Genomic DNA, 72,089 nt, shown 5'->3' on the forward strand with positions numbered 1-72,089 from the left:
AGGATGGACCAAGAGGCTCTGGGTCAGAGGACAGACATGTTTAATCCAGGGAGCTAGGGAGGATGGAGGAACACCTACACCATACCCACCAGACTTCTTCCAGGATCTGACACCAGCTCGAGCTGCCCTGGAGCAGCGGTCAAGGCCAGGTCCGGGACACACCCTGGCCTCCTCTCCTATTTTCCTCCTGAATGTCCAGGCCCCAGCCACGGAGAGGGCAGGGTAATTTCTGCAGCCATGATGGGGGTTCTTCAGGGGGAAGGGAATCAGAAGGGTGCTGTTTGGTACGCTGGTCAGAACCGGGGTTGAGCTTGCCAGCCATCAGTTTAATACGGCGGCACAATCATTACGATGTTGTCAGGTGCTCCTTATTGGAATTTGGATGGATCGTTTTTCTAAGATATATGCCAGAGGCAGATATGGAAGATCTCTCTTCCAAAAGAACCGAGCCCCAAGAGAATTAAAAAGGCAGCAGGCAGTTGCAACCAACTGTCAAAGAGTAATGAGAGGGCCACCTGGGTGGCTCAGTTGGTGAAGCGTCTGCCTTCAGCTCAGGTCATGATCCTGGAGTCCCAGGACCAAGCCGTGCATCAGGCTCTGTGCTCAGCGGGGAGCCTGCTTCTCCCTCTGCCCCTCACCTGCATCTTGTACTCTCTCTCTCAAATAAATACATAAAATCTTTAAAAAGAAAAAAAAAGGGTAATGTGAGCTACTGTAGATGCCAAAAGCAGACCAAAGCACAGACGTCAGCAGCAACCAACTGGCCTTTGGGATGAAATCAGCAGCAGCGAACCTGTCTGCTCACCTTCCCTGTCCCCACACAGACGGCTTTTGTTCCAGAGACCTAAAAAGTTGTGGCTGTTAAATCTTTGTCCAGTGACCTCCTGGGAAAGCCGATGTATCACGGCCATAAAGTACACAATTAAACTTCCCAGGTACTGCTGCAAAAAGAGAGTTTCCTAAATTGTCAAAGGTTTATGTCGGCTCCACATTTTATTTATATTGTTTATTGTGCCACAAGGAGAAGCTCTCGGGAGGTTTCCTTCACCGGGTCATTATTCAGAAGTGATTTTCACTCTGACACACACCCACATATCCAGCATCCCCATGAGTTCATTTAAAATGTTGACACAGTAGTTGGACCACCAAAGTATCTGTAGATATTTGCTTCCACTGCGTGCTAAACCGCTGACTTCCTTTTTTGTAAATTATAATATCTAAAACAAATTCCTCTGGTTCTCTGTTCAATGACTCTTATCTGCTTTGAAGTGATGTGCACTCCCAAATATGAACTGAATTATTGCTATTCCCCTGCCCTGGCCTGATTTATCTTGTACCTGATTGTGACACTAGGTTTCCATAGTTGACTTTGGTTTCTACAGGCATGATTTTGCAGGGCTTTATATCATCCCTGGGCTTAGAACACCCTCACCTGGCTTCCAATCACAGAGAGTCGATCTCAAACCCATCACAACCCCTTCTTTATCCAGAATATTCTCTGAACTGCCTACCCATAGAGCTCACAACCCCCTCCCAGAAAACAGTACATCTGTACAGCACAGAATGTCTTCCTGCCTTCATGGTGAATGCCAAGCTCTTTTTAAAAAAGATTTTATTTATTTATTTTGACATAGAGAGAGAGAGCACAAGTAGAGGCAGAGGCAGAGGGAGACGCAGACTCCCCGCTGAGCAGGGTGCCCAACGTGGGGCTCGAAACCAGGACCCTGGGATCATGACCTGAGCCGAAGACAGAGACTTAACCAACTGAGCCACCCAGGTGCCCCCAAGCTCTATTTTGTTAAAAACATAACTCAAATGCCAGGGGATCAGTGTCCTGCTCCCTTATACTTCAGACAAGTTGATGAGCCCCCCACGCACTGCTCCCTTTGCTCATGTGGGTATTCTAACACAACAACTGATGCTTTGGCCGTTATTTGCTGTGGTCTCCCCAGCTGTTCACCTGGGCGCTGGCAGTGGAAGGGCCACATCCTCATTTAGGACCTTCACAACTTCCTGGGGTGTGTGACTCATCCCTTTGTGAAGATCACACATCACTGGCTTTGGTTCACCTTGTGATTAAGGGGATAACAGAGGAAAAGGTCTATAATGCTTGTGCCTCCACTGAGCTGCTCTGTGGGATGATCAGAAAGGAGGATGGAAGCGAAGCCATAATAAATTTGCATGTGCGGAGAACATCCTCTGAGAATAATTTCAAATGCAGCAGCTCACACCAAGCTCACTGAGTGTTCACGTCGGGAATTTGATCACGGGTTTCAAGATGAAGAGACCGAGACACAAAGAGGCAAATGATAAATAATGTGACCCTTCAAGACACCAGCTTTGCTCACCTCAGCATCTGGATCCGTAATGTAGTCCAAAGAAGTTTGGGGGAAATTATAGTAAGCTGATATTTCACATTATGTCAGCAATTTTCTAGACTATTGTATTATCTCATTAACTCATATTGCATTCATTCTCGCTGCTCCATAATCATATGGTTATTAGTTTAGAATATTATTAGCATACATGCAGTTTCAATAACATGAAAAGTAACACGGGGAACTCAAAATCAGCCAAGAAACAGTGGTGGCACAGGGTCATTGAAACCAAACCTATGAGCTAAGGGAACAGGCAAGGGACCAGGGACTTAGAAATATAAGACAGCCCCACTGTCTATGGGGCAATAGCAGTATGCAGTGGTAAGAAGCAGGTCGTACTTTGATGGCCGTTCAAGACGTCCTTTACCTCTGCCTCTCCCAAGTTCTTAAACTAAACTTGTGGTATTTGGCGACAGCCCTTGGTATGATGTTCTTTCACTATTCTGACCCTCTTGTAAGTTCTTGCAAAGACAGATTGTCCCAAGGTAAGAATTTAGAAAGGATATTTTATCTTCTATACCATAACTCAAAATCATTCTGGCACCCACTGACCTTGCCTACATGTTGCAGAAATAAAATTTCATTATATTGCACTGAGCTCCAAACCTGGTTCTCTTTCCACCGTGCAAATAATGCGGAAGGGTCCTAAGTGGATAAACTGTGTGACTGGGGGCCGGCAGACTCACCTACCCAATGAAGAAACCGGATTGTTTTCGAGGAAATAAATATTGTGCCCATTCCAATACCATTTTTATTCAACATAAGGGAATATAAGCAGAGACATGTGAAAGTGAGTGAGGATGTATTGAAATTATTGAAAAGTCATGCTTGGTTACGTTAGTCTCCAAGGGACTCACAGAAAGAAGTTAGATGTCAAGAAGTAGCAGGAAGAGTAGGGAAAATGAACAATTTTCAGAGCTTTCAGAAAAATGGCATTTTAGTTTGGAAAAGCTTGACATTTTGGAAACATGGGCATTAATTGTTAATCAGATAAAAATGAGGTCTTTTTAAATTTGAAGAATTTGAAACCAACTTTTCAAGGGAAGTAATTGTTTTTTTTTGGAGATATATGTCACTGAGTGATTATTTGCACGAAGTCTTGTGGCCCGTGAAAAACACACCCTCCTCTTATAAACTCTGAACTTTCTAATATATAAATGGAGCCCTTGTTCCCTTAAAACATCAAACAACCGTAAAAGGTAGAACACACACAAAAATTTCTCTAATTTAAATATCTCTTTCATCCTTGACTTTCTTTTGCAACTTTTTTTCCCTAAAATTCTGAGATGATTTCTTATTTTTAGCTTGTTAAACAACGTCTTTAAACTGCAATATGAAAAACGTGAAATCTGGTAGCTATCTCTTACGTAGTGCTTCCTCTGCACGAGGCCCTGTGTTGGGGTTTCAGACGCGTGACTGACCCTCCTTGGACTTCTGCACAGCACCCTTCATGTGGAGGCTTTCACCAAGAAGACATGGAATCACGTCGCCAGGGGTCCGAGTGGCCCCCACTCATGCACACTGGTCTGAACCCACCAACCTGGCCCTGGAGCTTCAAGCATGACCTTTCACTCTGTCTTTTAAATATGACCCAGAGATTGAATTAACCAAGTATTTCCCTTACAAAAACATTTCAAGTGATAGTAGTCAATTTTAATAAATTTCTCAAAAGCTGTATTTTTACAAAGGGAAATTCGTATGGGATTTTTGGCTGCTGTCTCTGAACTTCTGTTCTAATTTATATTTACTCTCCTCCTCATTTTGTATTATTTATTTTATTCGACCTGATCATTTTATTGTGTTTATGGGGCACGTAAATCATTTGTGGAAGGAAATAACATACACATAACCATGTGTATATATGTATAAACATCAAACTGTAAACTTGACAGCAAGAAAAACAAAAACTGTTGCTATTTCACGATACTTTTCTTTTGGTGGTAGTTTTTATATGAGTGAGCCAAAGATGGGCTCTGCCTGTTGGTCCTCTCCTATGCTGTTTACTTTTTCACGGCAGGCTGGTACCCAGTAGCTCAAAAGCACGCTGACACCAAACTCAAACTGTTACACATCCAATTGTTTTATTTTTTTTAAGATTTTATTTATTTATTTGAGCAAGAAAGAGAGAGAGAGAGAGAGCATAAGCAGGGGGAGCGACAGGCAGAGGGAGAGGGAGAAGCAGACTCCCTGCTGAGCAGGGAGCCCGATGTGGGACTCGATCTCAGGACCCTGGGATCATGACCTGAGCCGAAGTCAGACGCTTTACCGCCTGAGCACCCCCCCCATGTGTCCCTACACATCCATTTGTTTTAGATGTAGTTCCAATAAACAGATTTTCAGCCATTTAGAGCCCATTTGATTTGCATAACCCACGGGGCTTCATCTAACACCGACCAGCCACAGGTAAGGTAAACCGAAAGGCCATGAAGACCCCAAGCCGCGGCTGCCCTTCAGGGGTCTCAGACCCAGACTTTCCTGCCTGGCTGCTAAGGGACATCACCTAGACATGTGAGCCCCCTCTCGACCCCCCCTCCTCTGGGTGCTCTCTGGACCCTCTGTACCTGTTGGTGGTGGCCCCGCCGCCATCGAGAGGGACCACCTCGGCCTCCAAACCCATCAAAATACCCCAAAACAAACCTTGTAGTGTGCTCTGCTACCTGGTGAAAGAGGCCATGCCTCTTCTCTTGGTCAGCCCTGCTTCCCTGAACTCACAACGGCAGTGACACCAAACTAAGCAACGTAACCAAATACACACATTGTGCATCCTTTATGCACTTTGCATTCCTCGTTCACTTTATCAGGTTAGCTTATGAAACTCAGACTCATTGGGTGAAGCTGCGATTACCCCCTTACAAATAAGAGCATCCAAATTAGAGGATCAAGAGCTTCCCCCTTCAGGGAAGATATGGAACTTGACCATTGATGAGGAGAAAATTCAACTTCGGGTCTCGTTTTTCCTGGTATAGATCACCAGCTCTTCAAGTTCTTATTTCCAAGTGTAATTCAAACGATCTCCTTCTGAGGCTCTGCCAAGACGCATCCCGGCATGCACAGCTTTCCCCAAGCTCCAGTCTCTTTGCTGGCAACACAGATCCTCAAACAGCTGTGCTAGGCTCACAAGGCCGAGGGACCTTGCAGGTGCATAATCACTGTTTCATCCATAGAGAGAAGCGCTATGGCTTCCTCTGATTTGGAAATGAGGCCACACAGTGGGGCTGCCCCCTGTGGATGTTGTGATGCAGAGACAGAAGAATTCAAATGGAAACGTGAACCATTAGTTGACAACTCACTTGTGCCAATGTGCTATGTGGAGCATAAAGGGCAGGAATTCTTTATTTTGAATCCACTGCTAAGATAGTGAATTGAATTGGTTTCTGAGGAGAGAGTTGAGCTGGCAAAAGGGGAGTGGAAACAAAGGACTCTCCAGCAGTCTAAAAAGAGGTAGTTTTCCAAAAACAAAATGAAGTCAGAATGAAGATTTTTTGCATGTGTGTGCAATAGAAAAAAATTGGTAATATATAAGAACCCAAAAGCTTTCATGGTTTAGAAACTATTTTTATTTTCATGGTAGCATATACCTAGCAACACAGGTTAAGAGAGATGATTAAAAAAATTAATTAAAGGGTGCCTGGAGGGCAAAATTGGTTAAACATCTGACTTTTGATTTCAGCTTAGGTTGTGATCTCAGGGTCGTGAGATCGAGCCCTCGGTGGGGCTCTGCACTCAGCGGGGAGCCTGCTTGAGATTCTCTCTCTCTCCCTCTGCCCCCTGCCTTTCTCTCTCTCAAATAAATAAATAAATCTTTAAAAAATAAATACATTTTCAAAAAGATTAAAAATATAAAAAATTAAAATTAAAAAGATGATAAAATCAACGAAATAAGAAATAAGGAAAAACGAATACAAATATATGTAAAATGAAAGTGGTCCAAGCACAGATAGCCTCAATTAGTTTATGTGCCCACTGACAGCAGCCTGTCATAGGTAGAGAGGGAGGAAGGAGATAAAAACAAAACTTTCAGCTGCTGCTGCAGTTAGGAGCCCTTATTCTGTCAGATGTGTGATTAGGTAATTTATGGAATAGAGACAGAGGACGTCATAGTTTATTTAAACAGTAAATTGTAGGAGAATCCCTGTGAGGAATTAAAGAAATCGAAAGAAATTTTTGACATCAGTTTCTATGGGGAGGTAACAAGAGGTACATTACATCCAAACTTTAAAATATGTGTATATGTTTGGGCATATGTGTGTGTGCATGTGTGTGTCTCTGTGGGTGTGTACGTGTGCATGTGTACATGTGTGAGAACGCATGTGTGTATATGTGTGTGCATGTGTGTGTCTCTGTGGGTGTGTCTGTGTGTATATGGGTGTATTTACACCTGTACTGCAGGACAAGTCTTCAACGGGGTGTAAAGTTATGAATGTGGCTGCGGAGGGAGCCTCTCTAGCTTATCATAGCTCACACAGAACAAGTTGTCACTACTGAGCTCAATGGCCTGTCTTCACCCGGATTTGAAAGTCAGAACAAAAGCATTCTCTCACAAAGCCACTGGCTTAAAGAACCATCCAGTGTGTTGTATGACAGCATATCCGACGGTGACTTTATGAATGCAGAGATCATCACTCAAATTTTGATTTACAACCCCATGAGAATCTTGTTCCCAATAAAATGTCTCATAAAATAGCTTTATAAACATAATCGATGACAGCTCATAAGAGTGACATGAAACCCTTCAGGATCCCCACTTCCCTGGAGAAATGATGGCGTGGGCAGTTTTATGGTGAGTGTGGAACTCTTGACAGGTGACACTGCTGTCTGCCTCTTGTTTTTGGCACCTGCAGACAGACAGTGGCCTCCATGGCATCACACAGTGCTGGCTTCCTCCTGCCTCTACTTACCTCTTTTCAATCTCCTTTGTAGACAACTTCTCTATAGGATGTCTCTCTTCTTTTTAAAGATTTACTAATGTTTTTTTAGAGGGAGAGAGTGCACGCACATACAGTGGAGAGGGGTAGAGGGAGAGGGAGAGAGTCTAAGCAGACTCCACACTGAGTGCGGAGGCCAACACGGGGCTTCATCTCATGACCCTGCGATCATAGCCTGAGCTGAAACCAAGAGTCGGAGGCTTAACCAACTGCACCACCAGGTGCTGCTTCAGAATGCCCCTTGGCTTTGGCTCAGGTCATGATTTCAGGGTTGTGAGATCCAGCCACACGTCGGGCTCCAGGCTCAACACAATGTCTGCTTGAGATCCTCTCCCTCTGCCCCTTCCCCTGCTCATGCACTCTCTCTCTCTTTCAAATAAATAAACAAAATGAATCTTCAAAAAGCCCATTGTATTCTCAAACACAGTGGGTGTATCTAGTTTATAAACCTTACACACTAAATGCAGTTGTCTGGGTAATTTTCTATTTCGCTAACAGGTGTTTTGCTATTTGATATGAGTCAGTGCATTGTATTCCCATTAGAATCCCAATGACTATACTAGCTTTTGCATGAGATGAGAGTTACAAAATATTTCTTGAACAAAGAAACTAGTAGACCATGGAATGAATAAATTGGTAAATAAGGATGTCCGCCAAAGATACATTCCTTCTTGGGAAAATAATAGTTTCTACTACTATGAATGTGGAGGTGTGCCTTTAGAAAATGATTATTATCTACAAAAATATTGCCTATATCTTAAGATATAGGTAGTGATTTTTAACTTTACCTTAAAATAACATGAGGCTTGTCTACTAGAACCATGCCTTTGGCCAGTTATTAGGTGAAAGTGGAGTCATCACTGGCCAACATGATGAGGGCCCTCTCTCCATTAAGGATATTATCCACATGGCAATGACCCACAAGTTTCAATATAGTGATAGAGGTGATTAATGCCTCGATGGCAAGTAGTTGGTCAGGGTCCCCTACAAGGGTCCGGCTCACATGTAGAGCAAATAGATCTTCCTAATATGTCAAGGAAGGTTCCAGAGAGTAGATGGCATTGAGATACTTCCTGGAAATGCTGGAATAAACAGATAATGGTAAGAGTTTGGAGAAAAGCCTTCCAAGGAGAGAAAGTGGAATTGGTGGTGTAGGAAGACCTAAGGAACCAAACATAGTGTGTGTGATGGTAGGTGGGTAGGCACTGGGTAGGCACTGTGTAGACAAGGAGAATGAAAAGGAAGTTAAAGATTAAGTCATGAAATCCATACATGGTGCAAGGCGAGGAGGACTGTGTTTACTGCTAGTGTTGTTGCTAACAGCCATCGAGATGTTGCTATATGCCAGAGATAAAGCTGAGACTTTCCATTTAGTACTTCATTTGATTTCCTCATAAGTCATACAAGACACATCTTATTTTTATGCTTCTTTTACAAATGGGGAAACTGAGGTTTGGTCAAAATAAATAACTTCCTGTAAATCACTGCTAGTATATGGTAGAGCCAGAATTTTAAGCCGGTGTTCTTAATCACTACAATCTACAGCCACATTTCCAAATCTGACTTTTACTCATTCTACCCACGGAGAAATTTATAGATCTTAAAGATTTGCCAACATTGGCTAAAGTTATGTTTACCGCCAGCTCGCCAATGCTATTCTTGCCAATACCATGGCTACTGCTATTCAACTGGCGACCGAGCTTATGTTCATGTCCACTTCATCCAGTATGACACACACCAAGGCTGGCTCACCGACACTGGGCCCCCTGACCTGGAAGGGTTTGCTCTCTCCTTTCTGAACTCCCAAGTCTTATCTGATGCCTGAACACATCATCAGGCCCCATTCACTCAAGAGCTCTTCTCTGACCACTTCGCTTTTTCATGTGTAGCATTGAGTATATGGCAGGAACTATGGTACAAGGCTTAAGGAGTTTTTAAACCCAAGTTCTTAGGATATGCCCTATAGATTTAAGTTCAGATGGGAAGGTAATAAGCTATGTGGAGATGTTAGTCTCAGGTCCCAGTCTCCATATGAGTCTCGTGTCCATATGTATGTCCTCTATAGTGCCTGGTGTCTACAGGAAGAACTTCTCACATGTTGGACTCACAAGTCTCTCTTTGTTGGTTCCTTCCATCGGCACCATTTGTCCCATACTTTCCATCATGATAGATGCTCTTTCCATTATCTTGCTTTCCTTCTTATTCTTAAAACATGAAACATACCTTTTATGTTTGGGGAAAGAGTGAAAGTTGATGTTCGATTTATCAGCTGTAGCTGGATGTGGATAAATACATTTTATTTTGTAAGCAGGAAATTTGTTAAATAATATTGCTGTTGTCTTATCTTAGGAAACATAAAAGTCTTCTTGAAGATGGGATTAGATGTAAAATTATATTCATCAACTGATGACAACTGTAAGATTATGGTTACTAAGCCTCTTTTTTCCCCCCTAAGAAGTAAAGTATTTAATCAATAAAAATGAATTCTTTTCATTTCTCATAGATTTGTCTTCGGGAGAAACAAGGCAATTATAAGAAAGCGCTCTTTTCAGTACAGCTTCTGTAGGAAGGTTGCCTGACAGAGCAACATTTGAGAAAACAAAGACAGAGGAGGAGGAGGCAACAGAGTAAGAAGACTGAGCGCTGGAGACTGTGTAGACATGACACATGTGGCAAAGACTTGACTCTACTCTTAGCTTTCCCTTACGAGCTGGTGGGGACCTCATGACAATCAAGCCACCATGCTTGCAGCCACTGTATCTAGGCCAGTGGCAGACCAGAGCCAAGGACCAGAGGTGCGCACTCCTGTAGCACCAGGGAAAGTGTGTCACAGAGGGTATTACCTTCTTTGTCCACCACACTAACCACGTCTTGGCAAAGAGGATAATTTTTAAAAAGATGGGTATTGTGGGTACTTGAATCAGCCTGTCCACACCACTGGTTTAGTTAGACACAGATAAGAAATATCTCTTTCTTTGGTAAACTGAGCAAAATAAACTTCATGTAGAAACAAAGCCTAGTTTTCTGCTTGAAGAAGTATGTCCTGGGGAGACCAAGACTATATTGTTTTAAGCTAAATGAGCATTGGTAACTCTAGGGAAATCCTACTTTCTCATTAAGAGCCAACATGAAAAGATCTTTGCTGCTTGAGACTAGATCTTATCACGGGGACCCAGGGAAAGACCCCATGGGAGACTGGTGATTTATCTATCCTAACTTAGGAGGCCTGTGTCAGAAGTCTTGACTGTACCTTGCATCCTCTGAGTTACAGAGAAACCTTTCTTGTTCTTCTCATCAATTTGGGGCCATTGGGACCGAACTGTGGACAGTGCCCCATGGTATAATCTCACTAGGGCATTCTAAAACTGCAGGGCTGCTGCCTGCTGAATTGCGGAGGCCATAAACCATGGTTTAACAAGGGAAATGCAGCAAGAAGAGATTGTTACATGGAGTCATGATGCTAAACATGACAAGGTTAAAGAAAGGCTTGCCTTGGTAATCTCCTTCCAAATCCTTCTCTTGATAAGGACTCCTGCTAGTTATGATGGAAAGGAATGTATCAAGATGATGAGAAGAATCACTAATCCTGAAAGACATTGAGAGGGATGGTCCATTGTGCACATGGGTTATAGACTGAAGATACTCCTGAAACCCTCTGTCTTTATCTTGGGCTTGCACCAGCAAATACACAATGTTTTCACCACAATCACTTCTATGGGATCAAAAAAACCCACTTCTCATTGTTCACTCGCTTATCAGTACTTAGCTCATCAAAGAGAAGCACATGTTGCTGGAGGATTCTTACTTTACAGCCTAATCCAGCAACCTTTTACGGAATACCCGCTATAATCTTCTTCTTCTTTTTAAAGATTTTTTAAAAAATTTATTTATTTGAAAGAGAGAGAGAGAGAGAGATCATGAGCAGGGAGAGGGAGAAGCAGACTCCCCACTGAGCAGGGAGCCCGATGCGGGACTCGATCCCAGGACCCTGAGATCATGACCCGAGCTGAAGGCAGACGCTTCACTGACTGAGCCACCCAGGCGGCCTGCTATATTCTTGATACTGTATTTAGTATTTTGCAAATAGGATCTCATATCTTATTTGCTCAGTGACTCATAGATCAATCAATTGAGATTGTATTTGTAGAATGGCTTTGGTAAAACTTATCCTTCCTGGTATTGGGCTGTAGATGATCTTACTTCCAGGACTTACTGACACCAAGGAACAAATGGGATGACTCAGAGCACTTCCTGGGATGGGGCATCATCTCTCCAATCATGTGTCCTGAGAGAACAGTGCCGCACACGTGCCCCTCCACACTGTTATACAACATTGGGCTGGTCAGCTGAGGGAAGTCCCGCTGTCACACTGCACTTAGTCTGAACTAGAATCATCTTCAGCAGGAAATGTCGGAATGGACATTCCACTGTCAGGGTAAACTTGTCTGGTTTCCAAAAGGGCTATCCATTGATGACAGATCCATGGGCTGATTAAGCTCACTCCGTGAGGTACCCCAGTCATGAAATCAACCAAACCTGGTCATACAGGCGAGGCCCAGAGACAACCAAAATGGATCATGATTACTGTTGAAATGAACGATAATGGTGTATGCATCAGCATAGCCATTCCTCCTGCATGCACTGCCCGAGGGGCCTCCCCTCCCCCACTGAGGAGGAAGAGTCTTCAGGAGCAGCGGCTCACACATTGGGAGACCTGTGTTTTCTGAAAGGCCTATTTTGCATGGCTCCCTTAAAATGCAGTTTAGTCCTCTGCCTGAAGATGGCCTTTGCTGGAGAGTAACATAATTGGTGGGGAGACCCAGGGCATTTTCTAGTGTGCTCTCTGTTCTGGAACATTCCATTCTCATTATGCTAAATTTTCAAGTCACTTTTTGCATCTATATTTGCCCAAATGTTCTAAAGCCGTATCATTTTAAGCCTTGCTTTAATTCAGAAAACACAAGAGCCCCAAGCACTCCCATCCTAGCTAAGATTTCAGATTCCTAACACATGGTCTCTGTTCTTGTGCTCTGGCTCTTACTTCTCTCAGAGCTCCACTGTGGCTCTCCTAGAGTGGAGACTCCGAACCCTATCTTCCTGTCTATCTAACACTCGGGCAACAGTTACTGTCATTCTGTCATGAAAAGTTTGAAACACTCACTCGTCTTGCCCCTTCAAATAAGCCCTTTCTTCTCCTTGGAGTGACCTTTCTCACATTTCATTTTGTGACCCGATTCTTACCTTCCCTTCAAAATCCAGCTCAGACACGACCTCCTCCAAGTAGATGTTCCCAGTGTTCCCTGGTTAGGTAGCTCTCAACTTGGTTTTCTTAGTATCTACCTCTAGATTCTGAACCTGACTCACTATCAGTGTTTTCCCAAATGCCTGGACTCTTTATTTTCTGGTAGAATTTTACTGCCTTGAGGTCGTGCTGATGTTCCATAGTACATTTTATTCTCTGTATGTGTTCCACTGCCACTCAATCACTCAACTGATTTCATTTCTTGTAATTCAATCTGTTTATAAATATTCTTAGTCATAGGAATAATAATTAAGAAAACATAAAAGCCTCATTGAAATCTTTAATCCATTTTGAGTTTATTTTTGTGTTTGGTGTAAGAAACTGGTCTGGTTTCATTCTTTTGCATGTTGCTGTCCAGTTTTTCCAACACCTGTTGCTGAAGGATGGATAAAGCGGAGGTGGTGTAGATCTATATATGACATTTATATGATATATATCACACATATACATATATATGTATATGGATAACAGAATATTACTCAGCCATTTTCAAGGACATGGATGGAGCTAGAGTGCATTATGCTAAGTGAAATAAGTCAATCAGAGAAAGACAAATACCATATGATTTCAGTCATATGTGGAATTTAAAAACCAAAGACAAGCAAAGGGGGAAAAAAAGAGAGAAACAGACCAAGAAACAGACTCTTAACTACAGAGAACACACCGATGATCACCAAAGGGGAGGTGGGCGGGGAATGGGGGAAACAGGTGATGGGGTGAAGGCGTGCACCTGTTGTGGTGAGCCCTGGATGATGTAAGGAAGGGTTGAATCACAATATTGTACACCTGAAACTGTATGTTAAATAACTGATATTTAAATAAAGACTTAAAACAAACAAAGACAATGAGGAAAAAAAGAAAACATAAAAGCAGTAATTGATATCTTATTTCAAGTGTTTTCAACTTAGTCCCCTAAGTTCCTTACGTGCATTGTCTCGCCAAACCCTCCTAACCATCTCTGAGAAAGGAATGATTATTAGCCCCATTTCACAGATAATGAAACTAGGGTATTTAAATAACTTGACTGATGTTTCATATCAATTAAGTAGCTGAACCGGGATTTTAATCTCAGTATCCACCAAACTATTAATTGGTTCAAACCAGCAGAGCTCATTTAGAATATCAATTTTGACATCTCCCCCTGTAAATCTACGATTAATTATTGAGACATTACGAGCGCTGCTGAATCCGTTGATAATTTTCTTCTTATGTAACTGTTTTGCACTGAGAAAAAGTATACCACATGCAACCTATATTCAGTGGCCAAGTTATAGTTGCGCTTTTCATCAGATGAATCAATTTCATATTTGTTTCCTGAATTAGCTGTGAACTCTTTTGTCAGTAATTAAATCTCATTTAATCAATTTAGGAGAGAAAAGCCATCTGTCAGGTGTGTGAACCTAATTAGCCACGGTGTTTTGAATGGGCCAGTGTATAATGGTTGTGATTTTATTATCAAGAGTTACAATCGAAACATACAGAATTTTATCATTACAATTTATGTGAATCTCAACAGCTCCTCAAAAGTCCCTTTCTGGGGGAATCTTCATATTTCGCCTTGTAAAAGAGCATTTTATGGGAGATTGAATCCAAATGAAGACATCTGTAGTCAGAATTTACAGAACGCCTCTTATGGATGATAACAGCCACTTCATCCAAACACCTCTACCTTTGATACATATCTCGCTCGTGTCACACACATTCGCTGAGCACCCCTGTGATAGGCACCGTGCTAGACACTGCAGGATTCAAGGGTGAACACGCAATATTTTATAGGATAGCCGAGGGAGATAGTGTCATAGATGAAGGGAAGAAAACGAAAACTTCCAGAATTCAATGTATCAAGCCTGTTCTGATACCTTCTCAGTTAATCCTCACAGCCTGCTCACAAGTGGGCATTTCTGTGTTTCCACAAGGACACTACGGCGGGGGAAGGCACAGATGTCACAAGAGATACAGTCAGCAAAGCTGACTTCCAAAAAGCAACGAGAACTTTGAAATAATGGGGAGTTTTCAGATGTGGCACCAAAGTAGATTTTATTTTCGTGCCTGCCGTTGTACCCGAAGCCTGAAGAGAAGGTGTTCTCTGGCAGGACATTGTTTTTATCACTTGGAAAGAGCATATGTGCAGTTTCAGGATTTTCACAGATTTTTTTTTTAAGAGAAAGAAGTATCTAGACGATGGGCATATAGATGATTAAATCTGACATGTATAGGCTGGAATTGTATCATTTCAGACAACTAGACTAAGACATTATGGAGACAGAGCCCTGGCCTGCAACAACCAACCAACCAAACAAACAAACGAAAACACAAGGCTGGTTTGACATGCAGGCATACGTACAAGGTTAGGAGGAAATTGAAGCTGTAGGTGACCACAAGATCGCACATCGGGAGGATACGGAACTCGGGCATTTGTTATCCCCGGGTACTGAGTACAGCTTTGCTTCACCATAATTATACTCCTTCACGTGGTCTGTGGGTCTCCTCATTTGGAGTCCTGTCTCCCTCCTTCCCCAAAGGCTTGTTGCATCTCAGACATACTGAATGCCCTAAGGCTAAACAGCAATTTATTTTTATTTGGTGGACAATCACTCCGTTGTTCTTTTTTTTCATTCATAAGAATTGTTAACAAATATAATAGAGCTCATTTAAATGTCTTGAGCAACTCACCAAGAGAGCTGCAAGCATCTCCAGATTTCCTACTAGTCTAGGTTACTCTTAGGTATCATTTATCACAAAGAAACATTTTCATGACGGCAAGAGTTACTGGCAGCCTTCTAGTGTGTGAGACTCAACCTCATGCCTCAGCAAAATTACAAATCATGGGACGTATTGGTACATGAATAGACAAAACTTGGAATACTAAATCTGAAAATGTCAAGGGCCTGCTCTATTATGAATGCCAGCAACAGAGCAGAGTTCCAATGAATCATTTTCCTTGAAATTTGAATCCGATACCCACACCTTCCACATTGTGAAGAAACAGTCAGCAAGATCCGATGTTTGTCGATGTGGATGACGTCTGGCGGTCTTACGTTGGTGCCGTAACTTATGGACTCACTTTGGGAAGGTATGGCTTTGCTTTACAAGACATGACAGTATTTATTAATGAGCAATGCAGCAATTCCAAAACTTTGATCAAAGAGAAACAGCTTTGTCAACTCGCACAAAGTGCAATTATGGGAATGATTCTGAGAGACAAAGGTGTAAAACTGAAGTCAGGGAATGGAATGAGAAGGATCTTAGGTACCTGCAGAAATGGGGTTGCAGTGACCCTGGCTTATTTTTTGTTGGTGAATGACTACTTTGGCGTGAGTTAGCACAAACATATCCAAGGAGACTCTTCCTCACTCCCCCAGGGAATTCTATTTTTTTCTTTTTCATTGAAAAAACTATTCACCTTTCATGAGGGGCCCAGAGCAGGGAAAATGTGTTCAACACTCCATATCTACCTTCATCATCTCACTTCTGGGGTTCCCTACAGGTAACCTGCACACTATGTTCTCAGGGAGCATTAAAGGACTTCAACTGGACCGTTAGCAATCCATTTCTTCCTTGAGCCTGTAATTAACTTGATACATAGACCGAGTGCTGGAATTCCATCGCCCCTCACCAATATCCTACTGGAGCTGACTCTTACTCCACAAAGGGTGCAGTAAATACTATATGACATCTTTGTATATAAAACATTTCCATAATGTATATACATATATAAATTGAGCTTATATAACAAATTCGATAAATCATCCTTAGAGACATTGTTGCATATTATCTGTGCTTCATAATTCTTAACTCTCATGATCGTCCTTTAACAAAGAAAAAAAGTAAAGCTTAGGTTTGTGAAATAATTGCTCAGGGTTCATCAGTATCACGTAGCAGCAGCTGAGAATGAGACGGCTGTCCGGATGACTTCAGACTCAATCCATGCAATTACTTGATGTTCCTCCGTCCTGTGAAAGGGGGTTGGAGTGATTATTTCCAAAAGGCTAGTTCATGCTTTATGTCTGGGGGGAAAAATGAAGTTCTGGTGCTGGAGAGCTGAGAATCACGACTTTATTCCTAGTTAGGACCTAAATTGGAATGCAGAAACTTCTCTTCCTATTGATATTTTGCTCTATTTTACAAATTTTGTTTAAAGTGTATACTTCCCCAGAAACTGCATTCATTCACTCGACAGTTACATGTCAAATTCTTTTTTTTTTTTTTTTTTGAGAGAGAGAGAGAGTCCATGAGCAGGGGAGTTGGGGTCTCTCTGACAGAGAGAGAGGGAGAGAGAGAATCTTAAGCAGACTCAGTCTTAATCCCAAAGTGAAGCTCAAACTCGTGACCCTGAGATCATGGCCTGAGCTGAAATCAGGAGTCAGGTGCTTAACTGCCTGAGCCACCCAGATGCCCCTGAAATTCCTTTTTTTGTAAAGGAAACTTGTTAGGCACTGGTCGTGCTCCAGTGTATAAGATGGACACTATCCTGCCACATAGAGATTTCAGTCGAGAAGGGTTAAAAATGGGGAGGGCACCTCGTTGGCTCAGTCCTTAAGCGCCTGCCTTCGGCTCAGGGTGTGATCCCAGCATCCTGGGATCGAGCCCCACGTAAGGCTTCTCCGCTGGGAGCCTTCTTCTTCCTCTCCCACTCCCCCTGCTTGTGTTCCCTCTCTTGCTGGCTGTCTCTCTCTCTCTGTCAAATAAATAAATGAAATCTTTTAAAAAAATGGGGATGAGGAAATGGTTTTAAAAATTATATATATAAAGGGGCACCTGGGTGGCTCAGTCAGTTAAACGTCCACCTTCAGCCCTGGTCATGATCTCAGGGTCCTGGGATTCAATCTCATGTCTGGCTCCGTGCTCAGCGGGGAGTCTGCTTCTCCCTCTCCCTCTGCTGCTCCCTCTGCTTGTGGTCTCTGTCTCTATCTCTCTCCCCTTCACTCTCTCTCAAATAAATAAATAAAATCTTTTAAAAAATTACATATATAAATATAAGAATATATATCTACGTGCATGTATACACATTTTATTTAGTCAAGTTATATTATATTTACTCATAATTTGTGATCATCTTTTATAAACCTGATATTTGCTCCACAGAAGTTCTTCAAGACTCCATCCCATACAGTTATCAATCAATGAAATAGGAGACCTTTATAATGTCCTGTTTTGCGCACACAATCCCTGCTCTATGCATACTAGCATATCTTATTATGTGGAAAAAATTTAAAATCACAAGAGTGATACAGCATATTTTATATAAAAAAGAAATTAAAATACATGTGTGAATAAAATATATATAAGACAACCTATATTTATTTACTATACAAAATGAAATTGCTGAAAGAATAAAAATAAAAGATAAAATTCTTATTTGTAGGCAGCAGAAGGAAGAGGTTGAGACTTTTTTTTCAAAGATTTTATTTATTAATTTATTTGTCAGAGAGAGAGAGAGAGCACACACAAGCAGAGGGAGCTGCAGGCAGAGGGAAAAGCAGATTCCCTGCTGAGCAGGGAGCCCGATGTGGGACTGGTTCCCAGGACCCTGAGCTGAAGGCAGATGGTTAACAGGCTGAGCCACCCAGGCACCCCTTGATCATACATTTTTTAACATAGTTTTGATATTGAAAGACAAAAAATGTACCTGTTTAACATATTAAATTACGGACGCCTGGGTGGCTCAGTCGATTAAACATCTGCCTTCGGCTCAGGTCATGATCTCAGGGTCCCAGGATCGAATCCTGCATCGGGCTCCCTGCTCAGTGGCGAGTCTGCTTCTCCCTCTCCCTCTGTGATCTCTCTTGCTTTCACTCTCTCTCAAGTAAATAAATAAAATCTTACAAAAAGAACCAGATTAAATTATAGAGAAGGCAAAATTCAAACACAAATTGAAAATGGAACATAGCTGCACATCAATTTAATTTGATAAGTACAGGGTGGAAAGAATTGTTTCTGGTGATCTAGAACATGTCTATAAACCACATCTATGATAATTTTGTGGGAAGAGCACTAAGAGACAAAGGAACAGCAACATGAAATCATACAATATATTCAGTAGCCTTGTTATTCATGGAATCATTGGTATTATAGTGAAATTATTGCTATACTATAGGGTAAAGCAATTAAATGATTATGTTAATGTTATCAGCATCAGAGAGAAAAGTTACAAGTATAATACTAAAGAACATATGTCAAATTTCCCCAATTTAATTGGAATTTTTATTATGAATTCAAGATTTTTTCTAATTATCTATTGTGTAGGAAAAGGCCTAGGAACCAGCACACTCTGATAACAATGAGCAGGAAAACAATAATAATCCTGAAGCCCACCTTTCTTTTTCTAAATCTTTTTCTCCACTAAAAGCAACCAGGGCTCATCTAAGGAATCCAATTCTAGCTGGACAGGGAACGTATAAGTCATTGCTGGGGTGGTTTCTTGTGTCACAATACAGAGAAATTCTGCCGTGCCCGGCAAAGGTCTTCTTAGGTTCAAGTAGATATTCAGACTCACCGGATTACGATAGACCTTACACAAAACCGATCTGTCAGCAGAATGTAAAGACAGGAATCAGAGCTTTGCCACCGGGCGGGGTACCCTGGGTCTTTCTTTCCATCCGAGTCCAGCAGCCACACATCAGAAGGCTCAGGCACAGGGAGATGAGATCCACGTGGCAGGTGTGAAAGCTGGCCTGTCTGGAGAGCCTCATTCCCTATAGGAGCTGAGCGCTCCGAACAGCTTCATAGACTATGTTATTGAAGATATTTCTAAAGGAGAGTGTCTTTTTTTTTTTTTTTTTTTTGNGTCTGTGTACCCTGGGCTCCAGAAGGATTCAGTCCCAAGAGTGATTGCTCTCAGGAAAGCCAAAAGATATGGCTTTCTATCTCATTATTCTTCCAGGCTAGATCTAATTTGCCAATGAGTGGTATTTTTTTACTATAAGCAATGTTACTTAGTAACTTACTCTCTTTATCTGTTTCCAGGGAAACATAGCTAGGCAGTTAACTGAAGGTCAAATTCTCATGCAGAAGGGGAAAAAGTTTGCCTTTTTCTTGCCTACGTTTAAATACTTGCCTACGGAAGTATGCAAATGTTAATGCTGTTTAAAAAATAGCAAGAAAATAGTAAAGGTTTGTTACTATTTGAGATGACTATTGTTCTAACACTTTAACAGTTGGTAATTAAAGGAGAATAAAGGTCTTTATCCACGGAATCCAAGTAGCACCAGCTGATAAGAATGATGGCTAATGAATGTAGGAGCACCGGATGCTGGCACTGGAATTGTACAATTTTGCCATCCTTAAGGAAATACTTGTCGAGGGCAAGGCTGGTCAATAGATGCCATGGTCATCAGGTGAAAGAGAAGGGGGACTGGTATTAGCACGCTGTACAATCTCACCCCAGACTGCTTGATGATGTTCACAAGCACAATCCATTCCTTTACAATCCAGGTTTTTGTGTATCCCACTACAGTCCAATGATCAAGTCACTCTGTTCCCTTGCCTCCTCTCCTTAGGGGGAAAAAGTATGATGTGTTTGGTTTGCCTGGAAAAGACATTAAGCTTCCCCGGATCATCCCTTTCCTTCTCCACTTTCTTGGTGTGTGATTACTTGTAGGAAGCACACGTCCCATAGTCCTCCAAATCTTAGTCTTCAGAGCAGTAACACTCATGAGTTTAGGGGCGGCTGGCCTGGGTATTCAGCCATGCACATGACTAGGTGGGCCAATCAAATTTGGAATGCAATATTAACATGAAATTGGGGCCTTGTACCTGTGCCAGATGTTGCAAAGAAGTATTGGTAATTTTGATGAAATGCTTTCATTTGTTCTTATGAATCAAATCACCACCCTACTTCCCCTTGTATTAATTGTATGAAGTGTGCTAATTGTTCCTTAGTCTACCTTCAGTAGGGTTAAGCTAGTGATGAGTTTTTGCAGGAGATCAGAGAAAGGAAGGAGAAAGGGGTGGGGTATTTATTTTCTTAGAGCCCTCTCTGCAGAATTGTCTTGAGCTGACTTCCTACTTCTATTAAAGGTCAGAAGGGTGCATGAAACAAGAGACTTCACAAACGTGATAGCTGCTGGTTTTCATACTGCTGAAGCTTATGCCCCGGAATTCTGATCAATTGGATTACATATTATTCTCAGTCAAAAAAGAAAAAAAATATGAGAGGGTCAGAGGTAGAAACTTCCAGTCATAAAACAATTAAGTTATGGGGATCTAAGGGATGGCATGATGACTATAGTTGATAGCACTATACTGCAGGGGCACCTGGGTGGCTCAGTCAGTTGAGCATCTATCTGACTCTTGATCTCAGCTCAGGTCTTGATCTCAGGGTCATGAGTTCAAGCCCCGAACTGGGCTCCATGTTGGACATAGAGCTTACTTAAAAAAAAATATAGTGCTGTACTGCATATTTGAAAGTTGCTCAGAGAGTAGATCTTTAAAGTCCTCATCCCAAGGAAAAAATATAACTAAGTATGGGATATATATTAACTAGATTTATTATGGTGATGATTTTGCAATATGTACAAAGTTCAAATCATTATATTGTTCACCTGAAACGAATATATCTCCCTTAAATTTAATAAAATACATTTTAAGATCTTGTCTAGAAAGATGAGAGTGTAAGTCAATAAACAACTTTATTGATGGGCTCAGGACATTCCTACCATTCAATTTATAAATTTTATAAGTTGAAACACAAGTTCACAGCTGGAACAGGTATTTGGATACAAAACAAAACAAAACAAAACAAAACAACAAAAAAAAGAAAGATATTCTCCTTGCAAATGTTATTTGTAACAGAAGATTCTTTCAAGATTCCTGAACTCTGCATGTTATTACCATACCATGCTCTATAGAATCCCGTGATCTCAAAAGTGACTTCTTTATTAAGTGATTTTCTTGCTTGATAATAATTGTTCTGGTAATAACATTTGGGTAAGCATTTGTTCTAAAGGTATAAATGCTTGAACGATTTAGAAATATTTATTTGTCCTTTCCCAAATTGGCAGACTATATTGTTTAACTTTTTTTGAAAACTTGCATTTTTAAAATTTTATTTATTTATTTGAGAAAGAGAGAGCACAAGCAGGGGGAACGGCAGAGGCAGAAAGAAGCAGACTCCTTGCTCAGCAAGAAGCCCGACAGGGGACTCAATCCCAGAACCCTGAGATCATGACCTGAGCTGAAGGCAGACACTTAACTGACTGAGCCACCCAGGCCTCCCTAATTTTTTAAAAAACTTTTAAAACAATTTTTTTCCACAGGTTAAAATGAAGGAGAATAATAAAAGTCATGCTCATTGTATGTTCTCAGGCAATTCCTTTCGATTTATTTTTGAAACATATTTTCTAATTAAATGTTATTTTTTCAAATTTTCAAAGCAAAACTTTGATATAAAACATTCACAAAATTGGGGCGCCTGGGTGGCTCAGTCGTTAAGCGTCTGTCTGCCTTTGGCTCAGGGCTTGATCCTGGTCTTATGAGATCAAGCCCCACATCAGGCTCCACTGCTGGGAGCCTGCTTCTTCCTCTCCCACTCCTGCTTGTGTTCCCTCTCTCGCTGGCTGTCTCTCTGTCAAATAAATAAATAAAATCTTTAAAAAAAATTCACAAAATAAAATTAAAATGTAAATATTGGCAAAAGTTCCGTTACTATTAGCAAATCATGGATAAATTGTGTATGTCCTTCTGTTGTTGTTATGCATGTTTTACAGAGGTGCTAAATGTCTCTGGATCTCATTGCATCTTTTGTTTTCCAGAATCATAAAAGAACATATTGTGCAAATCATTTGCAAACATTGTCCTAATGACTATTACTGAGGCGATGTGCAAAAATGTACTTAGGTGTTATCTCATATTTACACGTTCTGGTTATTTCTGATACGTTGTTAGCATACCTGGCTCCTCAATAAACATTCTTCTGTATCAAATTTGTTTTGTATTTACGATTATCACTGCAGATAATGGTACGAGTAGTGGTTATTTGCTGCAGTAAGTGAGTAAACGAGATCAGACTTCGAGCAATAGTGTATAAAACAGAACTCCCCACATAAATAATCGTAAAGCCCAGCCCAAATGAGAGAATGAGAGGGGGTTTGGAATCTGGGTGCAGAGGTCCAAATCAAGTCCAGGTGGGGGTCACAGCTGGGGAACTGCCGTTTTGAAGGCAGACCTGACATCATGGATTCCCACCTTTCCTCATGACCCCATGTGCCTCTGTCAACTTTGTAAACTAAAGATTAAAAGAATGTTTCTTTTTTTCTCCCTCTTTCCCTTCCCCCCTTCCTCCCTCCCTCTCTCTCTCTTTCTTTCTTTCTCCCTTTCTTTTTCTCCCTTCCTTCCTTCCTCCTCTTTCTTTCTTTCTTTCTCTTTCTTTCTTTTTCTTTTCTTTCTTTCTTCCTTTCTTTCTTTCTTTCTCTTTCTTTCTTTCCTTTCTTTTTCTTTCCTTTTTTCTTTCTCCCTCTCTCTTTTTCTCTTTCTTTCTTTCTTTCTTTCTTTCTTTCTTTCTTTCTTTCTTCTTTCTTTTCCTTCTTTCCTTTCTTTTTTCTTTCTCCCTCTCTCTATTTCTTTTTTCTTTCTTTCTTTTCCTTCTTTCCTTTTTTCTTTCTTCCTCTCTCTTTCTTTTTGTTTCTTTCTTTCTTTCTTTCTTTCTTTCTTTCTTTCTTTCTTTCTTTCCCTTCTTTCCTTTCTTTTTTCTTTCTCCCTCTCTCTCTTTCATTTTCTCTTTCTTTTCCTTCTTTCCTTTCTTTTTTCTCTCCCCCTTCTTTCTTTCTTTCTTTCTTTCTTTCTTTCTTTCTTTCTTTCTTTCTTCTTTCTTTCTTTCTTTCTTTCTTTCTTTCTTTCTTTCTTTCTTTCTTTCTTTCTTCTTTCTCTTTCCTTTTGTGCTTTGATTTTTAGAGAGGGAGAGAGAATCTTAAGCAGTATCCATGCCCAGCATGGAGCCCAAGCCCTGAGATCATGGCCTGAGCCAAAATCAAGTGTCCAACGCTTAATCAACTGAGCCACTCAGGCGGCCCTAGAAAACGTTTCAGCTAAAGTTCTTCGTTATTTCTCTTTTCATTGTAATCCTATCTAAACATCATCCTGTAATGAATCAGCAGCACCTGCAGGTTGGCTGCTCTTCCTAGACCAGTCGGGCCTGGTCTTCAGGGGTCCTGGGCCCCTGGTCAACAACCTACAGCTCATTCTTGAGCAGCCCTAGGCCCCCTGCCCCTCTCCTGGACTGAGGCCCACCACTGACAGAGAGTCTTAGGGAGGGCTGCCCGCTGCCCAGAAATAAAAATAGGAAAAGCTAGGATGGTGTTGGCTGGGAAAGGTAGTTTGGGTGAGAGCTTGTTGGACAGCTGGGGAGCCAAGGACACGGACAGAAGAGCAGCAAGGAGGGTACGTGCAGAACTGTAGAGCCAGGCCGGGAAACACGGGACAGGAAGTGAAGACAAGGCCTATGGAAGGTCATGGTGTGGTAAGCGGAGGAACAAGCGGATGGAGCGTGGGGTGAGCCATTTAGGATGGAGCTTGTGAACTTGGAAAGCAGTCTTTTGTGACGGATGAGACCCGAGGACAGTCCTGAGGGCAGAACATTTGCCTTCAGACCTGCTCCTTAGAAACTAGAGGCTTCAGGGGATGCTTTGCATAGGAGAGGGAGAAGGTGAGGGCAGATTCCCACCTTCCTCTGACCTCCCTGCCTCCCCCAGCCTCTCCAGATCACATACTTCATCTGAGCTGAGCGGCTTTATAGGTGAGTCTCTGTGTTGCAACATGTCTGAAAAAGGCTCCAAGCCAGCAACCAACGTGCTAGGAGAAAAATGGAAGGCCCAGCGATATTAACCTGTAGAGGCAAAGAAACCCAGAATCCGACCTGTATCCCCGGCAATTCCCGGAGTGTGGACTCCTTTTCTCAGTAAGGAAATAAATCTACTTTCTTATTGATGAGTCCAAAACAGAAGAAAGACTGATTATTCATAGGCCCAAGCATTCTCAGGGCCAAACTGAAATTAAAAGATATTTACACTTGCAGACATTTTTTTCCCATTATAGAAATATATAAAATTCAATCACAAAATACTTGAAATCATTTGGGTTAGCCTAAATGTCACACTTTGTGAATGTACCTCCTAAAACCTTTCCTTCTTTGCCATTCAGATGAAGAATATATAAATATATACAAATTTTACTCACTGTTAGAGCCATAAAAATTTTAGGGCATTTCAGGATGTCTTGTGACTTAAAATAAGATTTTCTCAGCATAACTATCCTTCATAATTCTCTTCTTACTCCTTTCCAGATGCAAAAATGGGTTTTTCAGTGGATGTTTTTTGTATTTATTTTTAGATGTAGAGTGGGTTCGGGTTTCGAGGTCTTCACACGTTTTGGTTGTGTCTTAGAGGATTTTATTTCTCATCTACCCATCTTGGCCTTACTAGTTTCAAATTCCCACTTTCCTCCCTCTGCTGCCAGGAGGTGCTATGGTCCTGTCAGAACCATCCAAGGCAATCAGCAGGTGCCTTGTGTAGCGTTCAGTAGGAGAGATGCCCCCTCCAAGGTCAAATGCGCTCCCATGACGGTCTATTCAAGGTGTCCGCACAGGACTCCAGCAGGATGCTGATGGCAGAGGAGGCAAGCCCAGCGGCCAAGACCAGAATGTGCTTCTTGACTCCAGAGTACTTTTCTTTTTTCCCTTCTTTATTCTTTTTCTCCTTCCTTCCTTCCTTTTCTTTCTTTTTGAGTATAGTTGACACGCAATGTTACATTAGTTTCAGGCATACAACACACAGACTCAGGTGCATTTCTATGTTAGGATCAGCCTGCTTCTTTTTGTCTTACCAAAGATCCCCAGAAAAAAATGGGGGCAAGGGTTGGGGATGAAAATAGGGAGAGGAAGTGTTTAAGGAGAATGGAGAACACCTTCCTGGCGTGGAAATTTCAACAGGACATTGAAACTTTTATGGCAACTTCGACTAAAAATGTGTATATATATATAGAGAGAGAATTATCTGTATCAATCTCTGTATCTATCTATCTATCTATCTATCTATCATCTATCTATCTATCTATCTATATCTTATAAATCTTATTATAATAATTGTATTTCTTTGTTTCATGGTTAAAACTTGTTGGGGAATAATTGACTTTGGTAATACATACCCCTCCAGCAGGTGCATTCCATTCTGAGCAGGGTTAAGCCTTATTCAGCCACTCCTGTAGAAAAGTAGGTGCCATATGTGCTTTTCCACGTGTGAATATCCAAATTTTAAAGAAAATTTTCAGTACCAATTCACTCAAAAAACACCTGCCAATAAAAATCATCAAGGGCATTATACTTTATCAATTTTGAATCTGGGTATTTGTAATATAAATATGTATTTCACACTTGATTAAGTTTTAAAACATCATGTAAATAGTTTATCAAAACCTATATGTGATTTGGTTATTTGTCATAGGCTCCCACACTGCACAGAAGTTTGATACATAAATGATGACATCGATTTATGAGGTTTTCCATCAATATCTATTTGTGATATTTAAAATCATTAATTTATTTAGCCCTCTGAAACAGATAAGTGTTTTAAGACAAAATTATACACAAGATATAAGGTTGAAAAATCCTTAATTTAATAACAGTTTTATGATAATTGATTAAAAAACCTTACTTCTATTCCATTTTAGAAGAAATATTATAGTTTACGACACATTTTGTGTTTCGGGCAGGGCTCTTCTACGGATGCCAGCTTGGTTAATCGGTTGGTGGTGTTATTCGAGTATTCAGTATGCTTACTCACCCACTGCCCATATTTTCTGTCAATTATTGAAAGGGGGTATGGAAATCACCAATATCATTTTTGATTTGTCTATTCTTTTCTTTGCTTTCTATCAGTTATTTTTATTTCATGTATTTCAAAGCTCTATTATTAGGTGTTGATATATTAAGAATATTCTCTTGAAATATTGGCCTCTTCATCATTATGAAATGACCTTCTCTATACCTGGAAATATTTCTTCTTCGAAATCTATTTTGTCTGGCATCCATATAGCCACTCTGTTTCTTTGATTAGTTTTAGTGTGACTTATCACTTTCCATCACTTTATTTATTTCTTTTTTACTTCTCAGTGTCTTTATNCCTTCATATTAAAAGGGAATTTCTGGTCATCAACATATAACTGGGTCTCAGTTTTCTTTTTTTTTTTTTTAAAGATTTTATTTATTTATTCGACAGAGATAGAGACAGCCAGAGAGAGAGAGGGAACANTCTTTATATTAAAAGGGAATTTCTGGTCATCAACATATAACTGGGTCTCAGTTTTCTTTTTTTTTTTTTTTAAAGATTTTATTTATTTATTCGACAGAGATAGAGACAGCCAGAGAGAGAGAGGGAACACAAGCAGGGGGAGTGGGAGAGGAAGAAGCAGGCTCATAGTGGAGGAGCCTGATGTGGGGCTCGATCCCACAACGCCGGGATGACACCCTGAGCCGAAGGCAGACGCTTAACCGCTGTGCCACCCAGGCGCCCCAACTGGGTCTCAGTTTTCATGCAATGTAAAAAATGGGGTCTTTTTACTTGAAATGTGTGAACCACTCATTTAATTAATTAAATTAAATTTAGTTTAGTTTAATTTTGATTTACCCAGTATATTTTACCTTTTCCCTGTCTTTTTCTACTTTATTTCTGTAACTGAAAGTCTTTATGACTCTGGTCTTTCTCCATTATTGTTAGCCTACTTGACATTTGTTTTATTCTTTAAAAATGCTTTTTTAAAAGTTACAGCTCTGACTTGGCAATATACATCTTTTACCTGTCACAATCCATTTTCACATACGATGATACTACGGTGCATATGGCTTAAGAAACAATTCCTTTAATTTCTCTCCTCCTGGCCTTTGTCATACATTTTTAAAAAAAAATCAGTAAATCATCTTTTAAGGAAATTCTTATGTTAAAAACTGTCTCTTTTTTTAGAAAAAAGATTTTATTTATTTATGGGGGGGAGAGAGAGAGAAAGAGAGAGCATGGAGAGGGGGGCAGAGGGAGAAGAAAAAGCAGACTCTCTACTGAGCAGGGAGCCTGACATGGGGTTTGATCCCACGACCCTGGAATCATGACCTGAGCTGAAGGCAGACAATCAACTGAGCCCCCCAGGTGCCCCTTAGAAGCTGTATATTTACCTACATAATTACTATTTCTTGTGTTCTTCCTTTCAGTAGACCCAAATTCTTATGTTTGTATTTCCTTCTGCCTGAAGAACTTTCTTTCCTCATTTTTGCCTGGCAAGTATATTGGTGATGCATTCTCTCAGGTTTTATTTTTTTCTGCGCATCTCTTCATTTCACCTTTATTTTTTTAAACAGAGTTTATTCAGATATCCCATTAGAATTTAGTGTATATTACCTTCAAAATACATCCATTTTACTTAACCATAATGTATATTTCCCCATCTCCCTTTTCTTTCATTACTTTTTGAAACAGTTACAGATTCACGGAAAGTTGCCAGGAAAGTTACAGAGAGGTCCTACGGGCCGTTGGTGCAGGCTCTGCTGGGTCCCTCCTTCATAGATGTGGTACAGCCTCGACACCAGGCATTGGACATTGATGCGGCCTGCGGACGGACGCGCACTCGGTGCATCAGTGATAATGCACCAGCCGGTGTGAGACGGAGAGTACATAGTTCTGCGCAATCTTACCACACAAACACCGCGGAACCTCAAAATGGGCCCAAACGACTGCACACAGTTTACACACTGCCCTGTCCACTTTGTTAGCCTGTAGTGTTTATGAGTGTTTGCCCACTGTCTCACCGGCAGATTGTGTTTTCAGATACGTCTGTATTTGTCCAGAGCACAGGTATCCTTGCGGAGTTGACGTCCGATCAAATGATCTCTGCTGTAAGACTGGCAGAGCACCGCTGTGAGAACCCGTGCTGAGGACCACGCTTTATTTATCGACACTGAGCCCTTCAGATACGAAGGCCCTACTGCGATCAGTGTGGGGAATTACACTCCCCATTAACTGCGGATCTCACCCCGCTTTACAAACTGTTTGTACACACAAACTCTAGATAACCTGCGTCGTTGGGTTTTTGTTTTTCTTTTGTCTGTTTGGATAATTATTTCATAATTATTTCCTCCTGATTTTTCATTTGGTAATTTTATAATTTCTATCTTTTCTGAATTAGTTTTCATAATGTTTTTTCTATGAGATGGATTTTCCAGAGGCAGCTTTTTATCAGTTTTAAAGCTCTCCTCCCAGATTTTCTCTCCACTTTTATCTCAGTTAATTCATTCCTTCTGCTTTCTCTTCATTCACTTCATTGGCTTTTTAAAAAAATGATTTCAAGATTTTTACATTTTTTGTTATTTTTTTATTTTTAAAAATCTATTGATATAAATTGATATAATTATTTTTTAATTATTAATTGTAACTGTTAACTGTCATCTGGGCACTGCTTTAGCTGTGTACCAAAAATTCTTAAATATCTAACTGTTAATCACTTTCTAGAAATTCTCCAATTGCATTTTATATTTTTTTAATATTTCTTTTATCCCTGATATCCAAGGTGTGTTTAATACCATCATTTCCAAGTGGAATAATTTTTCTCTAAATGATTTTTTTTTTTTTTTTTTTTTTTAGAATTTTAGTTGTTGACTTTCTTAGTTGCTAACAACTTGGACTGAAGGAGCTCCTTTTTACACAGGGTGTTCTATAAAATACCTATTCTGGCATGGCTCACGCCAAATGCCTACCACTTGAAGGAGTGGCACGTTGTCTCTCTCTCTTCAGTGAGGTTCAACTGCGTTCCATTGATGCCTGACAGAGGGATTTCCCAAAGTTCCCTGCAGTGTACAGAGTTCTCTAGGATGCCAATCCAGGCTCTTTTCCTAGAATACAGAGCATCTTTGCTAGTATAGTTACTTCCTGTATCTTACTATCAGAAGGCCCTTAGTTTTGCTGCCAAATACCAGCAGATGACATTGGTGAGAGACACTCAGTCTTGAAGCAGATCGGTGCAGATTCTCTAAGGGAGGAAGAGACCTTTCAGAGCACTGGAAGAATCCGACTCTGCAATCAAGATTAAATAGTCGAACTACTGCACTATAGTCAGATTAAACAAAAATGCACCCAGGCGTTATGCTGATGAATCAAGCTTCAAACATTCTAGAACCCTAAGGGCTAGTTGTTAGATCCACATTGACAAAACAGGTTATTTGCGGGAGGCTGGAGAGACAAGTACGCATCAAAGAGACTTCAACGTGCAGGAAATGGTAGCTCAACCTCAATGACCACAATTTCAGAGTCTCAAGAGAAAATCGAAACAAATCGGTATCACCATAAATTCTAACCCGTAGACTCTCTAGATGGTTGTTCTTTGCTGCTGTGTACCTACCGCCCCAGCAGCTGGGACCCTCATGCAGGAACATGTGCCGAGGATCCGGACTCAGAGGCAGTAAGCTTGTCTGTACTCTCACGGCAGCGGTTAAGGGCGGGTGGTGGTCCAGTGCCTGCACTTCGAGAACACCGTTCACAATACCTCACACGACTGTTAGCGGTTTGGGTGCGTGACGTCGGGTATTCCCAGTGAAGATGGTCAGTTAAGGCTTTGCTCTTTCAATCCTGGAGACCTTTACAACCTATCAGACGTATTGGCCATCGCGGTCAGTCCACTGTAAGGATAGGCTGTGTTCCTTCAACAAGGCACCATGGACTGCCTGCCCTCTGGTCTTCCTGCTGCTGCGAAGCTTCTGCTCCACCCTTCCTTGATTGGATTAGCTCGATCACCTGGAGAAGAACCCCCCACTCATGTAACGGGCACACCAGCCATGGACTATCACTTCCATGAATTCAGGTTTCACGAGAGCACATAAACTAAGCATGTAGAAGTGAAGACAAATAAGAAAAGTTTCTAGGAAATTGGAAAATAGCTTTCGAGTCAGGAATCCAGGAATATAGAGCTAGGTAGTCAGACCCCGAGATATGTACAGATGTATGTATATATAGACACAGACGTGGTCTGTTCGTCTGTTGGGACTGCTGTAACAGAATGCCACAGATGGACAGTTTTAAGCCACAGAAATGTGTTTTTCACGGTTCTGGAGGTGACAAGAGCAGAATTGATGTGCCTTTGGAATAGGTGTCTGGTGAGATCTCTCTTCCTAACTTGTGAACAGTGCTTTCATGCTGTGTCCTCACGTGGCTCTATCTCTGTGTGGGGAGAGAGGGAGAGAGAACTCTCTGGTGCTTCTTCTTTTTCTAATAAGGACACCAGTCCCATTAAGTTAGGATCGCACCCTTACGCCTTTGTGTTACCTTTCTTACCTCCTTATAGGCCCTGTCTCCAAATAGTCACCTTGGGGGGGGGTTAGGGCTTCGACATCTGGATTTTGGGAGAATACAATTCAGTCCTAACATAAGAGCACACATACAAGTTTGTCGGCTGCTTAACAGTTTAGAAAGAATGCTTACACTTTGTAGTTTGCTTTGGTATTGCACTCTTACGTTTCTTCTGCAGATACTGTTTTATGTTAAATACCTCCCATTCCTCTATTGCTCCCGCTAGATGAGTGTCTAGGACAGAGATCTTATTTCAATTCAATAGCATCTTATTTAGTTTTGTATCTATGACATGGAGTTGGAGAATATTCTCTATCATTTCTTCCTAAAGAATATGTGAAAAGCAAAGTTTGGTGCCTTTTCATGTTGGAGAAACATCTTGATCTTGTTCTCACTCGAGTGATTAGTCGTGGAAGGTGACAGACATTGGTTCTTGACTGCATTTTTTTTTAAAGATTTTAATTATTTATTTGACAGAGATAGAGACAGCCAGCGAGAAAGGGAACACAAGCAGGGGGAGTGGGAGAGGAAGAAGCAGGCTCATAGTGGAGGAGCCTGATGTGGGGCTCAATCCCAGAATGCCGGGGTCACGCCCTGAGCTGAAGGCAGACGCTTAATGACTGAGCCACACAGGCACCCATTGACTGCGGTTTTATACAGACAGAGGGGAGACTCTGGGAAGACAAGGTACATGCCCAGGTTCACTCCAGTGCAAGATAGTAGATTCTAGAGGCAGAACTCAAACCCTAGTCTTTGAACAAATTTATTCATCAAACATTCATTCTTTTACTCACTTGGGGCTTTAGAATGACTTTTACTCTCCAGGTTCTACTGCTACAAAGATAAGCAAAGACATTTCTACTGCTGAGAATTTCACAGTGTAACGATAGGGACAGAAATGTTCTCCTTTATTCTTTTTCATTTCTCCCACCCTCCAACCAACCAGAATTGCTGTTCACCTTCCATGCCTTATGCTTCCCTGGCCTATGCACTAGGCCACACATTCCAACACCCTCCCCAAGCCCAGCTTCTCCTAAAATCCACACTTGACTGTGGTTCTCCACACCTCCCATTACAGGAAGCTTCTGTGTTGACATCCCCTCCAGCCTGGAGGTCTTCTCTTCCTCTGCCATAACCCAAAACATTATTTCTACTTCTCATATCATGGGGAACTCACTACTTTGCATTGCGTTTATAATTTGTAATCTAACTATGTTGAGAAAACCCTTAAGGTCTTATCCATGTCTGTTCATCATCTTCCCAACTGGGCTTAGCAAACCCCTCCCTTATGCTTTGGCTGTCCTGTGCCTTTAATCCATTATGACTCCTTGTCTGATAACATGACAGTTTCTCAGAAAGATTTTCCTTGGGGCACCTGGGTGGCTCAGTTGGTTGAGCTTCCAACTCTTGATTTTGGCTCAGGTCATGATCTCAGTTTCATGGGATCGAGCCCCACATCGGGCTCTGTGCTCAGTGGGAAGTCTGCTTGAGATTCCTTCCCTCTGCCTCTCCCCATACTCCCATGTGCTCTCTCTTTTTCTCTCTCTCAAATAAATACATAAATCTTAAAAAACAAAGAAAGGCTATCCACAAAATAGCTGTTGCCGTTATAACTGATCCCCATATACTGCTAGTTCTCTTTAAAATCCCTGTGCTTATATAATTATTGTCTGTAATGTACAGTACATGAGGTCTCCCTAAGAGTAAGGTCCTGGTATATTTCATCATTTTATTTCATGATGTTAACCGTATCTGACATTTAAATGTACTTGAAGATATTTGAGAATAAATGAATTGATTACTATTGATATATGTGAAAAAATATCAAGGTGACATTTGAAAAAAATCTGAGTATAAGCAAGTACTTAGAAGCGTCAGATAAATTCAAAGACAAATCAGGTTAAATATTTAAGGTGAAACATTTTCTCTGTCCTGCTCTCCACTATTGGGTATGGGATGAACACCTGCCAATTCCCACCTGGCAAATCTTCAAGCTTCATTGATGAATGAATAGATTTCTTTATATTACTGAACAAAGATCTAAGCTTAAATTTTTCTTTCTTTTTTTTTTTTAGAGAGAGAGAGAGAGTGGGGGGGAGGGGCAGAGAGAGAGTGAGAGAGAGAATCCCAAGCAGACTCCCCACCGAACACGGAGCCCAACACAGGGCTTGATCCCACGACCCCAAAATTGCAACCTGAGCCAAAAGCAAGAGTTGGATGCTTAACCAACTAAGCCACCCAGGCACCCCCTAAGCTGAAGTTTTTCTATTCAGAGCCAGAGCCACTGCATGGAACAAATAGAAGTTGAAGTTTGTAATAAGCTGAAAATTATCACCAAAGGGAATTCTTGTATCAAAACTGATGATTTTTTAAGGTAGTCTGCTACCTGCTAAGACATAAGAAACACTGTTTTTGTTCTCATAAATAATAGAAGTAAACATTTCTTAATAAGTATTTATTGGACACTATAATGGACAATGATGTGGGTGTTTTATAAACATCTGACTTAAGCATGGAGTAGTCTCCATCCTTCACACGTGGGAATTAAATCCAGTGAGACTGAGAATTTACCCAGCTGCTTAGTGGCTGTAGAAATGGTCACAGAAAGATTTCCAAAATAATTCTTCAGCTTCTTTTTACATTAATCAGCAGCCACATCCTACTGCTTGTTGTAGGAAAGCTTTAAGAAGTTGTGCAAATGGCTGTTAGGAACCTGAGTGAGCCAGGAAGCCCTGGGTGGACATCTGGGGACCAATTTGTGACAGAAAGTATGACCAATGATATTTCTGTGGTGTCACAGACTCTTTCTATCAGCAATTAACTGGGACTCAGGACTCCAAATCCCATTCGTTTTGTTTCTTTCTTCCCCGTCAGCTCGGTTTTTGGTTCCACACAGTGACAGTAATAGAAACGCAAGCCTGAAGGAAGGGACCTGCCCAGGTGAGCTGGTCTTCCCTCACCTTACCAGTTGTTTTGCCCAGGTATCCGGGCAGACTCTTATATAAGAATTAAGAGTCAAGTAATTTATTTAGTAGGTGATCCTGGTTAATGGAGCAGTGAGGCAGAAAGACTACGGCAGAATGCATGAACGTGTATGTTACCTACCAGGGGCGATCCCAACAGGGACCTGCCCAAAGCAATCCTCCGTGTGAACCAAACTGTGAGCCATGGAAGCTGGAGTATTGATTGATCATTGGTTGAGGGCTGCTTCCTGGGATATTAATATGCATGCACTTCCAGCCTGCCCCATGCAGGGGCCGAGCCTGTTCATGCAGCGAGGAGAAGCCTTCAGGCAGGTGCCTGGGGTAGGAGGCTAGCAGCATGGCTGCCAACAATGAAAAGAAAGAGTGATATACCACGTGTGTTGCCTCTGCTCTCCATCCGCCTCCATTTACTTCTCCCTGAAAGTGGACACAATCATTCAGATCCTTGCACTTTTCAAATGCAACTTTGTTTCTTCACTAATCCAGTCTCTTTGTTGGGCATCTATACTATACATATGAATAAAAGAGCATTCCTGTCCAGAAGATGAGAACACACTATTTTACTAATCTTCACAATCTCAGAAAAGCCAAAATACAGACATGAACAAATTGAAAGGGGGCATTGAGGAAGGAGACAAGAACACTTCTCAGGAACTCCTGGGATGGCTTTCTTGAGCTTACGTTTGAACTGACTATTGGAGCCTAAGGCATCACCAATGTGTGCAATTTGAAAGGACCTTAGAGATGGAGATCAAATTGTTTATTAATATATAAATAACTCTTTTCAAGAATTTATAGGGGTACCTGGGTAGCTCAGTCGGTTGAGTGTCTGACCTTGGTCTCGGCTCAGGTCATTGAGCCCCGCGCTGGTCTCCGCACTCAGCGTGGAGTCTACTTGAGATTCTCTCACCCTGCCACCCCTTTCCCTCCCCCCTCCCCCTGCTTGTGCTCTCTCTCTCTCTCTCAAATAAATAAATATAAACTCTTAAAAAAAGAATTTATATAGAACCATTTCAGACTAGGAATAGAATCAGGAGCAAATTTACTAGGGCACTGGGTCCTGCAATGTGAAAGTGATGTATGAGCTAAAATAATTTCCATCCACCTGATGACTAAATTTGAGCAGAAGGCATGTACCAAAGACCCCCTTGTTTCTGCGGCCTCATTTAGAAGATGAAATAAAGACATTTCCACCAAGATGCCTAGTTTGGGTGCCGAAGCCATTGACCAGATGTTCACAATGACATAGCCTTCTCTACACCAGGGTCAGTGGGGATAAAGCACAGGGCGCAGTCTAGATATTTCTAATTTATAGACAACCTGTTTTTGTGTTTCATCAGGCTGACTGAATTCAAATTTAGTGTCTGCAATTTATTAGCCATGAAATTTGAGCAGATTAATTATTCTTTTGGCTTTCTCTTTGGTTATGGAGAGATTAGAGCAGCACTAACCTCCTAGGGTTGATGAGGATTAGATTAGATAAAGCTCCTCATTTATCACTGAGCATGGCACTTAGTCCTCAGTGAGTGGTTCATAGATGTCAGATAATGTTATCATTGCTATTATCCTATTTATTTTCAGAATGATCACAAATGAAATTTGCAGCCATAATGTGCACATTAATTTTGCATAGGGCAGACCCTTATTTTCTCAACTAATTCTAGTCCTTTCCAAATCAGACACACCATGCAATTGTATAATCATAGATCAACCGAGTAAAAACATAATTAAATGTGATTAATGTGTTTTCACTTAATTATGTAAGTACAGCATATTTTTCCTGACTGGTGTAAACAGTTAATAGCTAATAGGTCATTAAAATTCCCTGACATGGAAATGTACCACACATCCGTGGCTCATCCACTACGATGAGTAAAATCCCTAAGAAAAATAAAATAATGTAAATTAATCATGTCATTAAGGATTTTTCCGGTCTTTGAAATAACTCATAATTATCTAATATTCAATTGTAAATTACAAGTTTTGTTCATCATAACCCTGTGAATCAAGAGTGTTTAAATGGCTTGATGATTAAATAAGTTCCTGCAATCTCAACTACTTTACTTATTTATACCCTTACTCTTTTTAGGAGCTTTAACAAGAAATACGTGGATCAAAAGATTAGTAAAATGGTAATTGACATAGAAATAAAGGCCCCTGAAAAGGAAGAAAAAACATAAAACTATCAGGGAAATAATGTGTGTGTGGCAAAGTATGAGAGGTGGTACGGTTTCAAGGTAGCAAATGTGAAAACACAATAATACAAAATACAGTGAATTACGAGCCCTCATTATTACAGAGTGGACTACTGCCTTGAAGATGCCAGTTTTTTTTCCCACAGCCAACTCAAATGTAGTTTCTTTGGCAATCTCACCGATTCCTGTGGCTTCTGCTTATACCTTTCAGCAGAATCCTGGCATATGCTCCATTCACGTGCCGTTCGGTGTATGTGAGCTTGTGATGCCTAATCCTTTGGAGGTGTGCGGGATGGCCCCCGACTCTGAGGCATTCCCAGCAGCAGGACCCATGCCCTGACACTGCCCACCTTGGAAAAACAAACAAACCAAAACCCCAAAGCAAAACAAGCACAAACAAGAAAACACCACTGCAGAAATACACAACAGCAGCCGCGGGGTCTCATCTCCATGAGCTTCTGTCTCTATTCCTCGGCTTACTTGTCAGCCTTGGCTACCCAGGCGCCTTCCATTTGCTCACTTCCCCTCATGGCAATCTGGCTGATTCCCAGATGGCTCTCCGGCCAGTGCCCTCTGAGAGTCCCCTTGGCCCGGGCTCTGACGAGCTACGTGGGCATCTCCCTCCTTACTCAATCTCCTCACTCTGTTACACAAGATTGCTCATCCGGAGTTCCCAAGAGCCCTCTCCTCCATTCCCTTCTTTCTGGTTTTCTTTTAGTCCCCAGGCTTTCTCTTCCAGTGTTCTTTTGTTCTCTCTCTGCCACTTGAATTCAACGTCATGTGAGACACCAGGGCTTCCATAGACCCCGACAGTCTATCATTTAATGGGGAGCATCTGGAGCAGCTCTGGAGCACCTCCTTTGTTACAGGAATCCAGAATATTCAATAGTGAGAAAATCTTATTTAATCTTTACTTTGTCCCTGTTAATATTCAGAATAAAATCTATATTTACCTCAACATAAAGCAATATAATATGCTAATAATTTAATTAATTATGAAATGTATAGTCTGGTCACATGAAAACATAGATTCTGGGCTTTATTTTTTCAATCTTATTTCTGTAGATTTTGCAGTATTTTCCCCATTTTTTTTGAAGTCTCAATCTTGCTTCTTTTCAGGCCTAATTCATAGGAGTGCTTGCAGCTGTGGTTTAGATCCACCAGGAATCATCCTTACCCTGACTCCCGCCTGTGACTCCTGGCTCACTTTCCTCTGCCCCATACTGCTTAGCTCTTTGAAGGTCCACGCAGCCTTGAACGCAATATCTCTAATGAAATCTTTGAATGAGAGAGTAAAGAGCAAAGATGCTAAGTAAAGACAAAAGAAAACAGAAAACGGAATGGAAGGAGTGATGGCTGGTAATATTTAATAGTGAATGGCATAAATGTAAAAATATTCATACAAATGTCATTTCATGTTAATAAAATATATACTCAATAGTAAAGCGATCACAATAATTACTCTTTTAACAAGCCCCCAACTAGAAAATCAGCAAAAGACTTGAATTCATTCACCTAGTTAGATAAAGAATGGCAAATAACCACACGGAAACGTGTTCAACTTCATTAACCGTCAGAGAATTACAAATTAAAACCATAAGGAGATCACACTGCAAAATTATTATAATGACTACAGTAAAATGTACTGACAGCATCAAATACTGGTGAGGACGTGGAAAACTGGGTTTTTCTCACATTGCTGGTGCGAATATAACATGATACATGAAAATCAGCACGGCACATTCATTTGGTGAACTGGAGCCTGCCCTTAACAGATCACGTAGAAATTACGCTGGTGGTAATTTATCCTGGGGAAACAGAACCCTGTACACCAGAGTGGTTGTATTTTAATGGACAAAAACTAGAAACAACTCATATGTCCTCCATCAGGTAAATGGACAGAAAACCGTGGTACATCCAACTAATGGAATACTACTCAGCAACCAAAGAGAATGGACCATGAGTTCTTACAACAAACAATATGGATGGACCTCGAGGGAATTACGCAGAGTGCCAAAGCCAGTCTTAAAGGGTCCTTTAGTGAATGATTCCATTTATGTAACTTCTTCAAAGTGACAAATTCATAGTGATGGAGAATAAATCGGTGGTTGCCAGAGGTTTGCTGAGTTGAGGAAAGAATACAGCTATTACAGTTTGGCCTAAGAAATTTCCAGCTACTGATAGAATGATCCTGTGCCTGATTTGGGAGATGGTTAGTCAAATCTGCACATGCAATAAAATTTCATAAAACTGTACACACGTACAAAAGTGCATAAATCCTGGTAAATATTGAATAAGATCTTCATTTGAGTTAATAGGACGATACTGACATTAATTTTCTGGTTTTGCCATTGTCCTATGGCTTGATAAGATATGACCACTGGAGGACGGTGGGTAGAGGGCACACAGGCACTTCTGATTTTTGAAATGTACTGCATCCTAAATTATTTCAAAATAAAAAGTTATCAATGAAAAAATATATGGTAAACACTAGAGAGTCAAAGAACATATTTTGTGTAATTCAACATTTATTCTTTTTTTATTGAGACATAGTTGACATATAACATTGTACTAGCCTAAGTTATGCAACCTAAAGGTTTGATGTAAGTATATATTGCTAAATGATTACAAGTTTAATACCCATCACCTTACATAGTTACATTTTTTTTTCTTTTAGGACCTCAATATTTCGTATTAATTAAGATAAGGGAAGAGGAAGTGAGAGGAAGAAAAGATTAAGGGGAGAAGGAAGTACAGAGGAAGGAAGGAAAGAACTCAAATTAAGTCCTTTGATAAAGATCCTATTTTATTAATTTTTAAAATTCCTTTAAAGATCTTATTTATTTTAGAGAGAGAGTGCATGAATTAAAGTGCTCACACTGGGGGAGGGGCAGAAGGAGAGGGAGAGAAAAAATCTCAAGTAGACTCCACACCCTGCATGGAGCCTAATGTAGACGGGGCTGGATCTCAGGACCCTGAGATCATGACCTGAGCTGAAATCAAGAGTGGGACGCTCAACCAACTGAAACACCCAGGCTCCCCAAGATCGTATTTTAAAACAATATCCAGCATCATATTTAGGACTGAAATAGGAAAGCTTTCCCAGGAGAAAAATCAGGAACAAGTTCAGCATCTCTAATAGCATTCTTATCGTTCAACACTTTTTCTTCCCTAATCAATGCAATTAGAAAAAATATATATACACATTCAAAAAGAAAATATGTATTTTTTTATTTAGGTATAAACACAATTATCTACCTGTAAAACTTTTCTAAAGCACCTCAAATGTTGTAGGAACTAATTAGAATATACAGTAACAATCACCAACTACAAGACGAGTATAAAAAAATTAAACATTTGTAGGTAAAAGCAATGAACACAAAAAAGTGTATGTGTGAAAAGATACTATCAATGACATTGGCAAAAAAAAAATACTTATAGGGAATGATAACAAGAAATTGAGAAGCCCTAAGTGAAAACGAAAATACACAAAACTCCCAACATTTATAATAACTCAAACTATAGAACTTTAATGAATGACGTATATAAAAAGATATAAAATATTTGAATAAGTACTATGTTCCCAGAAGAAAATGGGAAAGATTCAAAATCTTCTCTTAAACTTGACTATGATAGGGGCGCCCAGGTGGCTCAGTCAGTTAAATAGCCCACTCTTGGGTTCTGCTCAGGTCATGACCCCGGGGTCCTGGAATCGAGTCCCACATCGGGCTCCCTGCTCAGTGGGGAGTCTGCTTCTCCTTCTGTCTCCCTCTGCCCCTACTCCCTGCTTGTGTTCTCTCTCTTTCTTTCTCAAATAAATAAAGTTTTAAAAAAAAGTAAATAAATAAATTTGACGACGACAGTGGCTGCTGTAGGTCACAGGTCCATAACTGCTTGGATGCAGGAAGGAGAGTAGCTCCTGGCTGGGAAGATGCCCTCAGCAAGGCGGTCGTCTGTAGGGCAGACAACACACAGACGATGGCTGTAGCCTTGGGGAACATAACAGGGATAGTATAGCATAATATATTATTGCTCTGTATTGGCTTCTTTAGGAATCATTTTGCAAACTCCTGTAAAAGAAATTGGAGATCAGGTACAGGTAGCAGGTCAGGAAGCAGAAAGCTGGAAAGGAACGGATTTGTCCAAGTCTATCACCTCGAGTAAAGCATTACAAGAATACAGTATATATACTGCTCAGATAGAGGACCCCATAATCCTTTCAAGCAGCTTTTACTTACATTCCCTACCAGACCAAAGAGGTGAGCTTGCTAGCAAGAATCACATGCAGAAGGGAGGGCTTCTGTGTGGGGGACTGTAATTTGTTACTGCTTGTAAGTGGTGCCAGAATGGAGAGACCAGGTTAATGAACAGAGCATGGAGGCCAATGGCTGGCAGGTATCCAGCTTAAGCTTACGTAGTGTCCATACAGGCGTTTGGTTGTGGTTGGAAGGACACAGAATTCGCTGGAAGCAAATAGACCGGAATCCTATTAGGTCTGACTGGCAGCGTATGATGACTACCCATCCCCTCAGCTTACCTCCAGGGCTCACACCCTTAGGGAGCGGGCTGTAAACACCATGCGGACCCCAAGAATACTCTGTTCTCCAGTGTTTCAGGAGGGGCCAGGAAGGCCATCAGTTGGGGAGCCCTTCCACCCTTGCTACTTCTTCCTGGCATTGAACACTCTGGGAAGATGTGATGCCATGAGAAGCTGAGGTGACAAACATAGGAAAAAAATCCAGCATTCCCAGGCTGGGGAGAAGGAAGGGAGCTCAATGTCAGGACTCTGAGATGGGGATGCAAAGGGGCCCTAGAACATTGACCTCAAGCTTCACTGACCACGGAGTCTGCAAACGTCTCCAACATGGAATCCACCATAAGGTACTTTGCTACTGGGCACCTGGGTGGCTCAGTCGGTTAAGCATCTGCCTTCCACTCAGGCCTTGATCCTAGGGTCCTAGGATCAAGCCCCGTGTTGGGCTCTCTGCTCTGTGGGGAGTCTGCTTCTCCCTCTGCTCCTTCCCCTGCCCATGCTCTCTTTCTCTGTCTCAAGTAAATAAAACCTGAAAAAAAATTTTTTTAAAGGGACTTTGCTACTAAAGACAGAAAAGTCTCAACTGCCCGACTCATGTTCTATACTGCTGTAGCTTATATGGCTTTTGTCTTTTTATAGCCATTTTGATGGGGATTTAGTAGGAAGAAGAGGTGAACAAGCATACACTGTGTGACATACTAAATAAAAAGCCTAAAAATATCAAGCACGTAATGACTGTGTTTTTCTGACCACTGGAGAAAGGATGAATTAGTTTAAGAACAGTCTTTGAAAAATGAGCTAGCCATTTGGGAAAATGGAGCCCTAAAACATTTTACCTCAATTTCATGACTTAACTTGATTTCTGAGCTGAAAGGCATTGTAATTTGTGAATAAATCAGGGAATTCGAGCTCAAGCACATTTGGTTCTCCTAGTAATATAGTGCACGAATTCAGTCATCCCGAGAAAAACTCACTTAACCTACACCCTGTTTCCTTCCCTTGAATTGGCGAGAATATTCATATTATGGGAATTAAAACACACTGGCATGCAGTATAGACTCTAAATACTGAAGCTTGGCTGTATATTTTTGTGTCTTTTCAACAAAATATACCATAAGATCCAGAGAATCTGTCTCTTTCTGCTCCTTGACTTTTCACCCTTCTCTTGTTTAATGGTCAGAAAAATTCTGGATTATAGTCATGATTATTTCTAGTTTACATGGAGAAAAACCAAAGAACAAAGAGTAGTTAAATGACTTTCCCAGCATCCCCTACCTAATAGGACACAGAGCCAGAATTGCAACTCAGAACCCACTGATTTTTCTACCAGATATTGAAATGCATATGTACGTTCTAAAATGATCCTAAAGGCCGAGTGCTATCTCAACACTGTATCATTAATTGAAATCTGTGTTCTTCTTGTCCCGTGCTCCTCATTTTAGAGTAGAATCCAGACTTGAGTGGTATCCAGGTAGAACAGGGATGATTTGACTTAGCAAAAATTACTCCTCAAATTTCCCCACTGGCTGTGAATTTTCACTTGCAAAGATTTTTTGCACCTGTCCCACATTTCATCTCTGCAGATGCAATGCTTCGAACCCTTCCCTGTGAACACAGCATAGCCAACAGCATGCAGATGCTCTCTGAGTACAAAATGAGTGAGTCCGATGAGTCAGCATTAATGGGGAATCAGTACTCAGTAAGAGGAAAATACCACAAGGACTGACTATGGAATGCTCACGGCATTAATGCAACCTTTAAAGGAGAACTTCAGGCACATTCGGCGCACACCTTATCACAAATCAATGTAGCATGGTATTTAAATTGATTAAGCATGCAAAGAAATATCTGTAGGAGACGGTACTGCTATTTGCATTCTTCACTAACCTTTGGGACATTCCCAGAAAAGCCCTCCTTCCACCCACGCTGCCCCCAGAGTTCCCACTCAGTGTCCCCGGGAGATTGGAACTTGATATTCTAACAGTGTTGAGAGCTGTTGGATCTCAAAATTGGGGTTACTGCTTTGGCTTGATGAGGTAATTACTGACTAAAAATTTGAAAGAAAAAAATATTCATGCCTGATCATTGCTTTCCATCCAAGGGTCAGCAATGATTTGGGCCTCCTTTAATTTATAAACTTAACTGCTTATTTGAATTAGTGTCTCTTTATATGTATTAAATAATTTCAGTCCCAGGTCTTCAGAGTTCTGTTCCTAACAATAGACAATTATTTGGACATAGGAACCCTCTCCCCCACAAAAAAAGAAGTTTCTAGAAAAATAAGCATGGTCCCCAGTCCGAACTGGGTGGGGGGTCTCCTTTCAGGGCCAGGATGGTAGAATATTCCTGTTTGCATCCTCAGAAGCTAGCACAGGGCAGAGATGTGCATATTGTAGAAATTTATAAAAAATGATTAAGGAATAAAATAAGATATAGTGTAAAATAGGTCTCACTGGTTCCCAGTAAGAGGCTGGAGGGTGTTGAATACATCATGGACCACATATGCTGGATGCCCTGTGGTCAATTCAGAATTGCCACCACCCCTCCCAAGGCCACTGCTGCCTTGTAGAAAGAAGCCAGGAACCATATTTCCAATATGACTTTGGGTTCAAGGGAGGCTGAAAGAAAGGAGAGGTCATTCTTCTTGCAGTTACAGCCAGCCTTGCGACTTCCAACAGCTTCCTGAGAGCCACCATGCACTGCCACAGACTGACCTGTGAGCATCTCTCGTATTTTTGATCCCAGCCGAGATTGTTCTTAGCAGATTTCCAGCTCTTCCAACATGGCGCACACCTCTATTTCCCTCTATTAAAATCTTCAACACTTTGATCTACTTTGACTTCAAGAGTGGCTTCTGTTTTCCTGACCAAACATGGGCTAAACCACTGTCACCATCCTCCAGCCTTAGAACCACAGTGTTTCCATGTATATTAGCATAGAAATCTCTTAAACACCCAGTTCTGACAGATCTTGGCAGCCAGCTGATGGCACAAAGACTCTTGAGCCCATCAACCAAAGTCAAGCTGTTCTTGAGACCAGAGTTGCTCTGTGCCTTTTCTTCACCCCATCATTCCTCTTAAGCTTCTCCAACATAATATCCTCTCACAGCCAAACCCTTTGCAAGAACTTTCTATACACTCAGATTTTAATTAAACATTGGCCCTTTTCCAGAGTTGCTGGATCATATCCAGTCACTTCAGTGAAGAGTCAAGATTCAAGTACAACCCAGTCACCAAAAGCCACTGCCTCTTGTTTGCACTCCTTCTTGTTTCTAGGTCATTATGTTTCAACATTGTGGTCAACCTCACACTGAAAAACAAGAGCCATCTGATATCTTCACCATCTACTCTTCCTCCCTTTCATTCTCCCCATCTGTGAACCACTCCCTCTAGTTCACAGATAACGTAAGCATTTCTGTACATGCTAACAACTGCCCTCATCTCAAGGTAGAAGATCCATCCTGGTAGTCATGCAATGCCCTGGAGATGTAGATTCCGGACTTTCTCAACTCTGACAGTTGCTTGAACCACTGTCATGGAACCACAACCTCTAACAGTAGGAATTTCTGGTATTTTGGGGGGATTCCAACTTGAACTTGGCCTTTTGTGCTTCTGCCACAGTCTATTGTACTGGGCCCAGGGCTCAAGCAATCACACACACAGCATTTCATCTAGGCAGTCAGTGGTCTCAGTGAGCCCAGCCCTCTGCCTTGATCCCAGCCAAAATGAGTTTAATAAACTAGGGAATAGTAGGGGAACAATTCCCCCAATTTAACCCTTTTCTTCATGAGAGAAGTGCTTTCTTGTTTCCATCTTGCCATTCTTTCTTGCTTGGTTCTTCTATATAAGAATGTTTGGGTAGTTCCAAAGGTCCCATGGACTGGGGAAAGGGAGGACTTGGCTATTATCCTTATGGGCAGAATAGTACAGACAGATCTCCAGGATTTTTTTTTTTTAAGATTTTATATATTTATTTGTCAGAAAGAAAGAGAGCACACACAAGCAGGGGGAGAAGCAGGCAGAGGGAGAAGCAGACTCCCCACTAAGGAGAGGGCCTGATGAGGGACTTGATTCCAGGGCCCTGAAATCATGATCTAAGCCGAAGGCATCTGCTTAACCTGCTGGTATGGAGGCAAGGTCATGCCTTCAGAGATCAGAGAGCTGGTCTTGAGTCTCTCTTCCATCTGATTTCTTCCTTTAGATTTATTTGTTGGCAATGCTAATAGCATTTAACAAATAGTATTTACTAACCTATCCTCTTCCTAAAATTCTTTCTCTGTTCACTTAGCCATGGTCCCCACAGTCCCCAGTCCCTCACCACCTTACACCAGTGATGCATAAGCAAATTCCTAGCATCAGACTCTCATTATGCTCTCTTCTCCTTTCCATAGTGGACTTGGCAAAGCAAACTCACGGGCGCTATAGATCAAGGTCAGGCTTAATGAATGATTCCAAGAGTAGAAGCAAAATGCAGCTCAGGCGTGGCATTCCTCTTTGGGCAAGTCCCACACAGGCAGGACTAGCTTTCAAGGGGTCCCCTTTCTTCAGCTGAAAGCCATTCTGGTTTTAGAATGACAGACAAGAGGGGCACCTGGGGGAATCAGTCTGTTAAGCAGCAGACTCTTAATTTCAGCTCAGATCATGATCTTATGGGTGGTGAGATGGAACCCTGCTTGGGGCTCTGAGCTCAGCAGGACGTCTGCCTAGGATTCTTTCTCCCCTTCTCCCTCTGCCCCTACTTTCCCCTCCTTGTGAGCATGATCTCTCTCTCTCTCTCTCTAGAATACAAAAATAAATCTTTAAAAAAAATGACAAGAGCTAACAGGGTCAGTACAGTTGAAGTCATTTAAATTTGATTAGTAACACACAGGTAAAGTCACATTATGTGACCAACTTCTGTTCATAAATTTATTGAACAAATTTACATATATAACAGATTTAGAGATCCTACATTTACTTGAAACCAACAAGCCGGCCAGACCAGGTATATGCTGCTAGAAGTAATTTTTATGTTGAAAAGACCCTGGTCAGTAATTTTTATGCTAGCGAAACATCACTACCATATTCACTTTGTAGTGATTAGCTCTAGGTCAGCATTTGCTTGGTTGATCCAAGAAGAAGGTGGGTGAATTACAGACCTACTATTCATACTTTCGTTTTAGGGTCTGGTAGTGCCTTAGCCACGTCACATGGTAGGCATAAGCCTCTTTCTGTAGAAAATTCCCCATAGGTTTCCCAGCTGGTTGTACCAACTAGCACCAGCCCAGGCAACAGTGTTCCTTCATCAACAAACGGGTATTGTCATTCATCCTAATGTTGATTATTCTCATGGTGGGTTATAGTATCTCCTTTCGGTTTTAATTTTATTTTCCCTTTTCTGCCCTTTTTTGAATGCTTTTGAATCTGTTACCTTTTTTTTTCTCTGTTAAGATATATGTCATTTAATTCCAGACAGGAAGTCTTTTATTTATGTTACCGATAAAAAGTTCCTTTCCGTTATATGTAAGGGAAATACCTTCTAAAATGCATGGTCTTTCTGTTACTTCCAATGGCGCTGTTGATGAACAGAAATCCACAATGGTCGCGAGTTATAATTTATCAATAATTTGCCTTTATAATTTTGCAGGTGGTTTCCTGTTTTAAAAAGAAGATTTATCTGTCCCAGAATCAGGGTGCTATTCTGCTAAACTACCTTCTAAGAACTTTATCTTCTAGAAAATAAACATTTATATGTATACTCTGTGCATAATTGCATTGTGTATATAATTTCAGGTTGCTGTCAAGGTCAAATTACTATTTTTCATATTGTCATCCACCTGATTCGCCACCATTATTAAACAGACTTTCCTTCCCTCTTCTGCTCTGAAGTGTTGCAATATCATTAATAAAATCACAACTGGGTGGATCTGTTTTTGGTATCTTATGGACCTATTGGGCTATGTGCTTATCTATAGTCCAATATGACACTGCCTTGATTGATGTCACATTGAGAAACACCTGGAAATTGGGAAATATAGGTACTCCAGTCTAATATTACTCATTGTCACTATGGATTTGACTAATTTTGATTTTTTTGAGGTTTTTTTTGTGTGTGTGTTCTCATATGATTTTTTTTAGAAGCACCCTCTCAATTTTCACATTTAAAAATCTGTTTTGTTTTCCATGGGAATATAATCGAATCTATAGGCTGATAGGAGAATATTAATATCTTTCTAATGTTTATCTTCCAACTTAGGAAGGTGATGTATTTCTTCACTCTATTTAGGCCCTTTAAAATTTCCTCAATAATCTTATGCATTTTTCTGTGTGGAGATCTTGAATCTTTTCTGTAGCTTTATTCCTGGGAATGTGATGTTTCTTGATGCAGTTGTACATTGTACTATATAAAAAGATAATTTATAATTGCTGATCTCTAATACCATGGCTGAATCTAGTGACATGGCTAATTTCACATATTGATTCTCATTGTTTTATCTAAAAATCTCTAAGAGTGTTGTTTCATGCTATTTGACTATACATATAGTAATGTTTTATTTCTTCATTTAAAAGCCTCATAAACCTAATTTCGGTTTCTTGTCTTATAGCACTGACTAAGAACTCCAATAAAAATGTTTAAATTAGGTGGCTATTCTTATTCTATGGGCATTCTTGTCTCATTTGTGATTTCAAAGAGCAAGCTGTCCATACACTACCATTAAGTATGGGTACTCTAAGTTTGTCTGTGGTTATCCTTGTGTCAGGAAGATTCCTAAGATAACCCCTAAGATTCCCACCCTAAGGGTGCACATCCATATAATCTCTTCCCTTCATGCATGGGTGGGGCTGTGGACATGATGGCTTTTCTCTAGCTTGTGTGTACCAGCCCACACGTGCACACCTATCTGCTGTCACTCCTGTTACACTCTCTTTCTGTGCACTCACTGATTCACCTGATGTCAACCCCACACCCCAGAGCTTACTCTGGCTTTCCTTCTTGCACACCTGCAGCTTCTTCTCTGATAGTCAGAAACCTGACTCTCAGGGCGCTTGGTGGTTCAGTCTGTTAAGCATCTGCCTTCAGTTCCGGTCATGATCCCAGGGTCCTGGGATCAAGCCCCATGTCTGTGTGTCCAGCTCCCTGCTCATTGAGGAGTCTCCTTCTCCCTCTCCATTTGCACCCCCCCACTGCTCATTCTCTTTCTCTTTCAATTGAAAAAATAAAACCTTGGAAAAAAACCCTGACTTTCATCATCCCCGATATATTTCCCTAATTCATTCAATCCTAGCATGCAGTGTGAGTAACCTACACCCTCTTAAGAGACGCATTTACGAACGAGAGTATAGTACTTTTACATGGTTTTTTGTCTTTAGACTCAGAGTATCCAAGTCAACTTACATTTCTTTTTCCCCTCTCTCTACAGTCTAGTTATATCTTCATTTGAAATTCAGTTAGGTTAACTTTTTTTTTTACTGTCTTTTTTAGTATTTTTTTAGCAGTATGATTCATCATCATTTGAGTTTTGCTTTGCAATAATTGATGGTCAAGTGCTAAGACCACAGTGTGTTATTTTGGGAGATACACTGTCTAAAGGAACAGCAAGCCATCCCCATGCAGACAGCATTTACAAGCACAACGGCACAGAAGGAAGACCAAAACAGAAGATTTATTTGAAAGAAAGAAGATTGCATTAAAGAGTTAACAGAGCAGCTGTTCAACATTCTACGTCTGAAGATGGGTGTTTTAGAGTCTTACACATGGCATTTGTTTTCTATAATGCACTTGCCAACACATCAGGGAAAGACTGCACCGGAGACGCTTCCTTGGGGGAGCTGGGTGTGCACACTCAGTCAGCCCTGTCACAACCACAGCTGCCTCTGAACGCACAGATGTGGCTAACATGGCATTCTCTCCGAGTATGTGTTATTTGAACTTGACGGCAAAATAATGGAAAATTGATGTTGTGTGTTTTTTTTTGCAGCCTTGATTCTGACAAACACAACTAGCTCTAAACTACATAAACTACAAAATATTACACTATCATCCAATGTGGTCTGGAGTTTAAGTGCTGTGTGCAGACGATTGTTAAAATGACATGGATGTGTTGACAAGAATGTTTTGGGTGTTCACCCAGATTATGGAGCTGCCCTGAAAACATAAATCAAGCAATCCTGTCCCGGAGAAGGGCTTGCGTCTCCACGCCAAGTGAGCTGAGCTGAAGTGCTCATAGTGAAATCCATGACCTATATACCATCTAATGCTTTGAATTTTAGATTATTGTAATCATCATTTGATAATGTAGGCGCTGATTATGAATCACTATTATGAAGGTTGCAGCCTGGTAGTGATCATTGGGAAAAATTCGGTTGAGAATGTTTTTTTTTTCCTTAAAGACTTATTTCTTTGAGAGAGAGAGAGAGAGAGAGAGAGAGAGAGCATGCACAAGCAGGGGGAAGGGCAGAGGGAGAGGAACGAGAGGGAGGCTCCCTGGAGCCCTTTGGTGGGTCTCCATCCCACAACCTGAGATCATGACCTGACCTGGAATCAAGAGTCAGACGCTCAACCGACTGAGCCACCCGGACGCCTCTATTTTTTTTTTTTTAAGATTTATTTATCTGAGAATGTTTGCACTACAGAATGCCCTATCAGTGCTCTGAGATAAGAAATGAGAATAAACAAGTAGACCGAAAAGCAGGAACTGCGTGTTGTTTTATATCTTTGGTATTTTTAATAAATCTGAATATATCCATGCTAGGAAGGAATTAAATTCTTTTCAATGAAAGATATAATTAAAAACTTTGAAGAACAGAATTTCTACAAATTATTATGACAAGTTCTGGGATGTAACGATTTTGGATCAACTAAATGATGGTCTTCATGTGGAGTAGATATCTACAGGAAATTATCAACAAACACTTCATAAATTTGACAAAATGTTTTACAAATTATTTTCCAACAAAAGAGGATCTATGGACAGGAAATTATAGTTTTACGGTTACATTTATCAATGAAAAATTGTAGTTACATTTAAATGATCATTCAATGATACAGAATCCGTTTCTTTCATTGAAAGATTATTTAAGTTTAGCCATAATTACACAGGATGCTTTGCTTAAATTAGCTACTAATGTATTAAAAATGAATTTTGAAAATTTCTTTGTTTCCTTTTGCAGCATCCTTTGATTCATTTTGGATTAAAGTTAAAAATAAATGTCCTTGGCCTACAGAAACTGCTTTAAAATTTTTTCCTTTTTCTGTTCCTATCAACAGACTTCTGAAAGACTGGTTTCTGTGCCAAAACTTTGATTACAATAAAACACAGACAATTTAGGTGTTCATTGCACGTGTCAATAGTATGTTGTCAATCCTAACTGTACAAGATTGGTCAGCAAACAAGAATTTCATCGGTCACATTAAAAACTTTAAATATTGATATATCAGTGTTGCTTAAAAGCTCACCTATATGCGTTGATATGGGAAATCAAAATTTCAATTACAATTTTTGTTTAGTTACTACTGAACAATCATAGGAAGCTGTAAGTGTTCATACACTTCTCTATACTGATCACTTAGCATATTTTCAAGGGAGAAAGTGTATAATTTTTGTAATTCTTTTTATGTTATATTATACTTAGTTGGATTATATTTAATAAAAAGTAAGCATATTTTTGTTGAACCAAGTTATAGAACTATCAGGACATAATTGTGTGTGTCTTTTAAGTTCTTTAGATTATTGTAGTAATTCATTTCATTGTATTTCACAAATGATCAGTCTAGTATAGACTGAAAACAAAAAGGCGAAAGAAAAGTAAAGCACAGAAAACCTATCCTAAGGTAGACAGTTTGAGAACGTGAGGAAGGCCCTTCTGGTCATGGCAGGACCCTACCAATCTGGCTCGTGGGCTGGTGAAATGGACTTGCACCCAAAGCCACGATGGGCTAGTGTCCATGGCCCAAGCTCTGAGTCTGTCCGGGCTCTGGACAGTCATCACTGAGAGGTCCAGGCAAGAGGAAGGGAACTGGAGGAAAGGACCATCCTCCGGAATGTCTGGATGCCCAACAGGACTGCCAATGACCACCTGGTGCCATGGGGAGCATTTGCACTGTCTGGGCTCCATGTCTGCCTTTGTGGAGGGTTCTAGCTTCTGTCTGCCCAGTTGCTGCTCTAAGTTCATCATGGATGGAATTTGTTCTGGAAGAGGAGAGCGGTGAAATAGGGAACAAAATAAATGATTAAGTCTAACTAAGTAGGACAAAATAATTTATTATCAAGAATTGGGAAAGTCAGGTTAAATATTTGCTTTTTTTTTTTCCCCTAAATCTTAGCTTCTCTGGAAATGGACTGATTAAAGGAGGTCTGTCATGGATTCTGTAAGTCTGTAATACTTATTTTATCCTCCAAACAGCAATGCTGGAGTCAGTGATGTAGGAAAAGTACATAACAAACATCTTCTGAAGAAGAGACTGGACTTGAAGCTTGTCTTTGTGCCTTTGTGCATGTCACCAGTTTTTCAGCCAGTTGACAATGTTGTGTTGTGGTTTTAATATTAATGACAGTGATAAGCAGGCTGAGTCACATCTAATACGTAAAGTTAATTTAGTTACAAACCAGAGAATGCAAATGGACCTAAATTATTCTTTGCTTCTGGTGAAGAATCTACACTTTATTTTAATTTCTGCCTTCAAAAATGCTTTTAAGCTTGGTTGTGATTCATTTTATTGTGTCTTTTATATACTTCCAGGAATGGTATTTTCATCTACTATTTGAAATGGTAACTGATGGGGGAAATCATCCATGATAATGTGCTCCAGAAGGGAAATACACCCAGCTATTGTTCCAGGTTCTTAAATCATGTTTTATCTAGCCTGATAAGAAGGCTAATTTACCTTGGAAAGAGCAAATGTGTTTGCTGCAAAGTGGGTTTCCTTTTGCCAGGAAGATAAATGCCAGGCCAAGGAAGAGAGGTATAGCTGTCTTATATTTTAATATCTAAATAGGGAGAAGTGAAGCATTATAAAAAGTCATTCCTCAAGAAAAGGGGAGTTGTCATTTACTTACCAATTATTCTTGAAAACCAGAGATATGTCAGAGACTGATCTTGGAGTTGGGTCTTACAACTATGAACTAAACAAAAATCCCTGCCCATGGCTCACATTAAACCAAAATACCAATGTCTTTGACATAAATAGCTGAGGGGCCATTTACTTCTTGGATCTCAGTAAACTCACCACCAAATAGAATAAGTGGCGTATTCCTCACTGAATCCTAAAACCACCTGGAAATGTGACAGTGAAATATTAGGCAACTGATGTGAGTCAGGTGCTTTGCTCACCTTCTTTCTCACCCTCATACGACCCCTCCAGGTGGGAGTACTATTGCACTATCAGGGGGCACTATATCCAAGACAGATAAAGCAATTTCATGAAATCATACAGCTCGTGTTGGAGCTGGGGTTTTCATCCCATTGTTGGGGTGATTTCGGAAAAGCCCATCATTCACGGAAACAGTATTCTTTAAAATCTGTGGCTGGAATGCCTGCTGTTCACTTGTACCTGTAGTTCTTGAAGGTTCCAGGGCTTCCGGAACCATGTGTCAATTGGCAGCTCTAGATTTCCTGGTTGCTCGTTGGCTGCGGTTCGCAATGAACGGCCCTGTGCTGTACTTCTAGGTTGGAGTGGGAACATGTCTAACCCTGGAGAGCATGTTGACAGAAATCTTGTTTCCGATTTATATGTGTTGAGTTTCCTTTTGTCTTTTATTTAAGAATACAGAATACAGATGTGTGTTGTCTTTCATGACTTAGTGAATAAATAAAACACACGAGGAGTTTGCTTTCTTAATTAAGGCAAGCCTCATTAAAGTTTGCATGTAAACATTTTCCTACATTAAAAAGTCTTTCAATTCCTCTTTTTGGGGTATATAGTTCAGTCATTTGAGATTTAGATTTATAAAATCAAGAAAAGTTCGTGCATTTTAGTACTGAAAAGTGAAGACCAAACAGATTCTTCCAGATTTCCATATTTCTTCCAAAGATTATAAGATTAAGAGAGTAGGGACCAAGGTTTTTGTCTTAATTCTCTTATCTCCTACTTGTGAGATCTTACCTAAGACACTTATCATCCTGAGAAAATTAACTGTCTAAATCACCATCCCATTGAAGGACTATATAATAACTGATGGTAGCTATCAGTTATGATAATAAAAAGTTTTAATAAAAGTCACCATAGTAATATCAACAGTTTCATATTATGATGATTTAATAAGTAACCACTGAAACAAAATCCTTTATATTTATATAGGGCAATATGTGATTGAATCAATAGGTGATGCTTATTATTACCATAATATGGAGAAAGAAAGCATTCAAATGTCATTTTTTGGTCTTGGTATTGGAGTAGGAAGGGTATGGAAAGTAATTACATAATCATGCTTGAATGAAGTGTTTTCATGACGATGCATAAAGAGTTTTGTGTAGAAACATATTTGAAACAAACCACCTCCCTTACACAGCCCAGAATTGAATAGCACTGACAACTGGGATTGTCCTTTATGTTAATGTGCCGATGCTGCAGAAACTAGGAGCGAGAAGCAAACCAAAGACCTACGTGGTGTGAACTCCATAATGTGCAGTCTCCCTAAATTTTTTAAAATATTGCCACTTCTATGACCAGCATGGCTGAAGCTACCTCTGTTCTACCCTGTGTGTTTGCCAGTTTGGTGACTAGAAACGAAGTTTGTACAACAGATGTGTGTGCAAGCGTGTGTGAATACATACATCTACACATGAATGTACTTTATGAGTACGGCATGTCCTATCAATTAGGCATTGGTGATTGGTGACTTCAACATTTTGTTCCGAGTTCTCTTGCTGTAAAAATTCTCCGTGGCCTCATTTGACACTTAATTTGTGTGATTGTAATGAATAAATTGTGATGGGAAAGATAGGAGGAAAAGGAATCCATAATCACTGGACACCTCGCCATGGTCCATGCACTTTGCAAATCCTTTATAATTGGTTATTAAATTTCATATGGTCATATCAATATTCAAATATTATGGATGAGAAAATCAAGCACAGAGTGGTTAAATAACTTATGTGAGGTAATCCATGATTGACTCTTGTTCTGATGTTTAAAAATATTTCTGGGAAAAACTCAAGCTTTTGTCCTGTATCCTCACACAGCCTCAAAATATCATGAAACATCAAAACAACTGCTGTTTGTGGCTATCCTCCATGATTTAATAATTATATAACTCTTAATGTGCAGTGAAGCGATAATGACATAACCATGTGTATCATTTAGGAATGAGTCCATCTGCAAAAAACAAAACAAACAGTAAAGCAAAAAAAAAAAAAAACCCAAAACATCTGACTAACAAAGTCTAAACACAAAGGTTCATCACCTCTTGCTTCCAGAAGTTACTGCGCTGGGAGTCCAGGTCTTACATATAGGTGGGATCTAAAAAAGTTAAACTTGGAAAAGACAGTAAAGTGTTGGTTACCAGGACATGGAAGTACAAAGTTGTAACAAGTAGCAAATTAGCCATTGAGGTCTAATGCCCAATATAATAAATATAGAAAATAATACTGTACTCTAATTACATGATATGATACATGTCACTGTATAGACAATCATATTACAACCTATAAATGTACCAAAGTAATACATCACCTACCTCAAACTTACACAAAGTTACATGTCAAATTTATTTGATAATTAAAAAAAAAAAAGAGAGGGCCAACAATGACATTGAGGTCCCAGACGTTTCTTATCTCCCTGTTCTGCCAAGATATGTGTATGGTTTTCTTCCTTCTGGACATCGAATGGCTGTTGGATGCCTCTGTTCTAGACTCTTTAAGAAAGAAAGGGGAGGGGGAGCAGAATTCATGAACCTAGAATGTGCCACTTCCGTGTATGGATTATTTTGACCTGAAGACAATCAAGTCCCAGTAGGCTCCAGGAAAGCTTTTGACTACGCCCCAACTGCCTAAAAGAATTTAGAAAGACAATCTGTACCAGAAAGAGAGCTAGTACTAGAGAGAATTTTTTCCATCAGAAAGACTTGTCTGCATGGCATGGCAAACATTTGTTTACCAAATATTCGCTCTTTCCATTTCCTGTGAAATGTCTTCCTCCCCTTTGAAGCCCCCTTCTCCTTGGCTCAGGATGCCACCTAAACCTCAATTGCCTGACTATCTGGGAGCTTCTCTTGTCTTTGTGGGGTTCTCATAGGTGCAAACTTCAATTTGTTAGTCTCTGGGTAATCTGTCTTGTGTGGATTTAATTATTAAGCCAACCCAAGAACCTAAAAGGGAAGAAAAAGAAAGTTTTCCTTCCCTACAAAGGGAAAGAAAGGTACCAACAATGCATGCTGCATGAGTCTGTCTGTATCACCGATCGGATCACAGGTCACAGATCTCTTCTAGTGGCAAGACCATCTTAATATGTGAATATGTTTACTTAGCTATATTGATATTCTAAACCAAAACAGGATTCAGTCTTCAGGAAAAAAAAAAAAAGAAGAAGAAGAAAGAATTTTGGCAGGAAATGAATAATGTCCATGTCACTGAAAATTTCAACTCTGGTTGATGACCTAAAACATCTCCAGCCAAATAAACTCTTACTTTCACATCCCCCAAAATATCAGATGTTTAGATGTTGATTTGAGAGAGCTTAAATTCTTAACCACAGGGGAAGCTAATCCCTTGCCCGAAATCACATGCAAGTGTTAATTTTAGCACACAAACAAGAATGTTGCCATAAAAATTCTGGGGTTTAGATTTTAGCTCCCAGTTCACTTATTTTAAGTACTTTTGATCTGATTAATTTTTGAACATTAGTATTTTAAGTGGTCAGTCTATTTCCAACCATTCCATCTGTGGACGTATTCTGGGGAACTCATAAATATAGACTGGCGTTACATCATAAACCACAAGACCTCAGGGCACTCTCTTGTGTGAGCAGACAGCATGGCTTTCCCTGTTTGAAAATCTGCTTGTATTCACCCTCTCTTCCCCTGCTTCTGATGCCCTATGGAAGCTCCAATTGCCGGTCACTCAATAAACGATCACTAGCCACATTTCCACTGACAGACAAGATTATTGGAAAGATAATCTAGAAATGCAGTCTAGAAAGACTTGGATAAGAGATCTGTTATCTCCCTCACTGGTTGAAAACTTCATTTTTACCCACATTTACAACAATTGGAGGAATGTGCTATCATATTCTATCGTAGGATCTTTCAAATAAGATCAGGCAAGTGGACAGCATCTGACCAATTTGCAGGTACCAGAACTATCAGCCAGACTGGATGCACACTAATGAAATCTATTAACTGGACCTTAAATCCAAGTCCCGTACCTTACCTGCCTCACTGAAAACCAAGTGAATTTGGCTTTTAATGCTAACTCGCTCTTTTTCAGATGATTCTTTCCGTCTAGATTTTGAGATAACAATATTCTGCCTTGATACTTTTGTCTTATCTTTATTCACCATCATGCATGGAAATACTTTTAAGATCTTTATATGAACATTTAGAACAGCGAGATTCTATATGAATAGCTGATTATCCAGTAGCTGGAAGGACGGAATGCAAGATCTCCTCTTCTTTATTTCTTGTAGCCTTTGAGGGTCAAGTGGATGAATGCGGCCGTTAGGTAAGAGTTAGGTAAGATAATGTCTCTCCTCTCCAAGTTTGGGTATGCCTTTCATATCTACTCTTTGAACACTTGGACACTCATTGCTTGAATCAGTATTGGTTTCGAAAACCGATTTCTTAGTGTTGTTACGCTCAGGATATTACTGAAGACACACTTAAACCTACAACTGGGACTGGGGACAGGACATCAACAACCTCCCCGGTCATCCCGCATTGTATAATTGTCCTGTCTTTGATTGTCTGCTTGCACTCTGACATGAAGCTGGCTCTTCCTAACTTTTTGTAAAATTCTTTTCTTAATTGGAAGTGAATCTGCCTCCTTTCGTGTTCAGTTTAACAATCTTTTCTTGAATTTGATCCCAACCTATTCATAGTTGATCCAAAGGTTGATGCTTTGTGTCAACGCTCTCCTGGATGTTTACATTCCTCAGGAGAGAAGGGTGGAGCTCACAGCCAGAAATCCAAATCCTGTCTTCCTTCTCCTTTGTCACCAAGCCAGGCTTTCACTTCCCAAACAATGTAACTCCTCCTTCAGGAATTGCTTCCCCTTTTGGAATGTCGATGTTTCTTATATCTTAACTGCCTCTTTTTTTCTGACATCATGACCCATTCCAGCATGGAGCATGTGTTCTTCAACACAAAGAAGAGTGTAGGTCCGTGGAGACCCCTGCTGGAGCCTCTTGAGAGCCTGAAGGACTCTACCAGTCTGTTTGCTGTACGGGACACTGGGGTTTGCCTGGAAGTGGCAGCAGGAGGACACCACTCAGTCATGGTTCCGAGAACATCCAGCCCATCTGCCTTTTTCCTGCCCCAGCTCTGGCCCACCACAATACCATCGCAGGCTCGTTTCAGGACACAAAGTGTCTGTGTGTATGTGTTTGTTTGCTTTATTCTGCTTTTGAAGCTGATGCAGAACGCCATTTTGTATGTTTGAGGCTAACACTAACCCTCTCTTCACACACCAGCAGCTCTATCTTCATTTTTAGTGAGGATGGTGAGTGGCGCCAAATCACGATAGGATTGAGAAGGACCAGGGCTTGTAGAGACTTTTCGATCATGAGAAGCAAAGGGTCTGATCCAGACACAAAAATGTCTGTTATCTCCCCATGCAAACTCTCCTGGGCAGTGAAACGTGCCTTTAGCAGGACGGGTTTCCAGATTTTATCATGTTTTTACAATTAAGGACAGTTACAACTGAGTGCACAGCATGTGACCACCAGCCAGATAAAAGCACATCATTAAGTGTTCTGGGTAGATTGGGTACTTGCGTGTGTGAATAATTTATACATTTCTTGAGGGAGCTTCTTATGGACAGATACTTGACTTCATGCTGCATCTCTAATGCCTTGCTCTGTATTGAGACTGAGTGCATTCTGAATATATGAGGAGTTTCGGCAGAGCCCTTAGAAGTAAGTGCTATCCTGGCTTTCCGATGTGATGAAGACCAGACAATAAGAGATGGTGTTTCACTAGTTCTTACCTGTGAGAGGAGAGCCTATTTACATGAGGCTGAGCTTCGGAACATTCATGGGATTTGTATTTCCCTTTGATAAGCTTGATAATCATTTGACTTTTATACAGTCAATAAGAAAAGAGTTCATGTATTTTCCCCTTCTGCAATGGAGTCTTTGGAGATCAACTTTGCAAGTAGCATCTTCAAACCTTGTTTATTGTGATCAAAAATTCATTTAAATTTCAGCTATATTAAGGAGAAGTTGAGGCAAAATTAGTGATCTTTTCTTCTTGTTTTTGTTGTTGTTGTTTTTTTTTTGGACGGGGTGAATGGGGAAAATTGCAATTGATATGATTGTATTAGAAATTCTGGCTACCAAAGCCAAAAAATGAAGGGTCTTCTAGGTAGGCTTCTCTGCCCAGGGCCCCCTGAATGGGAAAAGCCTCCATGGTCTTGACCACCTGACTGTTACTGCGGAGGCCAGGAAATGCGGGGATCCCTCCTCAACTTTACCTTCTGCTCCCACCGCCTAGTTGGGTCAGCACGGTGTTGTTGACATAAGGAGACCAAAGACCTTTCCTTGCTTTCATTTTAATTTGTTTGTTTTAGTGCTCTCTTTTGTTTTAATTGGAAACTAGGAAGTCAGAGTCAGCTCTCACTGAGGTGGTAGACAAGGAAAACCTTGGAAGCTGTGGCACACACCAGCGCTCCTGCTGCAACGTAGCTCTCCTGCACACACGGGAGCTTCTCCCATGCCGAGCAGCACCAGGCGCTGAGTGCTGGGCACCCAGGCACATGCGCACCATAGCAGGGCCCCGGGGGGCTTGGCAGCCTGCCGGCCTCCCCACCCATTAACTGTTAGCTGCTCTCTAGGGTAAAATGCAGGAATGACATAAAAATGGAAAGAACAAACTTTAGAGTTTTCCTTTGCCTTGCATCATGCTCAATTTAAGAAAATAAGAATATCTAGAAGGGAAGACCAAGCAGAGAGAAAATAGCGATTATCCCTGTTGGGCCTCTCCAGGGGATGGTGTCCAGTCTGGGTACAGCCAGGGCTTGGGGAAGTCCATCTGGGCTCCCGCAGAAGCCAAGAGTGAGGTGGGCGGACGCCCCGCCATGCCTGCGCTCCCTACCTGGGCGCCTGAGGGAGCAGCATGCCGGGGACATCACAGGATTTGGCGGCTCTCGGGCTCTGAACCCCTAACGGTCTGCACGCCGAGAGCTGCTGGACCAGTGCCATGGGCAGTGCATCAGGCTTCAACAAACACAGCTGGAGACCTTGGGGCTTCCACCTAAGCTGGGAGGATTGGGGAGAGGGGTGGGAACTAGCCAGGATTTTTCTCTGTCGTGTCCCTTACAATCACGATAAGCGGGCTTGCACCTTCACCTTTATCCACTGTGGCTGGTGAATTTTGTGGATAAAATTGCAACATGTCTCTGTTAAGATTTCTATTTTCTCAGGCTCCTGTTTGCTTTTTTTTTTTTTTTTTTTCCTTCCGGGATTCTACTTAAAATGAACTCTGCAGAAGAAAAAAAAAAATACGAAGCCATTATCTGAATGTGTTGTAGATCCAATTGAATTTCCATTGAGGCAGATGGAGTTAAGCCAGAGGTAATTAACTTCAGCATAATCACGGTGTTGTAAGAAAAGAGAAATTTATTGAGCAGTGGAAAATTGATTTTAATGGACTATACCTACCCGTGAGTTCCTGATCCCTGCTTTCTTCAGAAAAGGCTGGGTAATAATTTAGCATCTTTGTTCTACGCCGTTGCTTCTGGGGGATGTGTTTCATTCATTGGCATTTCAATATGGGCCTCCCCTCTTGGACCCATGGGACGTGCAAGGTAGTTGTCATGATGGGGTGGAGTAAGGATGAGGCTGAGGCTTGGTATGAGACACGGGGGTTAGGGCAGCAGAGAGGCCCAGTATGCTCATCTTCTTGGGGTATCCATCCCAGAGCCAGTAAGCTGTTGACCTATCATTTCCCATTCTCTCTCCTCAGATGCTCATAAAGGGATAGATGGGGGTCCCCTGCTGGGTTCCAGTTCTACTCTTACTTCCTAATGAGATACAGGACTGTGGGAACAGCTTTGACCCACGGGAGCCTGCAAATGTCAAACTTGGAGAAGCAATTACCACTCTGGGGACCCTGTTTCACTAGTCAGAACTGAATCCCAGTGGATGGTCAGTTACAACACTTTTGTACACAGGGAGCTCAAGTCCACTAGATTTGAACTCCTAATTATGACTCATTTCCTCCCCATAACCCCCAACATTAGAGATTGAATATAGATCCCAGTTCATAGTAAGTTAATCATCGCCACTGATTCATTCATTTAACTAACAAACCACGTTGACTCTTTTGGTGTCCTTGGCATTATGCTAGGTGATGGGGATAAAAAGCTAGGGGGAGAATTAAGCATTTTTCCTGCACATATGATCCTGAACCAAAAGCCCCAATCAAATGGATGATATCCTGAATCAAGTAAAAATATCTCATTACATCATAGCAATATATAAGTAGGTACTTCATTCTTCATTCCACTCATAGGGACCTTGGTAATTTAATGCTCTGTATTTGAGCAGGTGACGTGTTGCCTGATTACCCACTGCTCTGTCTTATTTGGGTAGTCTGATTCACTTAGAGGAATATTTGATGATTGACTTTCATAGAGCGCAATGGTCCTAATGTGCCAAATATCTCTAGTTTCTCCATTCTTATCTACTCATCACCTGTTCTCTGCCCTGAGAGGCTGACCTGAAGTTCATCATCGTTGGTCTCAGCCACTGGAAGGCCCAACAAGGAATCAGAGGAAAAGAGAAGAGCAAATCCATCTTCTTCTTCTTTCAGCTCCCTCCCTGTGAGTTGGCTTTGGGTTCTGGCAACTGTTCCTTTCTTCTCTCCTTTGGATGGCTCTATGAATTCAAATGAAACTTGACTTTTAACTTCCATAAAGATAGAAAACAATTCTAGGTGGAACACAAAAGTGGAACACAAAAAGTGTTTATAAAATAAAACAGAAAGATATCCTCATGAAGTTTGGAAAGGTAAGGATTTCTTAGATAGGATACACAAAGTAGAGTCCATATAGAAAGAGAGGAAGACTATAACTGCATTAAAAGTAGAATCCTTCTGAGGCGACAGGGTGGCTCAGTCGGTTGGGCATCTGCTTTCAGCTCAGGTCATGAATTTAGGGTCCTGGGATCGAGCCCTGTGTTGGGCTACCTGCTCAGTGGGAGCCTGCATCTCCCTCTCCTTCTGACCCTCCTCCCCATTCGTGCACTCTTTCTCAAATATAAAAATAAAATTTTTTAAATATTAAAAAAAGTTAGAATCCTTCTTTAACAGTACACACAAATAAAGGAGAGAAAAACCAAGCCAAGTCTGGTGAAATAGCAGAGGACTGTAATCCAGAATAAATAATCAGTAAACAGCAACAATGAACAAAAGATGCAACTAAAAATAGGCAGGAGCATTGTCTCTTTATAAAGCAGGATGTCTATATAGCCAATAAAAATTATTTTAAAAACTTTTTTATGGGGGCGCCTGGGTGGCACAGCGGTTAAGCGTCTGCCTTCGGCTCAGGGCGTGATCCCGGCGTTATGGGATCGAGCCCCACATCAGGCTCCTCTGCTATGAGCCTGCTTCTTCCTCTCCCACTCCCCCTGCTTGTGTTCCCTCTCTCGCTGGCTGTCTCTATCTCTGTCAAATAAATAAATAAAATCTTTAAAAAAAAAAAAAACTTTTTTATGTCCAAATTGGAGCTTGAAATCAACGCCAGGATAAAGAGTTGCATGCTCTACCGAGTCAGCCAGGTGCCCCTATTTTTAAAACTTTTGCTTCACCTCTTTAGTTATAAAACAAATTAAAATTGAATTCACAACAGGATAATGCTATACACTCACCCAGATGGCTAAGGGAAAAAACAAAGCACAAAACAAAAACAAAAACAAAAAAACAACAATGCTAGATGTTTGGTAAGTGTGTAGATCAACGAGAATCCAGAAACTGTTGGTAGAACTGTAACTCGAATGGCAACTTTGGATAAGAGTTGGTCATTATTTTTTTTAAGATTTTATCTATTTATTTGAGAGAGGGAGAAGGAGCAGGGGTTTGGGGGAAGGGACAAGAAGACTCTGCACTGAGCACAGATCCCAACTTGGGGCTCGATCTCAGGACCCAGAGATCATGATCTGAGCTTAAGCCAGGAGTCAGAAGCTTAACCAACTGAGCCACCCAGGCATCCCCATAGTCAACCATTATTTACTAACTTTGAGCATATTCTATGGCCCAGTAATTTCAATCATGAGGATTTCCAAAACAGAAGTACATGCACATGTGCACCAAGAGAAATCAATAAGAATGTTCATAGGAGCGTTAGTTTTATTAACCCAAAAAACTTGGACACAACCCAAATGCACATCAGTGGTAGATTGGTCATACAGATGGTGGTGCTTTCATTGACAGAATATTCCACAGCAATGAAAATCAATGAACTGAGCAGCATGCAACACAGAAAAATCTCACAAACAACTCTGAGTTGAAGAAGCTAGACACAAATCAATGTATGTAGAGATGTTTCAATTGTAAAATCAAAGCAGGCCACAGAGATATGATGTAGGGGTTTTATATGAATGCTATTCTTTAAAAGATAAAAGGTTAAAGATAAGCACAATGTTTATATGGAGGCTTGCACTTGGAGGTGATTTGGGGAGTTCATATGGATTCCACTTCATCTTCAATTACAGCCCTGGAGCAAAATGATGGAGACCAGAAAGCCCCAGGACTTTGAAAAGTAAAACACATGATGGGAATTTCTACACTGGCATTCCCAGACCCTCCTGTTCATTCAGCCCTCACTACCTTCAAACAGCTCTGAACTCAGAGCCACTGTGTGGGATGGTACCCTTATGACTGTCCTTCTCAAGACCCATTGACATGTCCAGCTTTGCCTGTAAATGCTATGCCAAAAAATTATTTTGTCTTTGCTTCGCTCTCTCTGGGAACTAAGAAGTCATACCTGCTAAGATACTTTCTCTCTTCTGAACTATTTTCACTCTTTCTTTCACTCTCCCATGCTTGCTCAACATTCAATGTCATGCCGAGTTCTCACCATGAAAAATCACCACTGCACATGTGCATACTGTTCACCCGATCTCTGTCTCTCATCCTTAAAGCTCTGTACTATCGGTTGTCCAACCATCATGGGTGAATACACATAGGTGCTTCTTTATTTCATACAGTTTTGCATGGGTGACTTTTGAACAATATGCTTCTCTCCTCAAGGGACTAAAGGCTGAAGGAAGATATGAGTCTTGTCTTAGATTTCTCCTCTATCATGTATTTCACTTAGCCTGATACTGAATATTATGTTAGATAATAAAGTGTTTAACAATAATTGATGGAGAAATGTCCATGAATTTCTGATAATTAACTACAACTAACTTTGAGAACTAGTGCTTTTCAGGGTGGAAAAAATAGGATCATATTCAATGAGATTTTTTTTCCTTCCAATAATGTATTCCCAAATTCTGATCAGGCTATTTTGAAATAAAGGTCTATATGAGTTTAACAAATAATTTTGGAATATGGTTTCATACTGTTCATTGCAGAGTACTTTTGACAAGTGGCATTACATGGCTTTAAAAATCTTCATAAGTACTTCCTATTTCCAGTGAGTTGTTGAAAAAAAAATCCAGTAAGCATATTTCAAGTAATATATTCTCTCCTTTGCTCCTGCCAAGCCTCCTATAAATAGAAAACTCAGAATATTTCTGCCAATTTCCTGTATCCGTGCTTTCCACTAGCAAAATTCTCTTGCAAGAGTAGATTAAACTATTTTTCTTGAGTGTTGGCGTTTGAGGTTGAGTCAGCATAATTATTCTGAATTTTCCCCCAAATAACCTTTCCTTTAGAAAACAAATTCAAAGCATGCAATCTGTTATAGTCGGTGTGGACTCTATCCATGGACACATGGATCTTGCTCTGAGCCCCGAGTTGGGGGACGCATGGCGCAGACCAACCTCTTCTGGAGTTGGTCCATCATGGGTGCAAGTGTGCAGACAGAAGTTCCTTTCCTGCCTGGGGATGATGTATCAGAAATGCAGTGGCCTCATTCACAAGAAAGAGCCTGACAATATTGGGCAACTCTATCCTCTTGGGAAATTCCGGGCCAGTAAAGGAATTTTCCCTTTCTGTGCTCCAGTTCTACAAAGCAAGTACTAACTTGTGAACTTCCTTTGTCTGCCGTGCTATTCCCCCCAGAGCAATTCAACCTGATAGGTGAATAAAAACAAGACCATTTCATGGACACTTTTCCGAAGAGCAGATCTGTTTCAAAGAAGTACTAACCTATGATTTCATATTTTCTATTAAAATTTTTATTTTTTAAATTATTAAATGATTTTTTATTATATTATGTTAGTCACCATACAGTACAACCCTGGTTTCCGATGTAAAGTTCGATGATTCATTAGTTGAGTATAACACCCAGTGCACCATGCAATATGTGCCCTCCTTATTACCCATCACCAGTCTATCCCATTCCCCCACCCCCTCCCCTCTGAAGCCCTCAGTTTGTTATTAAAATTTTTATATTCTGCCTTCTAAGTCACCCTTTTGTAATAGCCCTCAGAGATTAAAGAAAGAAAACAACGCAAGCTGGAAATAACCCTACCATGTATTGAATGTAATCCTCACCAAAAAACCTAACTAGGCACTGATTTCTCCTTTTAACTAATGAACAAAATAAGACTGAAGGAGACAAGGCATCTTTAATAGAAGCTACTTATTTGTGTAAGTTAGACACAAATGTATGTGGTCTGATGTAAAAACCTGGACTCTCCCCACACATTTTTTTTCTTATTTTTTAAAGATTTTATTTATTATTTGAGAGAGAGAGAATTCACAAGTGGGGGGGCAGAGGGAGAAGCAGACTCCCCACTGGGCAGGGACCCAGATTTGGGGCTCAGTCCCAGGAACCCTGAGATCACAACCTGAGACGAAGGCAGACGCTTCACCAACTGAGCCCCCCAGGAGACCCCACACATTTTCTTTAGAAGGGGTAGCAGATGACAAGTTTAGTATTACATGGGGACAGAAGAAGGTGATTTAATGAAGAGCTGGATGGTGGCCAAGACTGGATTTAGAAAAGATTTTAGTAAAATTACTATTTACTTATTTTATTTTTTTTCAAAATAATAGGAATTCTTAACATAGAGCTGTAATCTTTTCAGTAAAGCAGCTGTAATACTTTCAGATTATGGGAAAGAAAAAAATGTTTGGAAACAAAAATAGCAAAAAAGTCCTGGAGTAATTGTGGTGTAGAGTTTATTGTGACTAAAAAAAAAAAACAAAACAAATAGGAGATATAGCAAAAAAGTATATAAGAGATCTAGGATGTATGAAAACCCAAATGGTGAAAAGACAGAAAGATGTCTACATCTTATGTTATAATAAAAAATGTGAATGTTAAAGCATTGACTCAACACAAATTCTTTATACCAACAGAATATTGTTGGGATCTTGAAAGCTAAACTGAATTCCGCACTAACAAGCAGGGGTTTGAAAGAAAGGACATCCACGAATTTGTAGGAGCTGGGGCTTCAGTTCCTCTTTTTGATCATAAATAATAAATAAAAGCTGCTTACTTCGAGGTGACCTCTTCCTTTTTTAAATCGCTTCTTCTGATAACACAGTGAAGGCATGTCCCCTGCAAGAGAAGCAGGGCAGGGTGGGCATTTGGGGGGGGTCCAATTATGTGATCACATTAACTCTTCCAGAAAGACATTCCCTTCTCCTTCAATGGACTTTGGTTTCATCTTTCCCCTTTCTTCCATCTAAGAGACTCTTGAGTCTGGGGGAGTGAGTTAAGAACTCCATTAGGCCATAGTGCCCACGGTTAAACCGTTTGGTGGTTACGCATGGTTCAGTCCCCATAGAGTGTTTCAGCCTCCTTTGTACTGTGTTTTTGTCTGCCTTTCAAGATCCACACTCTGCTCTGCGTGCTGGGGGCCGATGCTATGGACTGTATCAACCATGCTTCCTGATTTATTGGCTCCGGTTGGCAGGAAGAGGAAGAGAAGAGAGGTTGGGGTATTTACTCCACCGGCCACTTCACTTCTGAGAGAGACTTCCCAGAGTCTTCTTTCCACCACAAAAGGCCACCCTTCTGTGAGCTCTATCTTGCTTACAGCCCTCTCCCTGTTCTGGGAACTACCCCTTCCCTTTGTCACTTCAGCCCTGAGGTATATAAAGGTTTCTTCTGTAGCTTTTCTAGGTCACTTTGACATCTCCTATTGGTTTCTCCTGACCCCTTCCTTACCTAGAAAATACTCCCTTCATTAAAGCCCTTTCTGGTTATGCCTGCTACTGTGCTTTGTCTTTCCGGCATGACCTTACACCTGTAGTAATGACTTTAATTCCCCATTTTTTATTAGTTCATTAATTGATTTGACACACATTTATCAACCAAGGGCTATCTATGAGACTGTATACTTAAAATAGTAATAATAACAGAGAGAAAAGTGCTACTATTGTAGCTAACATTTACTGAGCATATCCCAGGTGTCAGATACTTTTCTAAGCACATTATTTGTATAACTCAGTGAATCATTCAATAACCCTGTGTGGTATGCACGCTCGTCAGGCTAGGCTAGAGTATGTCACATTAAAAAAGAAAGTCCCAAACCTCAGAGACTTGATTACCACAAAGATTTATTTTATTTATTTTATTTTATTTCATTTCATTTCATTTTTAAAAATATTTTATTTATTTATTTGAGAGAGAGAGTGAGCAAGAGAGAGAACATGAGTGGGGGAGGGGCTGAAAGAGAAGCAGGCTCCGTGCTGAGCAGGGAGCCAGATTCCGGACTCGATCCCAGGACTCCAGGATCATGACCTGAGCTGAAGGTAGACACTTCACTGACTGAGCCACCCAGGGCCCCCAAGGATTTATTTTTGTAACATCATAATTCTCTTTTTAGAAAAGTTCTCAACACAGAGGTGAACACTTGTGCACGCGCGCACACACACACACACACACACACACACACTCTAACACCATAGTCATGACCTGTACTCAAATTTTGAGTGTCCTCGTCAGTTCAGGCTGAGAGGAGAAAGTATCATAGACTGGATGGCTTATAAACAACACACTTTATTTCTCACACATCTGGAGAATGGGAAGTCTGAGATCAAGGCTCCAGCTGATGCATGTCTGGCAATAACTGGCTTCTTGGTTCATAGATGGTCATCTTGCTGTGTGCTCACATGGCAGAAGGGGGAAGAAATCTCTCTGGTGTCTCTTATAAGGGCACTAATCCCATCACAAGGGCTCTGCCCTGAGGCCCTAATCACTTCACAAATACCCCATCTCCTAATACTATTACATTTCGGATTAGGATTTCAACATAGGAAATTGGGGGGGGAGGTGGGGACACGATGCTTAGTCCATAACACTGAGTTTAAGTTTAAGAATTAGAAGTAAAAAATGGCCATTGTAAAGAAACTAGATATATATATATATTTTATCACAAGATTTTATATATATATATACATATATATAATCTGTAATATATATATATATACACACACACACAAACACATTCGAGAGAAAAGACTGCTATTTGTGATTTATGACAAATGCCTCTAAGCCTGTGTTGTCTTGAGCCCGTGTTGGAACATGTCTATTAGAATCTCTGAGATAATTATTGCTGACCTTAAGGCAATCCTTCAAAATAAAAGTGTAGCCATACCTCCAGGTAGCATAGACATTAATTTAATAATTTTCTTTCCTCACCACATTAGGTTGATTTAAGGTAGGAAATAAAATATTGCTTCAGGCAAATACCTAAAGTCAATTTTGTGAATGACCAACCCTCATTGGTCATAAGACACAGGAAATTGAACAGGGAATAAAAATTTGGAGATGGACACTCTTAATAAAAGTTTTTAAAAGGAACTGTGGTTAAAGTAGGCTAAAATAAAGCCTTGGAAAAAGAATTTAGAACATCCACATGAAAACTCGAAAGAAATAAGGGGAATAAAAAAGGCGTATCTGAAACTTCTGGATCTAATGGATATGATTATTTCCAGATTTGAAGCAAAGAAAGAAGATGACAGTAATTCTGAGAAAAAACATCTGATCTCTAATATTTCTGGAAGCCATTCAAAGAGCTAAAGGAGTTTTATATTTGCGCTATAAATTTCCACTAATTTATAAGCTTTAGACTTCAGAAGAGGACACTTTACAAAGTAATCTATGCTATCAATTAGACAGAATTTTGATATGTGGTGTCAAATCCCACTGTTGGATAAGCTGGTGGGGGGGTGGGAACCTGTCAAATAAATTTTATTTGAAAAATAATAACATCAATTTTTTTATTGGGGTGGTGTCAGCATAACATAAATCATTTTTGTGGTAAGAAAAGGTTCAATGGAGGTGCCTGGGTGGCTCAGAGGTTGAGCACCTGCCTCTTGGTTTCAGCTCAGGTCATGACCTCAGGATCGTGAGTTTGAGCCCCACGACGGACACCTCACTCATCAGTGAGTTGGCTTGAGGATTCTCTCTCCCTCTCCCTCTCCCTCTGCCCCTCTTCCTGGGTCACTCTCTCTCTTTCTCTCTCAAAATAAATAAATAAAATCTTTAAAAAAAAAGAAATGGGGGCTCCTGTGTTACTCAGTCGGTTAAACATCTGCCTTTGGCTCAGGTCATGATCCCAGAGTCCTTGGATCGAGTCCTGCATCAGGCTCCCTGCTCATCAGGAAGCCTGCTTCTCCCTAAATGGTTCAACTTATGTTTTATTTTCAGGTTAAACAAGGGGTTAAGAACAGTGACTTTATGTAGAGACAGTCAATAAGAATTATTTTTTATTACTGTCACCAGTCCCAGAACCATAATCATCATGTCAGCAAGACATTTCTGGGATGACAAGAAATAAAACATCTCTGGCATCTTGCTTTCTCCCTGGAACTGGTGCTGAGTGGGTTTCTGTAAATCATTATCTCCAAAAAATTCCTTCATTTGGTTGAGTTCAAAAGTGTATGCTGTCAACAACCAGTGGAAACTTGAGACTTTAGGAAGATCATACATTGGGAACTCCCATGGTTCCAAGCCACTGCGACTCTGAGCCCAGGGCACCATCCCCTGGGCTCGCTTCCATACTCCGTCTTGCCTGCTGACTCCCTTTGATCCTCAGAATGCAGGTTAGATGTAATCTCCACGCAGCCCTCTCCACTTCAGAGCCGCTCTGGGCCTGCGCACCGCTTGCTCTCATTCTTTCTAATCCACGGCCTGGTACTGTGCAGATAAAATGTCTCAACGTATTGTTCCCTCCACTATATATGTTCCTGACACATAAAAAGTGTAACGGGCCTGCATTTTTGCTTCTCCATCCCAAGCACCTAATTCAGAATGGAAAACACTAAATATTCATTGTGGAAATTTATTCGGGACTTAGCTATTAACACAAAGTGAAGATCACCCTATTATATCCTAGGAGACATAATTTTATTTCCTCGAACACCACATTTGTATTTATTTTTCATCTAAAAATACTTTATAACCTTTAGACTATCAAGCAGCTCTTGTTCTCAACTGCCACTCCCAGACATTGAATCACCTGTCTAGTCCTATTGATTACACGTCTGAGATATTTCACATTTATTCCCTCCTCTCCATTTTCTCTTCACTGACTGCGTTTAAGAACTTGTAAGCTGGCTTCTTACTTTCCTAAAAGCCTCCCAATTAGTCTTCTTTAAGCATGGATTTTTCCCTTTTGAATTCTGCTGCCAGGGTAATTTTCAAAGTAATGAAGTAATTCTATCACTCCCAGAATCAGTCATCCCATGGAGCCTCAATGACTTTGAGGTGAAGTCCAAAGTCCTTAGAGTTTCCATAACTTGCCGACTGAAACATGAACAATTCTCTTCGATCCCTGACACCCTGATCCTTGGAGCCATAGGCAAGGCCGTTCAGGTGAATTTCTCATTAGTTACCACAACAGCCGCACAGAGCGGGGATCGCTGCTGTCCCGTGACGGCCTCTCTACGCTAAACATCTCACTGAAGAAATCCACCAATTTTTCCTGGATGGCATAACGCTTTTGATTGGCTTCTTGAATGGTTATGGAATTTGAAAACACCTTCTTAAAAAAAAAATTGATTTCACCAAAGAATCTGTCAACTCTTTTTGCCTAAAGATTAAAGATTTTTATTTTCCACGTATTATGGCTTTAAGTATGACATATCTACTCTCTGCTTTGTTGCCTTCCAGAGCTATATATAAAAATACCCTCTCTCTCTGTGTATATATATATATATATATACATATATATATATATATACACTCACACACACATATATTTATATCTTTTATGTTCATTTTGTCTCACATTTTTATACTTTTGTAATTTTCTTTAACGTTCCCTGACACGTTCTGGAGCATTTATTTTAATACACAGGCTAGAATTTCTTCAATGTCTAGTCTGGTCAACACTGCCACCCTTTCTTCTTCTTCTTCTTCTTCTTCTTTTTTTTTTGTTAAAGATTTTATTTATTTATTTGACAGAGAGACAGAGACAGCCAGAGAGAGAGGGAACACAAGCAAGGGGAGTGGGAGAGGAAGAAGCAGGCTCCCATGGAGGAGCCCGATGCGGGGCTCGATCCCAGGACCCCGGGATCACACCCCGAGCCGAAGGCAGATGCTTAACAACTGAGCCATCCAGGCGCCCCAACACTGCCACCCTTTCTTAAATTCATTCGGTGATCATGTTTCCCCCTGCCAAGGACATATTCTTAAGTTGTTTCTTACCTTTTAACAATTCCTTCAGATCTCAGGGCTCTGTTTTTGGTTAGTTAGTTTTATTTATTCATTTTTATTGAGGCATACAATATTATGTCAGGTTCAGGGTTACAATATAGTGATTCAACATTTGTCTACATTACAAAATGATCAATATGAAGAGTCTAGTTACCATCTGTCACCATACAAAGCCAATACAATATCATTGACCATATTCCCCATTCTGCGTATTATCTCCCCATGACATTTATTTTATTACTGTTCTCCTTGATCCTCTTCACCCATTCCCTTCTCCACCCCCCCAACCCCAGCAAACCCAATCCCCTCTGGCAAACACTAATCTGTTCCCTGTACCCGTAAGTCTGGGTTTTGTTTTGTTTATTTGTTTTGTATTTTTAGATTCCATATGTAAGTGAAATCATGCGGTATTTGTTTTCCTCTGTCTGACTTATTTCACTTTGCATAGTATCCACAAGATCCATCCATGTTGTCGCAAATGGCAAGATTTCATTCTTTTTTATGGCTGATATTTATACATACACACACACACACATTCTACATCTTTATCCTGTCATCTATAGATGGATAGTTTGCTTTTCATATCTTGGCTACTGTAAGTAGTACTGCAATGAACATAGGGGTGCATATATCTTTTCAAATTAGTGTTTTTGTTTTCTTTGAATACACACTCAGTAGTGGAATTGCTTGATCATATGGTAGCCGTATTTTTAGTTTTTTGAGAAACCTCCACAGTGTTTTCTATAGTGGCTGCACCAATTTTCATTCCCACCAACAGTGCACGAGGGATCCTTTTTCTCTGCATTCTCACCAAAACATTACTTTTCCTCTTGTTGACAATAGGCATTCTGACAGGTGTAAGGTGATATCTCATTGTAACTTTGATTTACATTTTCCCTGATGATTAATGATGTTAGCATCATTTCATGTACTTGTTGGCCATCTTTTTTTTGGAAAATATCTGTTCAGATGTTCTGCCAATTTTTAAATTGGATTGTCTGGTGTTTTTGTTATGGAGTTGTATGAGTTCCTTATATATTTTGGATACTAATCTCTTATTGTATATATGATTTGGACATATTTTCTTCCATTCATTAGGTCGCCTTGGTTTTTGGTGGTTTCCTATGCTATGCAGAAGCTTTTGGTTGATTTTGCTCCCATTGGTTGATTTTTTGCTTTTGTTTCCTTTGCCTTTGGAGTTAGATCTCAAGATAGCATTGCTAAGTCCGATGTCAAGGAGCTTACTGCCTACAATTTTTTCTAGGACTTTTATGATCTCAGGTTGCATATTTACCTCTTTCATCTATTTCGTAGTAATTCTTGTATGTGGTATATGATGGTGGTCCCATTTTATTCTTTTGTATACAATGGTCCAGTTTTCCCAACACCATTTATTAAAGAGACTATCATTTTCCTGTTTTGTAGTCTTGCCTCCTTTGTAATAAATTTATTGATACATGTGTAAGTTTGTTTCTGGACCCTCTACTCTGGTCCACTGATCTATGTGCCTAATTTTATGCCAATACCATACTCTTTGGATTACTA

This window comes from Ailuropoda melanoleuca, chromosome 1 (genome assembly GCF_002007445.2).
Source record: "Ailuropoda melanoleuca isolate Jingjing chromosome 1, ASM200744v2, whole genome shotgun sequence".
In the NCBI taxonomy this organism is placed as follows: Eukaryota; Metazoa; Chordata; class Mammalia; order Carnivora; family Ursidae; genus Ailuropoda; species Ailuropoda melanoleuca.